Genomic DNA, 60948 nt, shown 5'->3' with positions numbered 1-60948 from the left:
ACAGAAATACTGGAAACTGATTAATCTGTCTCAACCAGAATGAGGGGTCACCAAATCAGCAGACACCAAATTTAAGAAAAGAGAGGCTCACAGAGCAAGTGATAACTCATGGTAATTCCTTTCCAACCAAGTTTACATGGATTCTGGAAACAGCTGTCCAAGCACGTGGATAAAAAGAGAGCTTTGAGCACCACCATACAGACAAGTGACACCACACTCAGGAGAGCCCCAAGCACAACTCAACACACCTGGAGAAGATTGTTGCACCACCATATCTGAGCACTTGTAGAGATAATAAATGGAATAAATGCACAAAAGTTCAAAGATTTTTCTCCTCTTTATTTAAACACAAATACATTTACAGCATGCAGGTAAGTTAAAACTATATGGCGTCTTCTCCAAACCAATTGTTTTAATGCATCTTAAGTGTACTGAAGTTAAATCAGATTCCACAGGTAGACTTGTCCTCATGTCAAATTTAGAGTTACACACAGTAGTGAGTCAGCATTCAAGTTATGTAAATAATTTAGTTGTTCACCAGAAATAAATATTATTTCACCAAGTTCCTATCCTAAACCATCTTTTAAAAATATGATCTAGAGGAACATAAAAATAAGAACCACTCAAAAACTGCAAGTCGAAATAGCAGTGTTGAACATTCCCTGTATAGACTGAATACTTTAATTTACAAATTACAGTAATTGTCCTGTCTGGCTGACCTATGACAGCCAAACCAGAAAGCACAGAAAGTTGTGTGGTTTTTTTTTTCATTTTTTACATTTTAAGAGGCAGTTCTTGGTAAACTTCATAAAAGGTTCAAAATAAAAAAAAAAGTTTAAATATAAAAAGGTGATGTACACTGAGCTACACACTAGTTTCTATTTAATCTAATTTTTTAAACACACCAATTTTCAGCACCAAAACCCATGACAATTACCTACAGGAATGAAACCCCCATTCACAGGCATGAGAAAAAATCCTGCTTCATTTGAGTGTGTTGTTTTTATGATTGCACATTGACAAATGAAGGCCTGAAAACCTGTAGTTAACATTGAGAAAGATGATGGACAGTGCTGATTCCATGATGAGAAATTTAATTCAAAATATGTTGTTGTTTCTTTATTTTTTTCCCCTCATTATGCTGCCTTCAACTGTGCTCTAAAACAGCTGCAAGTATGGAGTGTTCAGCGGCCTTAGTGAAGAAAACTGTCTTAAAAGCTGAGAACTCCAAAATAGTGGGATTTCCAACTGATACACTCAACCTTTAAAAATCAAACTACTAAAAATTCAGACTACTGTAGATATAGAAAAAAAGTGGTTCAAGGTCTAAAATTTGACTATACTCCACCATAATATAAATATTTTGCCTATTTTAAAATATAAAAATTGAAAGTGATTTGCTGTCTGAACAGTCACAGAGTTTCTATTGTTTCCACAATAACTGAATACCCAGCAAAAAACTCAAGCCAGAACAAAAAGTTTTATCAACCAGGTCTGAAAAACTCATTGAATTCTTCCAGCAACACTAAGTTTCTTCTTTCTTAAAGACCTGGTAACTAACTAGTTTCTATACAGAAGAAGGCTGTCCTAAAAATTATAGTGGCTAAACCCTATTAATAAGTTAAGTAAATTATACTATAAAACTTTAAACCCTGGATTCAGCTCAGTGAGACTACCAGAGCTCAAAACAAACAAACAAAACAAAACAGAAAAATCAAAACCCCACGTTTTGTTTTGTTAGCCACTTTACAGGACTTTATTGCAAAGAGAAGAAAAATATTCAACAACTACTACTTTGGACATTTCATATACCTACTTACAAATGAATTACAAATACAATTCAGGGTAGCACTTTATTTTATTGTTATTTTAAACACATGCCTCTGGCATTTCTGAATACATCAGTTTTAAAAAGTTGTGTCCTTTATTTATGTATCTGAATTCATTGGCCTGTTGCTGAAAAAATATTTTTAAATTGAAAATTAAAATTTTAGTCAAAAATTCCAGTACTGTATGTAGTGGAATATAAAGTTACAGTTTAGATTGCCCTCATTTCACTATTACAAAATAGTGAAAGTGAACTGTCACAGATACAGACAAATGGACAGACAGGCTCATCAGAATGAAGCAGAATGTTTTCACTCCACCAGACCATACTGTGTGCAGAACCAGGAACAGGACAGATGGGACAATCCATTGCCAAAGTTCTTTGTTGTAAACTCAGGTTTGTCCTTATTTGTGTACAGTATTTAACTCTAAGTCACCCTGTGGCCGGGCACTGGGTGAGGTAACAGTTACAGAGCCCTGTGCTCACCCAAGCCTTCAGTGTCAGCACTCCAGGATGCTCACACTGTCCAAACACAGTCAGCTCCAATGCAGCATTCCAAAGGAACACTGTCATGCAGAGCGCCGCCCTAATTCAGTGGGACATGTAGTGTTATGTCAAGTGATAAAAATGAAAGTATATTTAAACACTGTTGCACATTCCCTAAGACAATAAGATGTACACAAATTAAGCTAGAAAATTCGAACTAAGATTTTTCTCAACGTACATTCAGCTTGGCACAGTGCAGACTAAATTTAAGACATGAAAGACAAACTGTGTAATAAGCAGAGCTACACTTTAAGTAACATGTCATTTTTCAAGACGCCAAAATTGCACTCTAGTTGGTTTTTTTTGGGAATCAGTTAGCAGAATTTGTAGAAGGGGGAAAAGCTGTACAGGCCAGGTATAATTTATACAATTTTCAAAAAATAATCCTACAGTCCCCAAAAGGAGAGATTATTGTCATGGAATGACTCCCTCTACACAATATCCAATCCTCCTCATGTTGCATTTACTTTTCAGCAACTGTAAATGAAAAAAAAATCACAGAGTTAAGACACAAAAGCAAAGTTATTTGCATTTACAGTAGACTGTATCACTATTTACACGGCCTTTAAGAGCCCAGTTCTTAAACCACTCAGATAAGTGCTAATAAAAAACCCACTTTAAAATAAGAAATCACACAGCACACAAAGCATTTAAGCAATGCTGTCTGCTACCAACGATTTTACAGCACCACAAACTGACTGGGTATGCAATATGGATTGTAATAATGGAGTAAACATTACAGACAGAAAGCACTTAGAGCCCAGCTCCATTTCCCACGACTGTTGCTGCTATTCCTGGCTAGTGGCAACTCCTTGGTCATTCAAGGCAAATGTTATTCAAGGCTGAAGTACCCATCAGTTCAACCTCTTATTTACTAAGAGACATTTCTGAACAGAACCAGGTACCCTGAGTAGTACTACAGCCCTGTTTTCTTTGAACTGGAGAGAAAGCTTGGAAAAGTCAGTCAGCTAATGAAAAGAAACAAATAGAAACAAGATTGACAAACTGTTCTGGAGCCCTTCAGAAGATGAGCACCCAGATTTCAAGCACCTCACCCCATCTTAGATGTATTTCAAACTGAAGATGCAGATAATTAACTAAGGAAATGAAATGTCTAGAAGACATTTACAGACACATGCAAAAGTAAAGATGACAACAGAGAATATAAAGTAAAGCATTACTGTTAGGTGAACAACAGATCAACAAACTATAACACAGATATTAATTAAAAAGAGAGATGATTCTGTAAAGCAACTTAAGCATATTTAATACCATGCAACAAGTAATTACTTTGGAGATTAGAGATGTTTTAAGGTAAGTGTACATTTAATTTCAATTACTGTAACTGCATTTTAGCTAGGCTAACATTTTAAGTTTACTGGACAAGGACACGAATTCTTCCATTAAATAATTCCAAATCACTGACACACAAAGCAGTGTGCAAACACAGTAAGCAAAGTAAATAAATAACATGTAAAAATAGGGAAAATTTTATTTCATCACTGAATGTTTTCCTGAAGAAAATTGTATTTTAAAAGATACTAGCAAGCCAAAAGAATTTAAAATATCCAACCCTTTCTCAAACAGTGGCTACTGTCTTTAACTGGTAACCATCTCCAGCTGATTGTTTCCACATTTAGTTCTACTCCTGCAGAACACCATCAGAATTACCATTTTACAGCAAACACACTTTAGAAGAAAAGCAGCAGCATCTTTAGTCAGGTGTACATTTTACCATTCCTCTGGCGATAAAATTCTGAAAAAAGGAGGAGTTAATCTGACTATTCAAGTGGCTTTATGACACAGAATGAACTGTAACAAACCTAACACAAAGCAGTTTGATCACACATTTTACAAAAAGCTACAGGACAAACTTACACTTTGTCCTGCCGCCCGCCTCCGCGCAGCACAACTGGCTGGCTGTTCTGAGTGAACGCACCTCCGCCGCGAATTGCACTTGGATGAGTTGGAGAAGCTGCTGGATGCTGGCCAGGGCGGATAGGCTTAGCTGCACGACAAGAAATGGGACTTACAAATATACACACAACAGTATCTTGGATTATTCAAATTTACTGATATCATTAGCCAAATGCAATAGTCACAACTGAATGCACTTGGAATAAGAAAACAAGTTTAGAGGATGGCATTGTGAGAACGTAGCAGATTAGTGTCAACTACAACAAACCCTGGAGAACAGACAAGATTTTGCTTTTACTGTTCCCTGTTAAAGCTCAAAAAGCTTCTGATAAGGATTATCTTCACAAGAGATATCTGTGCCACCTAATTTATTACCTTCTGTGAATCCTTTTTTTTGGCAATAAGAACTCAAATAAGACACAACACTAAGCTTCCTGAGAGTTATGTATCAGTAAGCATTCATACTTGCTGTCCTTCTCACATCTCCTTATTGATAAAGTCACTAGGTACTCTCTCTGCAGGTGGTTCTGTGTACCAATCCTGCACAGATAACACTGCTTAATCAACCTACCACCACACAAAAATAAAACTTGCTCTACAGCCAAAGTAAAAATCCAGCAGTTTTGACAGGTTGTTCATAAGCTGCATACACTTAATAAACTGTATTTTCAGTCAGTTTTGCACTTAGCTCTTAACAGAACACACATAAGGTATGTGTAGGACTTCACAAAGTTCTGTAATATTAAAGAGAAGCACTTAAAATTTCAGCAGGCAAAAAAGAACCTACAGGCAGCAGCTGCAGCAGAGAAACACTTCTCAATTACTGCCTTATAGGAAACTGATCTCCAGGAGGACATGACTAGTTCATCTAGACATTTAATCACAAGAGGCTGTGTACCTCAGTTTTCACTAGAGAACTGTTTTCTTGGAGATCATTTGAGAGACAATTAAGACACAAAAGCACCTGTCTGCAAGCTGTCACTTCATGTGACCAAAAAACTTAAACTATTTTGCAACACCTCCTTGCAGACTTGCAGAATATGAGCAAAATTTAACTGCAACACTCATTTTAGTGACATTAACAATTAAGAGAAGTGTATTACTGACTGAAGGCCTTCAGTTCTACAGCTGTAGTGTAATGTGCACAGTTAAGTTCTCCACAGGTCACACACCTTCTTCATCCTCAGCACTTTACAGAGTAATGGTAAGTGGAACAGCAAAGGAATATGACTATTCTGCCTCCACCTACCCACCCTTTTTTCTGTTATTTTCCCCTAGAGAGGGCTGTGGATACTCTATGTTTTGGAACAAAGAACTGAAAAGGTAATTAAGGATGTTTGGATATTGTGGGTTTCTGTCTGCTTCTCTGCCCCTTAAGATCAGATAATTTTTGTTGATATTGTTGTTGAAGGTGATGGCTTAATCTTTCTTGTTTCCTTGCAATACCTCTTTAGTCTTAGAAATTGGAATGGAATTGGAATCATCTAAGAGATTAAGATTCACATGCAGTGTACTGTTTCTTCTAGGAAATATATTCAGGCTAGAAATCTAGGTTGGTAAGCCTTTTCCAAGGCCAAATAAAATCAGTAAAAAGGCAAACAACCATAAAGTACCACCTCCACACACAGTCGGTTAACCAAAATATTACTCACAGTAGAAAATAGATCACATTGATATGTGCAGTTTCAGTGATGGCTGAAAGATCACATATACACAAAAACAAAACAAAAGTAGGAGAGATTAAGCTTTGGGGTAGGGGATTCTGTACTCACCAATTTGTGCTGAATGTCCCCTTCTGGCCATATTCTTGGATCTCACAGCTTCCTTTATACGATCTACCTCCTGCTGGTAGCGCTTGCGGTCGCGAGAAGCGTTCTCTTTGGCCTCCTTCAGGGCAGACTCCAAAGCTTTCACCCTTTCAGCCGTGGCTCTGAGTCGCTTCTCCAGTTTAGGAAGTTCGCAGCGCAGATCAGCATTATCCCGTACCAGCTACAAGCCACAAGTGATTATTTTTGTGGTATCTCCCTTCACAGGGAGAGCCAACCAACCACCCTCCTCACCCCTGAAGAGACAAAGCAGTGGGCTTGCTGTATTAACTCTGTTTAAGCTTTTAGTAAATCTATGGAGGTCAGTGACATTGAGACTGTCATTTGCAAAATCAGTTACTGTGGAAGAACCTGCTACCCAGAGACACCTCTTCCATCTGAGACAGGCAAGCAGCCCTCAGACTCATATATGCAGTCTACACACAAACGTGGATCCCTTTCTGTTTAAATGCAGCTATTTTATCATACACCCACATGTACTTAAAACAGCTAAATAATTTATGTCACAAAACAAGAGACTAAAGTTTTCCTTTATCAAGAGACACACTAAAGATGTAGAAGTATTTACCTACAAAAGTTATTTCATGACCAATAGACAGTTGCTGCTGTAATAATGGATCTGGAGTTGTTTCATTAAAATTTGAAATGAAGTCTCACTGTACCTGCTTGTGAACCTTTGTAAGCTGTTCAAGATTATTCTCCAGGAAGGAAATCTTCTGTTTCTGTGCAGCACTGCCTCCTGTATCATCTGAGTCAATCTCAGCACTCTGCAGGGGGAGGGAGACAGGGGGCTGACAACAAATCTGAACTTGCATAGCCATAAAAATTAAACCAAATAAACATCAGCTCCTAACTTAGTTCTAAACTGAAATTCATGCAGCATTCTCAGAAACAACAAGTTTAACTACAGCACCACATTACCTTTTTCACTCTAGTAGCCAGATCTTGAACAAACAGCTTCCGAAGATTGTGAAGAGTCTGAAGTTCTTTTGCCTACAGTTAAGAACAAGAAATTAACAAAACAACCCAAACAAACTCAGAAAGAAAAATAAAGACAAATATTGACATTTGCTTTGGAATATATTCTGACTACTTACCACAGTCTCTTCCAAACCCTTTAAATCTTGCCTTGCTTGTTCCCGTCTGTCCTGCATAACCCTAAAAGAGAATAAATTGTTCCTGAAATATCCTAGAAAAATCAGAAATTTTCTTTAGAGGACTAGAGTAATTAACACTCTATGGTACAAATGAAAACAGTATTTTGGTTGAAGTCTTAAATTAAAGATGGAACCAACAGATGACACTCAGGCATGGGGGTGGTGGGATTGGGGGAGTTGCCAAAGGAAAAGAGGGATGCACTTTTAATATTGAATACAAACAAGTACATTCAGATGCATAAATTGTAAAAGTTTCTGGAATAGTAAAAGACAAAACTCTTAGAGTTTGCTTTGGAGTGATTATTTGGGGAGATCTTATTCTACAAATGTTCTTAGCTGTGACCAGCTGAAATAAGGATCACGTACCAGATTAAAATTGTTCTCTTTGTTTTCTTTAACACCTCACTCTTAACAAGTTGGCAAAACCAGCAATAAACAACAGTGTCAGTGTACAGGAATAGAACCTGATGATTATCTGTGTACAGAGCTGCTGTCTTGCCAGTTACTCTGAAAGCATTTTCTGCACAGGAAATGCTCTTTCTCAGAACTGTAAGTCAGTGCAGTTACCAAGATGACAGAATACAGGAAAGAAATGTGCACTTTTTTTATGATCTGAGATCAGAACATAAAGTGAAAAAAATGAAGCGTTCCTGTTAACTAGTTAAAAAAACTTCTTTTCCTCTTGGAATTTCTCCTCACTCAGTCAGTTTCACTACTAGCTCACAGTTAAATGACCAGACATTTGATCTAATAAAATATTCTAAATAATGCCACTATCCTATTCATTGCCCAGGATAAATAGTTCCAGGCATCTCCTACAACCTCAAATGGAAAAAAATTAAAGTGCATAATCTGCATTGTTCCTGGTTTGTCATTTGCCATGCACATTTATGATATTCAGCGGAAAACAACTGGATTCAAAAAGTCTGGGGGAGGACACAGAATACAATTTTTAGAACTTCTTTGAAAATCTTTTGAAGAGGAATGTTCCTATACAGAAGGTGCTTTAAAGTGGTCAGTACTAGATGTAGCTGAGCCTACAAACTGAAATAGAAAGCAATAATGTGGGATGTATAGCAAATCTTACAAGAAAATCTGTTGTAGTTAATGTAAGTTTTGTAATCACTGTGGCAGATAGATAAATCAAAATAAGATGGAATCACAAGATCAGAGTACAGTTAAAATTTTAGTCAGTTAAACAGGACAAACAAAAAGGTAAAAAACAAAATAGCAAGCATTATTTCTTGGTTACCAGCACAAATGAGTCAGGTCCCTCTGACTACTTCAAATACCATGATAAAAACCACTGTGTGTTTTAAACATAGCCAAAAAGAACTTTTCAAAGAGTACTTTAAGTATAATGCATTTTTAGCTTCTGTAAAGATAAATTTGTATGCACCAGGAAGGGGTTACAACTGATACACTTAGAAAGATTTCCAGGAGACTAAGGTCAGATTTCTAGAAGCTGAGAATTCTTTTCAAGTTTGACTTGGATAGTACCTGCAAGCAGAATGTAATTCCACTTTTCCACTAACTTTTGAGTCTCTAATTCACTAACACATTGTATTTAGTTCATCAATGAAGCATGCAATGTTTGATTTTAAGAATAAACCAATTAGAGCCACCTAACAAGTTAAATCACCCAAGAACTATAAAAAGATTAAGGGAACACAAGAACCACAAAAAGAGTAAGGGGAATTGTTAGAAGACTCTTGCAGTCTTACAGAAGGCAACACTTAGCTGCAAACTGAAAAGTTAATTACTCCAATCCATAGCATAATAACAAAAAAGCAGTTGTGGCCTTCATATCTTTCATAATTTTACTCCTTATTTTAAGTATTCATGCAGTGCAAAGGTTCTAAACAAGTATAGTATGGTCTTTACAAGGATACCATAAAGTGAGAGGCACTGCATCAGTTGCCACTAGTTGTAGAGCAAGTGTCCCCACACACATTTGTTTCACACGTCACTTTCATTATCACTCACGTAAGCTCATGAAGTTTTCTGCTTTTCTCCTGATCAGTCGCTTTCAGCTTCTCATGCTCAACTCTCAGACGTTCCTGTTCCAGCATCATCTTCTGGTTTTGGCTGAACACAAAGGAAATACTTTATCAGCTGAAGCTCTTAGCCCATTCAGTAACAAAATAGAAGCCAGAAGGACAATTCTGGAGGAAACTCTCACCACTTCCTCCCACTGTACTCTGCTTCTGTACTTGCCCAGTCCAGAGACATTTGGCACCACTAAAATAAAGCCAAATACTCACTCTTGAAGCTCAGTGATGAGCTTCTCCTTTGCATCAACTTCATCCCTCAGACTACTGATTTGTTTCTGATGTGTCTCACGATGGCTCTGAATTTGCTGCTCCACAGCTTGCTATTAGAAAAAAACAGAACATATTAAATGCTCTGAGTTACCACCAGGCTTCACTCTGGGGGGAATTTGGGTTGTTAGGGTTTTCTTCTTTTTTAAGCAATGAAATTACCTCACCTTGACTTCATTTGCAGTTTGAACCTTATTTAAGTGCTCTTTCTCCATTTCATGGACCTTTTCTAGAAGGGATAGAGAACAAAAAAAACCATTCAGCCAGGTATCTACACAATCACATGGATGATGGCATTGATTTCCCTTCCCTTGCCAACACCTTACAATTTGGAAAAAGTCCCCTCCCACCACAAAAATTAATTAAATTAGTAACACCTTTAATCCTATCAATAACAGTTCTTTCAAGCAGCAAACGTTTTACCATGGATTAATGCTACATGTTTAGTAGCAAAAAGCCTTTCTATAGCTCTACCTTTCAACCTAAACAGAACAGAGCAATTCCCACTTTATATTTATCACTATTTTGTTAAAATAGTGGTGGTGGGTGGGGTGTAGGGAGGCAAGTCCTACCCTGTGCTCGGAGTTGAACTAATTCTTCATTAAGGGAATCCACAGATTCTTCCAGCTGCCTCTTTTTCTGTTCCACATTCTGAAGATATTCAGTCAGTGACTTGATCTTGGCTTCATGCTTGTGGAATGAAAAGATTCATTTGCTTTGGAACTAGGTACCATGGAATTACATCTGCATAAACGGTTCATACTTATTTTTTACACAACAAGTAACCTCATCTCAAAACAAAAATGGTGCCAGCTAGACTCTTAGAACAATATGACTACTCAAGTAGATCTGTAATGCAGCCTTTAAGACAATGTCTTTATTCTGGGTTGGAATGAAATACATTTTTGGCTGGGAGATGTTTTGAATGTTAAATACTAACAGAGGCAAGAGAGGGCCACTGTATTTAGAAAATTGCCCTGAAATGTGCATCTCCTGATTTTAAAAGAGATGATTATCTGTATGAAAAACAATACAGAAATATTAAACTGCATGTCTAGATTACAGTTTTCAGAAGTGTTAGAATTCACATTACTTATCTTTTCTAACAATCACATTAAAATGGCCTTTCTCACATTAGAAATAAATTTAATCTGCTATACAAACCTCCTGATATTTTACTCTGCTATTACCTCTCCCACTTCCAGCCTGGGGCATTAGCAGGCAGAGTGCCCACTAGCCACTGCTTCTGTAAGACTTGCATTTGTAAAGAATCCTGTGATGGAGAACACACAGGCTCCAGTATTTAATACAAGTGCTACAAAAGCATTAGCAGGCTACAGATAAATTACAGGAATTCTGACTTCCTGCCATGCAGAATTACTTAGAAGCATCCAATCTGATGACAGTACTAAGGAAACAGCTGAGTCTTATGGCTGTTCACTCACAGTGTGCTTTGTAAGGTGCCAAAAAAACCCCTGCAACTTTTTTTTTTTCCCTAATAGGTTAATGAATTTAATTTATAAAGAACACTGTGCACTGTAGAGAAATATTTACCTGTGAGATCCGGAGCTGGCAGGCAGCCAACTCCTTTTCATTTTCTTCCATTTTCTTATTGCTTTCAGCTTGTGTGCCTTCTAACTGTTTGCAACGCTTCACCATTGTTTTCACTTCTGATTTCATTTTGCTAATGTACAGCCTTGCAACTGTGAATTCCTCATCTATCATGCCAGTTCCCTCAGGCTGCTGTAAAGGGTGGAATAGCACATTTAGAAAGCTCACATAACAGAAGTGAACTAACAGTGCACTGGAGCATCTTAATGCCCAGGACATATCCCCAGCCTCAACTGATAACCACAGAACTTCAGAAAAAAAAAAAAAAAACCAAAACAACAAACTTACATTTTGGTATTAAAGTTTTCTGATTGATTGTTGAGAAATTTGTACAAAGATAATGAGTTGCTTGAAGAAGTAAATGCAATTCACAATTTATTTCTAATACTGCTCAGAATGACTTACTGCAAGTCATTCTTGCCCTACAGCCATCTTCTAGACTTATCTTTTACTTCATGTCCTCATGCTGTTTTTAATACAAGTGTCATCCTGATTGTCACTGTAAGTCAGTATTAGATTTCCAAGACAATGCTGTTGATTATGACCACTTCATACAGCAGTTTGATAACAGGATTGAGTAAGGGTTTCACTGAGAGAAGCACCCTGGAGATCACCAACCATGGGCAGATCCCAGTGTCCTTCCAGATCAATGTATCTGTCCTGGAGAACACAGGTAAGCAGGGCTGGAGACACTTCCTGTGGGGGAGGTGTCTCAGACAGATTAGTTTAAGCCATTGAACTTGGGGAGGTTTCTGAGCTTTTTCTTCTCAGTGCCCCTGCTGAGAGCTTTAGAGACAGAACTCCCCTGGCCAGCCATGCCCAGGGACCTGGCCTGCCTGTGACTGCCCTAGTGCTCCTGTGTAGAGGCCAGATGGGCTCATCACCCTGGTCACCTCTCAGCATGCCCTTGGCTCTCATGGGTATCAAGTTTCTTTGGGCACTCTGTGGGTTTACTTTGCCAACCAGTGGGGTCTGCTGTGTTTTTGAAGTGCTTTGTTTGAAGTTCACACTGTCACAGCACTTGTATAACACTGCTTCAGAAAAAATGCATAATCAAATTCTGTCTGGGACCTGATTAAGTCACAATACAAGGAATGGAGAAGCTTATGTCCAAATTATCAATATAGATGAAGCTTCCTATGGTGGTAATTTTTATCATACTAAGAAAATGTCCCCACCTATCCACAATGTATGTGTTTAATACATGGCACTGAAAACAGCAGTGATTAACTCTTACCTTGACATCATTATTTCCTACTGCAATTCCAATCTCTGCAAGATCCTTTAGTAAGGAAGCCATCATTTCTGTTGCTCGTTTCTTCTGATGGTTGGTCATTTCTTTAAGTTTCTGAAGCTCTGCATCTATACTGGCTAAAGTGACCTACAGTAAAAGAAGTTACCCTTGATTAAACAAAACAACTCTTGTTCTTGGAACTAGTGTCATACTATTTACAGAGCACCAGCATTTCTTCTGAAAGAACTAAAAAGTACTGGGGACAGAGACCTTCAACTCACAAAATCTTAAAATTCTGCAACAAAATTAGTGTTAACACTGTTAAACAGCATTTAGAGTTATATACAATTAAATATTGCAGGGAATCACATTTATAGAAAAGGGTAAATGGACAGCAAGTCCAACAGTTTCCACCATACTTTGGTAAATTAAAACAATTTCAGTTCTATCTATCTGCAGAGCTCTTAACTCTTCCCTACTTGCAAATCAAAAAATGAGAATACTCTTCCAGTACTGACATTTCATAAGCACAATACTTATTCTTGAGCACTTTTTCAGCTGGTTTGAGCTGCTGTGGTTGTAGTGGCTGCAGCTCAGAAGCTTGCATGCTCAAGAGTCTGCTATTAGTCTGCATCTCAGACAGAGATGCCAAAGGATGTTTACTGCATGGGTTAGCAGTGCCAGATTGGGATGTCTTCATTTTATGACACCTCTGAACAGTTGCTTTCTTGCAGATTGAGTTATTCATGACACTCACTGGATGTTAGTTTTAATATCTAGAATCAGTACCTATAACTAAAAACTACACAAATAAAGCAAACAAGAAAAAAACCCCATCAAAAAACAAACCATACACTTCAGAATCATACACACAGAGCAAGCCTATTCCAAGAGCCTTTAAATGCTGCTCATAAGACTCTGACTTTCATAATTCTCAGACTTTGGCCAATCTTCATGTGATGTAAGTTACCAGTTCAGAACATTCAGAAGATTAAAAAAAAGTTTCATGATCTTGTGAACTTCAATTACATCACTAGTGCTCTCCCATGTCAAATGTTCCTAACTGAAAATTGGAAGACACAGCCACTAGAAGACTCAGATCCTCTTATCTTTGAGAACAGAGAAGAGTGAGACTTGTGTCATTGATACTGTCTGCAATGCCAGCAAACACGCTGATCCTTTCCAGTACTTAGAATTTTAGGACAGTAGGTAGAGTATTAACTGCTTAACTTAAAACTCATTGAGGTCTGCCAAAAACTGGCTACCAAAACTGTCAGTTCAGAAATGTAAGGAGGATGTCAGTTCAGGGATGTAAGGAGGTGCACAGTAGCCTGTGAGACTGAAGCTGCATCTGTATTTTAACAAGGGTCATCTTGTGGAATACATCCCCAACTACTCCTTGCAGAAAGTAAACCAAACTGCTCATTTTTGAAGGTATCAAGGTAAGTTATCTCACATTCCAAACACACAGCAGGCAAATACACATTCCTTTCAAGAGAAACTGCAGCATGCTCACTGCAACTTCAAGATTGGAAGAAGCAGATTCTTAAGTCAGGATTTTCCCATCTGCATCAGAAAGGCAAACAACACCAGAATGTAATGAAAGTTTTAAGTTTTGACACCTAGGATATTTCTGAACACACTTCAGGGAATAAAATGTCACAGGCACTAAAAAGACAAGCACTATCAAGGTAAATAATCACCATACATTTTTTCTTAAGCTTACAGGTTTTAGATAATCATTCCCTGCAAAAATGAAGTAAGTTTTAGACTTAGGATCTCATTTTCCCTTGTGAAACATTTTCAAATGACTTTAAAAACTACAGGTAAGGCAAGAAAGTCACACTGAAGATTATGAGTAATTTCTTATCCCAATTTCATACCGATTTTTGATTGAGTTCATCACTAAGCAGTTCATATTCCTTTGCCTTATCTTCTACTTCCTGAGACTTCTGATCATAGTTGACAGCTAATTCTTCAAGGGCTTGTAGCACCTCCTTCACTTCCTCTTTAGAAGCATCATTTTCAGCCTGAAGGCGATTCAACTCTGCTTGCAGGTTGTCTTGGTCCCGTCTGGTTGATGCCAGAAGCTGCAACATTGACAGAGGTTTAATAAAAATACAACAATAAATAATCATTAAGAAAACTCCACACATATCTTGAATTTTATTAATGCTTTTAGCTGTACAATAGCTTATATCTACATTCCCAGTGACTAGCTTCATGCAATAAAGATACCAAGAACAGAATATAATGAACAACTAAATTCACCATCTATATTCACAGTTCTTTAAGTCTTTAAAAATGGAAGTGATTACAAATGAAGACATAGGAGTAGCAACTAGAAATGCACATGGAATATTGCAAATTCTCAAAAAAGCCACTGAACACTACTCAGGAGTCTGGAATTCTCAATAGTCTAGGGACTAAACTTCAGCATTTTAACACTTAAGTGCTGAAGAATAACTAGACAAAGGATACAACTGCTAAATAAGCAGATTTATTTATTTAAATTAGATTCAACAGTAGCTCCAACTTCCCTAGTCCTTAGCCCATTTCCTTCTGAATATGCACACAAAGATTACTTTAGCATTTGTGGTATAGAGAAATAATTTTTGTAATATTTTGGCTAAATGAAGTTTTCATTATTAATAGGAATTTCCTCTCATTAATTTATATCCCTGGCAACATGTGCATAAAAATAATTTTAATATTTTAGCAAGGATGGTGTGAATTAACGCACAGATACTTCCCTTTTCATTATGGGCCAATAGATTTCCCTCCTCTCCCTTCCCTCTGTGTACAGCAACTGACCAGAAGTAAACCTTAGAACAGATTTCTTACATTAAATCAAGTTACCTTCAGTTTTGACAACCTGCTAACTCTGCATAGGGAAGACAACTGCCTTTGCATAAAATACTTCCATTTTACTTCCTGGTCATAAACTGTGACCTATTCCAAATACCAAAGATTTCTTTAATGGAAAGACAATGCAAATAAAATATAGATGCAAAAGCAAAACTCACCTCTTCCTGATCCAACATTTGTGTCTTCAGTTTTTCTACTAATTGACTCTGCTGATTAATTTCTTCATCCTGTAGTTGAAATAAGACTGTGTTCATTAAACTGACAAATACCACTCAGAAAAAAAATAATCTACAAGATAGCAGACATAAGGTATCTAACTTTTCTTTATTCCAAGACAATTACACAAAAAAGCAGTAAAAGTAAAAAACAATTCTTCTCACTGGTTGATTCATTAGGCTCTTAACCTGGCATGTATGTGTAATTCACCACGCTTCAGAGACAAAAAACTTATACTTGTGCTTTTGCAAGCCTTCTCCAAGTTGTTCTAAGGACAATTAATTGTTAATTAAAATATTTTTTCTATTCAAATACAGTACTACTGCTTAAATTTGAGATTTTTTAAATTTCAAATAAAATATTCAAAACATAAAAAAAGTGTCTTCAAATTATTAATTTTCCCTCATCTATTGTTTTCCAACTAACAAACAATACTCCCTTAGCACCAGGTAAGGCAACTTTGATTTATCTTAATCAGAATTAAGAGGAAGTACTCTCAGCAAATACTTAAACAAGCTGAGCTAACAAATGAATACTGGCAAATTAAACACAGAATCACAAATAAGCTGAGCTGGAAGAGACCCATCAGGATCAACAAGCCCAACTCTCAGCCTTGTACAGGACACACTGAGAGTCACACCCTGTGCCAGAGAGCATTGTCCAAAGGCTTCTGGAACTCCATCAGGTTTGGTGCTGTGACCACTTTCCTGGGGAGCCTTAGTGCTCAACCTCCCTCTGGATGAAGGACCTTTTCTAATATCCAACCTAAACCTCCCCTGACACAACTTCAGGCCATTCCCTCAGGTCACAAGAGTGAAGAGATCTGTACCTGCCCCTTGGCTTCTCCTCCTGAGAATGATGAAGATGCATTACACAATAATATAGTTCAAGACATATTTTCAAGAGATCTTACATTAAGAAAGAATGGCATACCTTGTCATCCAGTTGTTTGTAAAGTTTGGCAATTTCTTCCTCACATTTCCTTCTCTCAGCATCAGTGAAATTGCCAGTTACTCCAATTGTGGTAGCTGGTTTATCATTAATAACAGTAATATCCTTGTCCACTGCAAAAGCTTCTAAGTTGGCCTTCTCCTTGTCAAACTGTTCATCAACTGGTACAGTCTCCCCTTAGAAGTAAACTTAATTTTAGTACAGCTAGCCATGACATATTTCCCAAAAAATTACCCTTGAGAAGTATTCCATATTTCCTACTAACAGTTTTACACAGTTCATAAGCAATTGAGTTCAGCTGATTACTTGGTAAAAAAAACCCAAACAAACAAAAACAAACAAACAAAACCCCACTAGATCATCCAAACTATTTCCTGCTTACTACAAAACTATGAGCTCCAAACTACACATCAAACCTTATCTTCTAGAAAGTCACCTAATTTTCCCAGAAGACATAAAACTCTGTCTCCCTTGGCACTGTTTTACTAGGTAGTCACATTTACTTTTACATTGCTCTGCTTCTAATGTAAAATCTTTTCCATTACACATTTATCCTTTCAGGTTCATAAAGATTTTTCTGATGAGAACACTAACTTCACAGAGAAGAAGACAGAACATACCAAGGCACTTCTCTAGTAAATTAAACTAAATTTCTTAGTGCTTTATTCAAAACATTTCATGCAGTCCTTGGAAGGTATAGGCTCTTTCCAACACCCCAGTATCTGATGTTAAGTATAGTTATTTCAGAATATTTACATTTCAGGTGTGGCCTCATACCAGCTGTATGAAACAATAAAAAAACCCCAACAAAAACAAACAAAAAACCCCTCTACATCCTACCAAACCTATTTCAGCAAACTCATTTTTTTCAGACTTTTATCAGGATGTGGTGCAGTTGTCAGATTGCAAAATCATATTCTACAGCTGCGAAACTCCAGAGTATATTTGCATGACCTATGTTCTCTTTCCTGAATTTATGGCTTCACTATTAACTTGCATTTTTCCAGCAACTTGAACTGATAAGAAGTTAATCATTCAGGAAGAATTAACAGGCACATATTTGATACTGTCAGCAACTTTGGGGTTTGGATGGGTTTTTTGCCCATCGACATGTTTGAGTTTTAAATGAGGGCATGATCTTGTAGTATTGTTTTGAATCGGAAAACCAAAACAAAGGAAACATTTTACTTAGTTTCTGCACTTACAAATAATATCAGTTTTTGTGTCCCCCAAAATTTTTATTTTACAATGTAAGTAACTCTAGTCCTGCTAGAAAACTAAGTGTTGATCAATCTAACAGGAAAACACTTTCAGACATTTTTGTCATAACACGATTATTAGAAGTTATTTCAGTTGCAATAAAGTGAAAAATATAATGCTCCAAAGCTGACTTACTCCTATAGCTTTAACATCCTTATCACTGCCTTGCATAGTGCTCTCAGCTATTTCTGGTAGCCTGAAGACTAACTCAGTGTGTGTTGTCTTGCCTAAAGTTTGCAGAATAATAATAAACTTGCTTCTCACCGTTCCTCCATCTGTTGAGCTCATTTTCCAGCCACTGTATGGTGTTACGCAGAGTCTTGTTTTTCTCTTTTTCCTTCTCATACTTTTTCTTCCACTGTTCTGCAGTGAGCTCCACATTCACACAGACTGTGTTCTTAATGGTCTTTGCTCTACACAGAGAAAGCAAAAAGCTCTGAAAATTTGTTTTTAAAGAAAGGAATTAAAGGTTACTAAATAACATGTTCACATATCACTAGTGAAAATATAAACATTCCCATCTCTTCCAAAACCTTATTTCTATTCCCTGTCAAGTTACTATTCTTTCATTTGGATTGATACAACTGTCAAAGGACAGAGCAACACAACTTTTGGAAAGCTGAGAAATCTCAAGCTGATTGAGTTGGAAAAATTAAGCTGCATACATTCATCTGAAAGAACTGAGGTCAGGACAGTTGTACACACTTTTGAACAACAGTATTCCTCATCTAGCAAACACTGTCCAATGGAGAGGACACTTCTAGCATGCAAGCCATCTGGCTTATCTAATAAACAGCTCATTTCAACCAAAAGCAAAATCTTAGGGACACATTACTACTAAGAGAGATATGCTTTTCTACTATATTATACCATTATTACATAGCCTTCAGTTACTACAGCTGAGGGCTTCAGCATAAATTTGATATCCCTAGGAAGTTGAATTATTGCACTGGACTAACTGTAGTGGCTGAGACAGGAATGCACTCTGTTAATTCCCGAAAACACCAAGAGCACAAGTTAGTGAAACTACATAGCTGCAGCTGGTAGACACTTTCCAGTACCTCATTCACTAAATGATAAAAGGAAAAGACCTCCTACCTTCTAAAATGAAACCCAAAAGCTCCACTGCAGAATGCAGCCATTACTCCACGCTAACTATTCACACTCTGCCAGATTTCTAATCTGATCTATTTTCCATAATACAAAACTTCTCAGAGAAGAGCAGTAGGAAACTATCTTGTTGGACTGAAGTGGCAGAGGTGCACTAACATCAAAGACCAGATGGACTAGCAAAACACTGACTGGTTTTGGAATGTGCTCCACTAAATGGTGTGATTCAATCCAGTGTTAAGAACTAGAGTATAAAAAAGCAGCAACAACAATAAAATGGTAAAGAAAAACTACCTAACAAAGTACTTAATTGGAATGAGTATGTATAAATTCAGTTACAAATGACACAGGAATTCACAAGAATCATTTCAAAGTTTACTGGAGTGTTAGATACAGACCAGAAAACAGGCTCTCCTGGCAAATAAAGTTTCAACTTACAAGGGGAGAGCTCCTTCCTACCTACTTTAGGGAGGGCAGGGGACAGGGAAGTACTTCTATCCCTTGAAGATTATACATTAAACCACAATTTGAACCAAATTATATGCTCCTGATAATACAGTCTTCATGATCCTGGCTGGGTTCAGGATTTATATATATTAGAGACAAGACAGATCACAACACTTAGGCATGTATACACTGAAGAATTACAGAAAGAAAGTAAACATCCTAATTAATTTCGTTCAGGAATCTTAATAGAGCAACTTACTTATTTCTCATTGTGCATTTATTCCTACTAAATCACATACTCACCTTTGGCCAAACAGAAGAGTAGATTTAGTTTCAGATTCGTTGTAAGAAGATGGAGAACAGCAAATAACAATAGTGGTTCTGCAATTACCCCCTAGTGAATCTTGAAGGATTCTGGTCATTTTGCTATCACGATATGGAACATACGTCTACCAAGGAAGAGGTTAAATGATCAGTCATGGGTTTTCAGACACATTTAATTTGCTGAAATATGAACTACACTCTTGCTAGGTATGACCTCATTAGAAAGACATTAAATTCTACTTTAATTCATTAATCATAAGACTGAAGATGCATGGGATGACAAAATTGTATTTCTATGTTGGTAACTATTAGAGCACAAGGAAATTTTCAGTATAATGCTCAGGTCCCTCAGCACTAAATGTAACTTATTAATCTTTACTGTCAATAGAGTACAAGAGTAATGGCCACCTGCAATGCACTGGCTCATATCACTGAGACTGGTGGGAATTTCTGCACAGTATGTTCAGAGATGCAAGCTTTTAACCTTCAAGTAAAAAAAGACAAAAGACAACACTTACACTGCTTTCAGCCAGGGCTGAGATGACATTTCCAAGAGCAGACAAAGACTTGTTGATGTTCTTGGCCTCATCCAGCACAGCACCTTCTGCTCCAGTTTTACTAACCTATACAATATTTCAGGACATTACTAAATGCATCTTCAAAACATACCTTCAAAATTTAAGAGAAAACTTATATCATTTCCCCACTTATAAGTCAGTCTCCCTGGCTTTATGAGGTACACATAAGCCAACTCTTAGTCAGACTTTCCCCAATTCATTATCAACTTCTCATTCAAAACTCAGTGTCTGAAGACATTTCTCACGTTTTTAACTGAAGTGAATATTCTCCCTGCAAAATACACCTTTTTGTAACACATAAATGTATAGTTAGTAACTTCTGTCAAATTAACAACTTCAAAAGTTTTTTGAAGTCTGTAAAAAAGATTAATTCCTTAAAAGTAAATAAGTATTATGAATAGTTTGTCCAGAGATCATCCTTAAAACCAAACTACCTCTCCCCTTAAAAAACCCTAACAAAACAAAGCATAAAACCCAAACCACATATCACTACTACCCCTAGAAAACAGAACAGAAAATCTTCACAAGCAGAAATCTGTGAGAACAGATTTTAGAGGCAGAATCTGACCTTATATGAGTGCTCTAGGAGCTTCAGTAGGTAGCAGAAACATGAAAAAAATCTGACCTGATGCCATTCTATACACCTCGCCTCTTTTGCCTCAAGGGCTGAATTTGACTTACAGTTCCATAACATTCCCTTTAACTATTTCCACCCAGCTGTGACCATGACTACAATGAAACAATTCTACTTTCCTGTGCATAAACTGATACAAGCCATTAGAAAACTGCATGCATTTCAAAGGGACTGGGGAAATGCACCAATGTAAAGTTTGAAATAAACACTGAAAGGAACTACAGAGAGAGGAGACCTGCAACCCAGCTCTCTTCTTTAAAAAGACTGACTGAAGAAACACATTTCAGAATAAATATAGGATCAGAGACAACAATAAGGTCATAGAACAATGATGTAAGGAAAAACAACAGCAAGCCTGGAGGTAAAGACAGGGATAAACCCAGAAGCAAAGATGAAAAGCATGTCAGAAATCCAGCTTTCAGAAGACTAATTACAGTATGTATTTCCTTCTCTGCTTTAAGCTACTGATATAGGAAAGCAAGCAGTCAACCAATGTTAATCAGATTTTCAGATTAAGAAACTTGGTATCACTACATAAGAAAATCCAGATATTCCACAACCATAAAAGTTGATTCCTGTACCTGGCTAACCCACACATCTCAGATACTGAAACTGAACTTTACCCTCTTTCCCCACCCTAGTCTAGATTTACAAATCCTCACTTGCAGAAATGTGGATCAGCTTAAAGCATCTAACAGCCAAGCCAGCCTAGGATTCAGAAACCATATTTCAACATCAAAACTGACACACCTCAGAGATGACAACTGAACCATGTAAAATACTTGAATGTAAAGAGAAAACACAGTTTCAGAGCAGAAAGAGAAACTTATAATTACCTTCTCACTACCTGCCAAGTCCACAAGGTAAAGTTTTCCACTTAGTTTCTGTTCTGTTTGAGTATTCTCTTGTTTTACATTAATAAGAAAAATACTATGACTTCGGGAGCTGTGTTCATTCATATCTATAATTCAAAATAAACACATCAAAAAGATTTGTACAATCAGTCTCACTTAAAAGAACACCTCCCCACAGTGCAGAGATTCAAAGCTAATGAAGCTGTATAGAGTAATCTCTCAATGACAGCAGACCTAGAGGCAGCAAAACCAATGGTATGATCTAATTGGGTAAGAAAGATCCAGTTTTCCCTTGGGCTCCTATTAATATCACATAAGTTCACTCATCAGGTTTGCTAGCTTGTCAACCATGGATTTCACACATTAATTTACTTTATTAGAACAGAAAGTATATTTAGTTCTTGATAAGAGAGTCTTTTGAAGACTTCCAGTGTACCCCATTTTATCCCTCTTTGAAAATTTAACTGACCACAGCCTTTCATTCCTGTCTTGTGTTGTCCCCTCTGCTGTGAAACATTAAGAGAAAACAAGATGTGTTGAATTTAAAGTATTATTTTAATCCAGTAACAAAATTTAACCTGAATGAGAACATCTGGCCATTTCTTCTTCCTTTAAAGTATAAATCTCTCACAGTTCTAAAAGTACCAGCTTACTGATCTTAAAGAAGCACAGAACACAAAATAATATTCTATTCAAATTTTCTTAGTGCAGTCCCCACTTGAACCTTTTTACTTAGGAGCAAGGAAGCAAAACCACAAGACTGAAAAATTCCTTAAAAGGAAAATATAATTTTTGATTTTGATCCTTAACCTAAGAAATGAGAAGAAAATGCTTCTATTTTCTTAATGACTGTATAATCTCCTCCTGAATAAAGAACTAAACACAAGAAGATTGTGAAACATCCTGAAATTGGCTCTGAAACTTCTGACAGTCACCTCAGCTGCTAAGAGCTCAAGTTTTACTTTGCATGCACCTACATCTTCCCTTGTCTTCCCTAACCCCTCTGTCATTTCCAAATCTTGCTTTTTGTGGGAATTTGGAGACCTATGGCATGGCTCCTTGCAACTCAATTGCATGCTACAGCCAAAAATCTTGGGATGCTGTTTACATCTGCAGCAGGTCTGAATTCTGATCAGCTATTCTTGGAATATGCAACAGAATGATCAAACTGTGGACAAGCCCCACTTGCAGATTTCTAGGTTAATTAAAACAAATTCCACAAACTGGGATTTTGCATTATTCCTAAAGCAGAACTACACCTTTTTCTCCAGTGATGCACAGTTCCTCACTGATGACTTACTTTCTCCTTTCAATCCCAGCGTAAGCAACATGATCTAACCAGAAATGAACTGAAATGCTTGTTTATGAAACACATCCTGAAACTGCTTATGCCAGACCCTTTCACACACCTGAATTATTTCGCTCACTGTCTGTGCCTCCCCTATACCAGAAGCAAACAGATAAATCACTAAAAGGAAACAGAAGATGATACTTACTTGTAACTGCTACATGTCGATTGGATTTTCCTTCATCTATAGTATCCATAACTTCCTCTGGACTACATACAAACCGCTCTGTGCAACCCTTGGGAAAAAAGGGGGGATTGTGAAAAATAACACCACATAAACAAAGCACAAATAAATGTGCACAGGAGAGGAGTGCAAGATGAAAATACATCAGACTGATGCTCACCTTTACATAGGGAACTCTATTTTTGTCCTCATGAACAGAAAGATTGGTCTTTGAAACTGGAAGAGAAAACATTCCAAAGCTAAGGCAAAACTGAATGAGAGCACTGCATACAATGCATGCCCGAGTCAGAAATGTAACCTCTCAGCAACACCTGACAAAAGCTTAACACACAAGAAAGCACCACCACTGCAGCTCTAGTAATATCATACAGATGAGCTCCATGCTTTCCCATTATGATGTACCTTTATCATACAAAGTTATTAGTATAATGAATATCTAGGTAACATAAGGGGTTTTTTAATATGTCCCTACAGAATAATTTATTTTATATGTTCAACACAAATAAAACTCTTACCATCCAAAAGGTCCCTTATTTTATCCAAGTATATTTCAAAATATGACACCTAGAAGTAAGAAGAGGAAAAGGGATACATCAGAAGGCAAAAATGCTTTGCATCTTGATCACAAGGATTCAGCATGATTACTATGACCTCCCACATAACACTACATCCAGCTCAAGTTCTTCAGGCTGAATTAAAATGTATCTTTAGGAAGAAACTGTTTTGATCAGAAGTTTCAATCACTATCAGCACTGCCACACGTTATCAGCATTGTTTCCATCAATATTGAATGGAACAAAATGAAAATTTTAACATAATTCTTCTTTAGGAAAAATCAGTTACATCAGTAATAACCCAGGTTATCAGTTTCCAGGTTACAGGCATTTGAAACAGATACAGAATATCCATTCACACATAGACTACCTTCGAATTTTAATACAGATTAAAGTAAAAATGAAGAAAAGTTTACCTTAATATGAAACTCAAGATTCTCATCCATGGAGTAAATATAATTAAAAATATCTTGCACTATTCTTGGAATAATGCCCATTCCATCTGGGTCATGAAGCTTCCCCTTAACAGAAAAAGAATGTAAGAAAAAATTCATACTCAATCCAGCATTACAAACAGTACTCAGACACAAAACATCTGGGTCAGTTCAACTGACAAAATACTGACAGGTACAATGCACTTATTCCATGAAGTAAAGTGAGCCTCCCAGTTTCCCAAAAGTGAAAAGAACAGCTGCAGAACTCTCCCAAACTACAACTGAAATGATGCTATTGATATTATTCCTGTGTTTCTCATCCTGCTACTGAATGTGAAAAAAAACCCCCACACTGCCATTCTCAGTCCTAAAAAAATAATGGGCTATCAAAATATTGCAAGAAGAAAACAAGCTGATATCTTATTTCTACAAAGCAAAGACTATTGTGATGAAAAGACATGACAGTGACAGTAAGAGAAAATTATTTTAACATTCTTACTTCCATAGTGTGTGTCTTTCCAGATGATGTTTGCCCATATGCAAATATTGTACCGTTGTATCCCTCAAGTACATCTAAAGGGAAAGAGTATTTTCATTAGTGTTCATTTCCTTCTTCTAAAGATAAGTTGAATTAGATAGAATTTAAGCAAGCAGGTCCTAAAATGCCCAGCAAGTTAAATCACTCAGTGTCTGGGAACCTTGTGCTAGAGTTAGGGGGAGGGAGGTGTTCCTCCCTAAATCTTTGAATGCATTTTGCCATCACTGACCGTGCCTTAGAAGTTCCTGTTTCTTCAACCAGAAAAATCAGGACTTCACATTTAGGAACAAAAAGGAAATCAATGCAATTGCCAGGCTGAACAGATGGTCTTTGATACCCCAGAAGAAACCAAACAGGAGAACATTATCATGTTTTCTGCCTACAGGAAAGTTTAATTGTCCAATTGTGATGCAAACGGATGACACCTTAAGTGTCAAGCATCTTATTCTTAGGGCATAAGCTTCTATTTCAAATTATGAATGAACCAAGCAAAGTTTAGATTGAGGGGTGAGAGGCTGGTGGCCTGGCCTGTTTATGTGTAAGTTACTCTAGAATCACATCCTGCAAGCAAACTTTTATTTTCCAAAAACAAGCACGAGGAGATACTCCAGTTGGGGAGGGCTTTGCCACTCCACCATACCTGTAAATCCATTTGTCCCACCACTAGAACTCATTTGCCACTTGATGCAGCACAGGTGAGAAATGCCATACAGAGCTCAGAGTCTTACATGAGCATAAAAGGGGCAGCATTACAACTCTTAGCTAAATTCAATGAGCAACCTCCTGATCTGAGCCTGATTATTATTTAACTCATTAAAGGGTTAAATACGTGCAGCAGCCTGCATTTCCCACAGCAATTTACTTTTCTAATGATGAAAAACACAGTATGTTCACCCAATATTCCGTTGGTATTAACTAACAGTCGGTATTTCAGGGATTTCTGACAAGGCTCTGTAAAGCTGTTTTGAAAGTTGGGTCAATTAGAATTTATTGATGCCCTCAAGAAATGAATCAATTTTATTTTCAGGGAACTAGCTAATTGCTTACTACAAAAACTTACTGTGGCATATCCTTCTTTGTCACAAGACTTGATTTTCTGAAGGTACTAGGCCAAATCTGAGAATTCAGGTTTGGAGAAATTGCACACCCTAGCATGCACAGCAATAACTCTTATTTCACAATTTTCATTTCCTCTTGCATTCCTCCAAACAAAGTTCTGTATGATGTTCCTCACCAGTAAATTTGTGGGGCATGGGGAGGGTAGATGACACATCTCAAAATTATTATTAATAGTTATTATGTTTAATTTCTGACAAATTGTTTTAAACGATCATTGCAGAGAACTGTAAAAAAAACCCTAAAACATAACAAATGTTGCAGTCAACTGCAACAGCAAGTTTAATTACAGCACTGACATAATTTATTAGCTCAACTACAGGATGACTGTATGGTGCTACAATCCATGCTGGCACATTTTAAACATTCCAAAGATAAAAAGCAGCAATAGAAGTATTAGTTTTCAACACTGAAATCCACAGGAATATGAGATTTTCTTGTGGTAAATTTGCTCTTCCACCTTACCTTTGACAATCTTTTTAGCACAGTCATTGTACACTTGTTCTTGTGATGTGTTTGACTGGAATACACGGTCAAATATATATGGCTTGGACTGTAAAAAAAACCAAACCAAAACAGAAGAGTTATCAAAAATGGCTGGAAGTGGAATGGAAGGTGTTTGTTAATAGTTTAGAAGTACTTTACACTGTCTCAGCCCAATCTTCTATTTAAAGCACTTGAAGACTGTTGTGTGGAAATCAGCTTAAATAGTGCTGCCTAAATCTTCACACGCTTGCTTACTAGGAAGGCCTTGAATTAAACATATTTGATTTCAGAGTGTTATCTACATAGTTCTGCAAAGCTGCTCTGCACATGACCTCAAGTTACTTGATTTACCAGGAAAGCCAATGCCTGGTCTGCACATCTAAGAACCCCTTATTCTCACCTACCCTGGCAGTAGGCTCACTCTGGTAAACTACCATTATTAAAAACATACCCCATGACACAGAGTACGTGTCTTGGTAGTGTTTCTTGAAAAAAATCAAACCAAAAAGAAACATTCAACATAAACTATTGTGCTATGTAAGACATCCTTAAAATAAAGCTCCCCAAGCAGAATAAAAGGTGATACTGGGGAAGGAAACCTTCCACAAGACTCATTTTGGAAAAGACTACATGAAGAAGATCTGACAAAATTTTGAGAGGAACACTGGTTATTGCTTTGTTTTAGAGAAGAGATTCTCGTAACAGTTCTAAGCAGCTGACAATCTACTAGGATATAAATGATTACACTCATCTTACAAAGCTCAAATTTCTTGTGGCTCTTTCAGAGTTTGATTTTGTAGGTAGCCAAGCAGGTGGGCAAAGTTTACAAAAAACCTAGGTCAGTTAACACTGTTAGACTCCCTGCAACTGTTAAGTGTTCCATTCTGCCTAAATTTAATTCATTACTATCCTCCCACAAGGATATTCTGGAATTGCCTCTCTGGCAAAGAAACAAGTATGGCTTCCATCTTTTACCCACCCACATTTGCCTTTCCTGGCCTGGCCTTCCATTTGTCTTCTAATAATATCTAGCACCATACCAAACAAAGCTTTTTCAGACTAAACATATTTATCTGAGGCCTTGAAATCAGGTGGATGAGTGCTCTCTTGGAAAAATAATTACAGAGTTCACTGTATAAATATGTTCAAGAAACCACAAGGCTCAGTAGGCAGAACTGTCCCTAAGGGGCTGAAGTTTGCCAGAACACTTGTTTCACAGCAGGGAAAACACCACCCTCCTCCATTACTCATTTCAGCTTCAAAGACACCTCAAATCCCTGTGTTCTACAGGTAGAACTGAGGCTGTTAGATACACCAGGAGGGAAACAACAAGTAACCCTGAGGTAAGAAAATGAAGACTGAGAGCACATTACACAAAAAGGAAGATCCTGTAGAAAAGATAACACCATCTTTCTCACTAGCAGCTGTAGTTTCAATAAGCTTCCAATTTCACAGATATTAGCTACTCTACACACTGCAAGTCAGCTACACCACAAAACATTAATCAGCTGTTTCGTGCTCCAGTGCATATTTACATGCACTGAAATAATTCCACTGTGGAACAGAAAATCAAGCTGCAAGGCCTTCACTTGGACACTATTGCCTTTAATTGATCTTGTTTATTTTACAGTGAAAGCTGCTAAGCACAAGACCAATATCGATTTCCCTCAAGTTACCAATTGCTACCAATACACAAAACTCTGTAATTTTGGCCAAGAGAATCCTCACAAGGGGTCCTGCTGTCACTTGTCACTTCCCCATCGTTTGCACGTGGAAAGTGGAATATTCGCTCACATGTCCTCATTTTTATCACACCTATGAAAATCCATATTAGTGGCATGTCCCTGCTCCATCATCACTGAGTCACTACCTAATCAAGGAAGTTTAGACAAGCAGGTTCCAGGATAATTATGTTTTAAGAATGCAAATTACTCCCACTCAGTATGGTTTCACATCTTTGACATCTACAATGTCTTATCACTTCTCTTTACAGTCTACTTTCTGCAGTAAACAAAGCTAAAACAGCATTGCACGGATTACCATGCCCCAGAATGTCTCATTACCTTTAAGAGATTAATCAAGAAAGATTAAAGTGTCAGATATTTTTTCTGCACCAGATGCCTTTTCTTCCCCAAGCAGTAAACAATCAGATCTAATGATGAACTGAAGACACAAAAGGCCCAAGCAGCATTGTGTCCCTGACAGGGGTAGTAGCAGTGTCACTAACACAGCAGGAGGCTGCTTTGACACACTCCAGAAATTTTTAGAAACTGCTGCTCAAATGTTAAAAATTTAACACAAGGCCTTATAAGCAAGAGATAAAATACCAAGCAAACAAGCAGAACTTCTAACTTCCTCTCTCAGAATCTTTTAGTTCCTTGCCTAGCATTTCTTTTGTCTGTAGTCAACCACGAGACAACTGCAGCTCCCACAGTTGCCTTGCACTCGAAGGGATGTGGTCTCACAGCAAAACTTTCCAAGTGCTCTCACAGCCTTCACAAAGGTGCAGCTGCCAACATGATTCAGCAGTAGTTTAACTGAATCTTAACAAAGGGATGATGCTGAAGTACAGTTCCATAGCTAACTTAAAGACTAGTTACCCATTATATAAAAGGATGCTCAGCCAATTTAAATTATACAAAATTTGGAGTACATGTGAGTTTCTGTGGAAAAGTTTTTTGTCAATATATCCAATGAGGACTACAGAAAAATCTGCAATCACAACTACACTGAACATTTACATCCACAGTCTGAGAAATACTAAAGGTTATCTCCATAGATGTAATTTTAAAAACCCCTTATTACTATTGCAACTTTCCATAAAGTACTGAATTGGTTATTCTTAAGATCACCGTTTATCTTACTTCTCATGCACTGATATCTGAAGCAAAGTCAGCAGTAGAAAATTCACTTGAAAAATCAGTGGCATGTTTTTCTACCACAACACATGCAGAAGTTCTTGAATGTTTCTTGCTAGAATGGCCACAGTGCTACAACACCTACCCACGCTCAGCCTATTCCTGGTGGAAGGTTAAAGGGGCACATAATGGGCTTACTTTGCCTTTAAGAGCTGCATCTGTACTAAAGAATGTTCTTCCCATCAGCACTAAATATGCTAAAAGATTTATCCAAAATGGAATAGTTTCTGGAAAGTATGATGTCAGATACCTGACTCACTTCTTCCTATTACTAAGCTAAGGTATTGCTGCTTTGACACACCTAATCCAGTCCAACACTGCCAATGGGTGAAAAGGCACAGCTACAAATTAGGATTTTAATTTCAGGATAAACAAAGAGGATTTTCTTCTTGTCTTAGCCCCATGCACACAAAAGTGCAGATGATACAGAACAGTCAGTGAATCTCAGCTTTTTTTCCCCTTTTTCTTATTTCTGTGGAAGTACTGCAATTCAAGTACTAACTATTACAGCAGTTATTGTTCGCTATAGAATTACTAAAATATGTGATTTATAACACTGTGACTAGAAACTCAATTTCCAGAATAGAGACAGAATATTGTTTGAATAAATGTTTCAGCCAAACTTTTTACTTTAGTAGGAAGGTTCTTCTAAAGAGAAAAGCAAGTACTGCTGTTTACAAAAATGGTCACTGAATTTCAGGACAATAAAACCCAGCAAATATGAGCAAGGTGTTTCTACACAACTGGCACTGTAGCCAGGGAGAAAAGCTTTGCCTTTACAGACTCCTGCAAACCAGAATATTTCCTTTCTGTTAAATCATCACACCACTGTCACCTGAAAAGCACCTTTGTTACCCAACATTTAATGGAATGAAATAAGAAAAAGAAACAGAGGGTAACACTGGAATAATAGTATTATTTCAGCTACAGATTACAATTCCTGATTCATATTTATAGTACCACTGTAGACATGATGCCTTTTTTTTGTCTCTAATTAAACACTGCTTTCTTTCTGCATTAGCAAATAATAATAATAAAGTTAAAGAATGCATTTCATTTCTTGCATTTATACAGTCCAGTACAGCCTTCAGCATTTTTCTTTTGAAAAACCTATTACTAAAAGCTGCAGTAGTAGAAGTGACCTTCATTACCTGATTCTAACAACTTTCTAACCTAGCCTTGTCTCATTTACAATCCAACACTTGTTTAAAAGATGATGAAAAAGAAAGTCAAATGTCTCAAGCTCTTTCCAGGATCACATCTTAAATATGAAAATACAGACAAGCAGCCACAATTCTTTCCTGAAAGCCATACAAATAAGGAATGGACAATGACTGTCACTAAAAACCATTTGCCAATGAGGCACACTGCCCATTCCTGTGCACACCCAGCAGGCCCCAGCACTGCAGCCACTGGGTAATGCTGCTTTTGGTTCAGGCTCCAGCCCGAAACCCCAGAGTGTCACTGCACTCAGCAATGTGTATCTTGTGGGTAGCTTTAAGATGAACAAGACTAGATATAGAAAGGTTTTTAAAGAAGATCTACAGATACATTATGCAGAACTATAAAGCTACTCAGCTGCAAGCAGTTTTATATTTGATAAAACAAAGGAGATAATCCCATATCAAACTGCTCTTTCTCTCTGTTCTATCTTACTCAAAAGGCTGAAATCCACTAGCAAATTGCTGTCAATTTTCACATAGGGTACATTTCTAATGTTTAACATAAAAGTCATATAATGAGTAATCCTATCATCTGTTTTAACAAAATCCTTATACTTAACAGGATAAGCCATTAGGAAAAAATAATTAATACAATATTAAGATAGAAAGAAGCAACCTGCAATTAAAAAATTAAAAGCCCTTTACTAGTTAAAAAGTTTCATCCTGTGGAAAGAAAATACTTTGTTTCAGAGTCTGCTCTTTAAAGCAGACCAACACCATATGTCCCCTCAAACTGCTGTTACACACCAGCTACAGTTAAAACCATTGTTTTATCTAACACAGCTCAAACTGACTCACTGGTCCAGAAAGACAAGGATGAAGTTAACTTCAGAGGCGCTTGGAAAAGAAGGGAAGACAGCTAGCTCAGAGATGACAGGGGAGTCAAGGAAGGACGAGGGTTTGGCTATAGTCACTGATTTTCCTCCCCAGCCTCCTCCAGAAGAGTCAAATCTGCAGCCTGGGATCAGCTCTGCTTCCGCTGCCTCCCAGTGCTCACCTCCCATCGACCATTACAGGCAACTCCCATCCCAAGTTTTTAATATTATTATTATTATTGTTGTTATTATTATCGCAGCCTGCACTGCTGCAGGCGCAGCCAGGCACCCACGGGAGGTGCAAGTCCTTCAGGCAGCTGAGGGAAGCAGCTATAAAAAACCAAAAGTGGCTCAATTACTGCTCAACAGGCAGCAACAAGGCCAGCAAGCAGAGTGAGGTAAGCAAACACACAGCTTATGGAGGAAGCCTTTCAGCCACTGTTTCATGAGCTCTGCTCCTGTTATCCTCCCTCGGGCAATTCTGCAGCACACAGAAACAAGCGGTGCCTGGCCACAGGCTCAGGTTTAGAGGGGCCCTGAATTTGTAAAAACTCAGTCAAGTTATTAAAAACAAAACTACTAAACACAAGTTATTGTCAAGAGTTTTAGAGATTCAAGTCATAATTTTGAGGATACCAATCTTGTAGCCACCATTACAAAGACAGAGTATCAAACCTTTATTCAATTTTTGCGAAACAATACAGGAGTACGGTCACTGCTAGCCAACTTAGTAATTCTGGGGGCATTTTTCTTCAAGTCAGACATAGCAAGTCCTGGATCCAGGACAACTGGGAAATTTGTTGTGATTTTTAGCAAGGTGAAATAACCAAGGTACAGTTGGCAACACTGAACATCAATCCTGAGCAGAAAGCTCCACACGATCCCGCAGGAGCACACCATCAGATTGTTCTACTCAGATACAGAACCACCTCAGCACAATCTACATTTCAGATAATTTCAAAGTGCACCTAAAAAGTATTTTAAAAAGATAAGCTTTCATTAATACCAGGGCTACCAAAAGAAAATTTATTTTTTAAGTCAGAACACGTGAAAGTTTCTACACTAAACTGTGAATTTTAAACAGACTATGCAGTGTCACAATGAATGGGTATTCACTGATGAAAGTGAGATTATCCACTCTAGTTAAATTTTCTATTTTCCAGGACTGGCTCCTTACTCTGAGCTTACCTGTACAACCTCAGGAAGAAGTGATGTACTCCAAGATAGTAACTTGCCAGCTGAAATGAGCCCAAATTACCTCATTTCACAAGCATGCTATTGTTCTTGTCATTCCAGACTCATGGCATTCCATATTTTATTGACAAATTCAGCCGAATATTAACAGACTAAAGCATTACTATTTAGTAACTTCTCTTAGAAAAAAGTCATTTATTAAATTGCCTCCTGCAACTTCAGATATTGTGCAAAAAAGCTATTATTGGTAGCCTCAAAAAAACAAAATAAACCCCCGAATTTTTAGACAGATAACTGGCCTCTAAGTTACTTTCAGCAAGCAACTAGTCTCTCATGAAATATATTTACACGAAAACACAAATTAAGAGTTAACAAAAACAAAACAAACCTTGGGGCTAAAGCGTGTTTGTACAACACCAACCAAACCAGGCAACAAACTACCGTACTTTATTTTTATATTCCAGTTCCACTTTGTAGCTAGCTATGATCCACTGAAGAAAAAGGAAAGGATTATCTTTTCCCCTGCAACATCCGTATTGTTTTTAACGGGCTTCATAACTTTCAAGGAGACTCCAGTTAAAATACATTTACGAACATGTAGTAAGGCAAATGATCTGTTTATTCTGATTTAACAACAACAAAAAAGAAGCTGTCAGATGAAGACTGATGCACAGATCTTGAGCACTAATTCTCTGGAGCCTGCACTGTCGTTCGCATTTCTTCCCAGACAGCTATGGGGCGGCAGCTCCCACGCGTGCCCGCACAGTCACACACAGGGCCCGGCGGACACTGCGGGACTCGCCTCACCCCGCACTCGGCACTCTTTGCCCGGAGCCTTTGTCACAGGTCCCCCGAGCTGCCCCCACCGCCCTGTCCCCACAGCCCCACGCCCCTCAGCCCTCACCGCCTCCATGCCCAGACCAGCCCAGCCCGCCCGCAGCCGTCCCTGCCCCCTTTCCCCTTCGCCTCGCTCTCCAAGGAGGCCGCTCCCCTTCCCGAGGCGTCCCCGCCCGCGGGCGCTGCCGAGCCCTCCCGCCCCAGAGCGCGCCCATCCCCGCGGCGCCTGACCGCGCCGACCCCGGACACCCCCTGCCTGCCTGCCCTGCCTGCCCGCCTCCCCCGCGGCGCTTCCCGCCTCTCCCGCCCGGGACGGCCCCTCACCGCGATGACGACGGTGTCTTCGCCCTGGAACTTAGCGATGTACTTGTCCCCTCGGGCCACTTCGGACTCGTTGAGGGGCCTGAAGCGACACATCACTTTGATGTTACACTCCGCCGGGTCCGCCATCTTAGGCCACCGCCGCCTCCGGGGCGCTCAGCTCCGCCGCCGCCAGCTGCCGCCGCCGCACCGCCCGCGCCGGGGGTCTCGCAAGCCGCCGTGGCCGAGAAACCCGCGCCCGCCCCGGCAGGAGGGAAAAGGGAAGGGCTCCTTCCTGGCCGCCGCCGCCGCCTCCCGCTCTCACTTCCTCCCCAACATGGCACCGGCCATGGCGGCTGCGGCCGCGGCTCCCGCCCCGCCCCGCCGGTGGGGCGGGCGGGTGACGTCACCCACCGCAGCGCCCGCCCCGCCCCCAGCCCCGCCCTGTGCGCAGGCGCGGCGCCGCCCTCGGGCGGGCGGGGCGGTGCCCGCGGGGCCGCCGGGGGCGCTGGCAGGGGCGGGGCTGCCTCAGGCGGGCGGGGCGGCCATGGCACCGCCCGCGGCCGCCGCTCCTGTCGCGGCGCGCCTGGACTCGTGGAACCGTAAACTCATAGAATTGTAGAATTATAGGCTCATGGAATCATCAAGGTTGGAAGAGACCCTTAAGATCATTAAGTCCAACCGCCAACCCAGCACTTCCCCTGTGACCCCTAAAGCGCCTCTTGAACACCTCCAGGGATGGTGACCCCACCACGTTCCTGGGCAACCTGGCATCATCCACACAGAATCACAGAATCAGGCTGGAAAAGCCCTGAGGTCATCAAGTACAACATCTTCATGTCAATTAAATGCCACATCCAGTCTTTCCTTAAATGCATCCAGGGACAGCCGCCACAGCCTCTCTGAGCAGCTCATTCCAATGTCTAACAACCATTTCTGTGAAGAAATTCTTTCTACTGTCCAACCTGAACCTCCTATGGGCCATCTTAAGGCTAAGTCCCCTTGCCCTATCACTGGTTGCCTGGGAGTAGAGGCTGACCTCACCTGGCTACAGCTCCTTTCAGGTGGTTATAGAGTGAAAAAATCACCCCTGAGCCTCCTTTTCTCCAGGCTAAACACCCCCAGCTCCCTCAGGTTATTGGCCAAGGGCTGCAGAGGTGAGGCCTCGCTGGCCACCCTGGTGAGGAGTGTTGGGCACCGACCTGCACTGCCACCTCAGCTCCGCTGGCACCTGGTGTCAGACAGGTGACATGGCCGTGTCACCAAGGTTGCCAATACTGGTGTGCTGTGTGATGAGGGCAATTCATTTGCTCAATGTGGCCTTGGTGGCATGGTGGGTAGAGGGAACCTTACATTTAAACATCTACCCTAGCACTGGCATGGCAGCGCTGAGGACAGCACTGTGTGTGTGGCAAAACTGAGGGGCCAAGAGTGAGGTAAAGGCTTAAAGCAGGTGGTTGAGATAGGAAACTGTGATATTTGGGATTTTTAGTGTGTTTGTTTACATTTCTTTTCCTCTGCTGTCTAAAAGGGGGAAAATCCAAATCCTGAGGTGCTCACAGATGCCAGGGAGATACCAGTGTGCCTTTGTTGCTTGTGTGCATCCTGGAGCTGGAACCCAGTAAGGGGGATCAGAGAACATGCAGCCCACAGCTCGTTGTCCTCCAGGATGGAGACTGTCACCTCCTCTCCATCCCAAATGAAAAAAAAAAAATCTGGACAGCAGTTTTTTAAAGCTTAATTTATTGCAAGTTTTGTTTATGTTATTAATTACAGGGGCTCTAAATCTAGTTGACCAAAACTTAGGGACTGTATCTAGACAAAAACATCAGGTGAGCCATTCTGATAGAGAGCCCCAAGAGTCTCACACTTTTGCAACTGTGCCTTTTACATCCAGGCGTGAACTTTCAGATTGGAACAAAGTACAAACTCACAGCTTGGCTGAGTTCAGCCAGTTTCCTGACAGAAATAATGATTTGTACTGGTAATTTTTCAAATACCCTTGAACTTCATTAAAAAAAAAAAAAAAAAACCAAAAAAAAACCCAGAAAAAAATGATAGGGCCTTTCTCTTAAGTTAGAATGACTCAGAAGAGCAGTATGCTTCCCTCAAAAGTACTCATTTTTCATTATAAAAAGGGAGGAACTACTGTGAATTTTAACAGGGACTACCTGTAGTCAGGCATTCCCCATTTTTAAGACTTCTCAGTTTAGGGATTTTAGGGATTTCAGTGATGTGTTTTTACTTAGTATAGGTGTGCAAGGCAAACACTTCAAAAGTGCTCCACATGACAGAAAAATGGCCTAACAATCTAGTTGTACTTATAGGTTCTTTTCACACAGTAATGCAAAAAATATTTCTGTGCCTAGTTTATCTTATGAGGTAAGCTAAATCTTCTAAACCAAGTTCATGTTGCAACAAGTTTATTTTTCCTCTGTGATTAAAAATGCAGCAGGACTGTTCTGTCTTATGCAGGGCAGCAACAATGGTGTGTCCACACCTATGAGCACATGTGGAAATAGCTGTCTGGAAAAGCCAAGATACAGGCTCAGTCTGTAGAAGGTGCAGTGCTAGTCCACAATATCTAGCATACGAGATATACACAGACATCTGTCTACAGTTTTCAATCAAATGTTTTAAACATAATTGTTACTAGGTTTTGCATGTCAGAAAACCTGTTGTAGTTGGTTGCTGTTTTAGCAATTATTACATTGTATCTCAAGCAGCAAGATGTATAAATACTTCTATGTCATCTATTTCTGGGATTATTCACAAGTTTATGGCTAGCAATGTTCTTATGCAGCTGCAGGATTTAGATCCTCAAAGATTTCCTGTGACAGAAGGTTATCACTTTTATGAAAGGAGTGTGAATTATTTACTACTTTTTCAATTAATTTACCTTTCTACATAAAGAAAAAGAAATATTAGCTGCATAATATTTCTGCTTTGTGATTATTACTCACAGAAGTACATGCTTCACCTGCCAAACATCCTTTACCCTAATGTGTTGAAGAAACCTCTGGTTCTTGTTATCCATAAGCAGAGGGGGTGTACCTTTAGCTGCATTTACTGATGTGTAGTGCCCAATGTAAGAACATCTCAGTCAAAGAAGAAACCTCATAATTACATGATTGTCAAGAAAATAGGGGCTTGGCCTTGCTTACCTGTTGGATGTTTGACAGAGCAGACACTCCAGAAAGACAACACAGACGCATGAGTAGATAATTACTCATTTTACCTATGTTGAAACAAAAATTGCAAGCATGTGTGACCTCTGTAGTGGGAACTGGCCACTCTGAAGCTGTTGGTTCTGTGCAAGCCCAGAGGAGAAGTGGCTGGGATGGTGTCCCATCCCTGCTGTGGGAGCCCTTGGTGAAAGAGCTCTGCTGAACCACACGTGTGCTCTCAGATCCTTGACAGCGACTCAGGCATGAAGTTTCTCTTCTCTGATCTGTTGTTCAAAATAGCAACTGCTCCTTGGCATGACCTACTTAAAGGCTGACACAACAAAGCCGTGTGCTCAAAGAGAGCACTGTGCTATCTCTGCTGGCGCCAAGATGTGTCAGAAGAGCAGCCTTGAGCACTTGTGTTTAAAGATGTGGTCTCATGGGAACATGGCAGAGGCCAAGCATCCTGGAAAGTTTCCCATTTTGTGGCAATAACAGAATGTGCTTTCTTTGCCAATTGAGAATATATTTGCTGTCTTCTATGTTGTTATGTAATGTCTGTAGCGTACATTTTTGGCACTGAGGATAAGAGACTCTGTTTAAAATAATATATTATAATGAGAAAAAATGATATCTCTGTTGTCATTAAAAGTGAATTGTTCTGTGTTTGGTGTTTAAGCCTAGTATGCCCTATGTAGCTGACAATAAGTTTGGTAAAGTTTCTTAGTAAGGACCAATGTGTTTTATTGAAGCAATTTATGTAAGGAATTTGTGTTGTTAGTTCATTAACCGTATTTCTTTCCATTTATGAACTGTGCAATAAACCCCTACAAATTCTTTTATGACTTATGGCTCTTTTAGACCTTCAGTCTTTCCTAGCAATAAAAACATGTTAAGCAAAGGGAATTGGCAAACTTAAGCCTTACAGGGAAGCTGTATCAGGATAATAATATAATTAACCATCAAAATTGTTCCAGCTGAGCAAAAGTGATCTTGATTTGGTTTTAAAAGAACATTACATATTTGAATAAATCTTTAAACCAGGTGTTTGTAGAGAAGCAAATTAAAGCTGCTTCCTCCTGCCCTTTCAAGTATTAAATTCTGAGATTCATTGGTTGACAGCACTTGTTGACATTCAGTGTGCCTAATGCAAGCACAAGTACTCTTCTCATTTTAATTTGCAGTGTGCTGGGAAAATATATTATATGACTTCTGAGAATTTGAGGTGCATTCCAGGTCAAATTTATTCCAAATTTGCAAGTCAATTTGCAGGACAAAAGAGTAATTAATCTGCCAGATATAGTGTACCTCAAACAGAATTATTGGTTGCTTGTAGCACACTCTGTAAATAAAGGCTATTAAGATGACTTATGAAGTCTAGCAACATTGTCTGACACTGGAACAGTGCAATTAAAATTAACAAAGTGTTATGGTTCAAACAGCTTGTGCAAATAGATTTTAAATAATATAAATATATTGTAAGTCTCTTTACCAAGAGGCTGTGTCTGGCCAACTCAGCTTGAGGAACTCACCGACTGGTTTATTGAGATTAGAAGGTTGGTGGATGAAGTTCAATGGCCTAAGAACCTGTTGGAGTCCAACTAGATCATTTTAAACTCTTATCTGGTTGCAAAACACTAAAGTTTCTTTTCAACAATATGATATTCAATGTGTCTCCTGTCCAAATCAAGTTTTGGATTTTATCTGAGCTAGAAGGATGAAATGTGTGTTGAGAGTGTTTCTGCTGATACACAGTAACTTCTTCTTGGGAAAAAATGAAATTAATTAAAAAATCAGTTTTATTTAACTTTTTAGCTGGAAATGCATAAAACCTGAAAACCTTCTAATTTGTTCCTAATCAGCAAGATCATATTTAATATTCTGATAGTGATAGACTAATTAAAAGCAAAAGCAAGCTCTGGGAATAATGTCACATTTTAGATGTTTATTTCAGTTAATTTGTGCAAATTCATGCAAAAAATCTGTCTGCTCACTACCTAAAGCATTGACTCCAATTCTCTTTGAAGAAGAAACACACTTTTGGACCTTGTTTATATTCTTAACCATTAAAAGCATCCAGCATGTGTTGTCTGAAACATCGTGTCAAAGATCTCTATTCTCAGTTGCTTTTCATTGTTTATAACCTTTACCAAACTCACCACTGGATTGTATCTTAGCTTGCTGGGTGCCTGCCTGCAGCAAGTTTTTTATAGTTTTGCAAAAATTGATAATTTATTTCTTAAAAAAAAAAAAAAGCCTTGTTTTCCATTGTTGCAAAAGGAAAACTTAGAATCCTTTCATGTGAGAATTATAAAAGAGAACCTAAAGACTGAAATTTGGTGGGGACACTTTGGTAGGGCTCTGATTTTGATTGTCAAAAACCAAGGCTGACATTGGGGGAAAAACTTCATATGAACATATTCTTTAGAGTCCTGCAGAATCCTGTACTGGAATTAAACCCCCCAGCCCATGCCCCATGCTGCAGTCTGTGCTTGTGTGTGAACCACTGAACAAATGATCTCACTCCATGTCTTGGCTGGGGGTTTAGCAGCCTTTGCTTTTTTAGTCTGTTTGATCTGAGAGCCAGAGCTGAAGGCAAGGAGCAAGAATGTCTTGAATTTACAGAAGGAAATGAAAAAAGTAGTTGGGATAGAAGAGGAAAAGCAGAAAAGAGAAGTTTGGGAACACAGAAGAGCCATGCAAAAAGGCCTATGATTTCTGCAAGAGCTCTGTCAGCATCAGGAATGGGATTTATGATCCCTCATTTTCTACTGTGAGCAAAGAAATGTGGAACAAGCAAGTGAAGCTTGACACACTCAGAGGGACACCACCCTACAGCTGCCATAGGCTTTGTTAGTGGGAGGGGCAGGGCCAAGTGTGATCATGAGAGTCTCTGTGGTTTATTGAGGTACTCCAGAAAAGAGCTGGCTCAGGCATTGCAGAACAAAATTCATGCTGGCACTATAATATAGCAATATATAGAAATAGAGAGAAATTTCCAAGCTTTTTAAAGACAAAGAAATTATTCGCTGAACAAGCTTTGCAAAAATTAGCATCCAGAGGGTTCAAAAGAGCATAAAATTGTTCTTGGCTGATCCACCAGTAAAGATCTGGTATTTACAGGAGTGGTGGTCTCACAACAACCTGATTTCAAGCCACCGGTGGCTATGAACATCATTGCTTTGCACCTCAGGTCTCATACAGAAATGGCAAGAGATCCCACTGAGATGATCACTCTGTTACATACGTATCTGGTGGGGAAACTACAATTTCACAGGAAGCAGCTACTATAACCGTACCTGAAATGTGAAATGAAAGTCAGCCTTAACTATCTAACACCAGTGTAATCTGAATGCTACACTTTTCTTTGACTCCATTTTGGATTTGCTCTTCTCCCCCCCCCCCTATTTGTTCTCAATTTTGTTTTCTTCTTCTCTTCACTGAAGCATTTTTCTTCTGAAGGAGCATACCCTGATAACCTTGCTTGGAAGCAGCAAAATCATTGATTTGAAACCAAAGCCTTGCTTATTTCTTCAAAATGCAGCCTTGCTTTTTTCCTCAACTTTTAAATGGCACGCAAAAATATAGGGAGCACAAGTTACATTGTGAACTTTAAAGGATGCTCAATCTTTGGATCTATTCTTGATTGTAAAGTGCCAGTCACAGCTCCTCATTGGTAAGGTCTATAGATAGCCTTGCTTTATTAATGTAAGTGCTTTTATGTGCCAAACCCCCCCCCCCCCCCCACTCTAATATAATTTGAGTTAGGTCATAGCTAATTTACAGTCCTTCAGACCCCAAACTTGGAGAAAGAAGAGTATAAAAAGTAGGTTGAATGATAGGAAATGTCAAGCTATGTATTTTATGACCAGAAATCTATATGACATGTATTATCTATCAAAATTATATCTATCTCTTATATCTATCAAAATACATTTGTCATATATCCTGTGTAGTTCCAAGCACATCAGAATCTGTCCAGTGGTCTTATATAGCTGGCTGTAAGAAAAAAGGCTTTTGATGGACTTTAAGGAGTCTTCTCTGACACTTTTTCCCCTACTGTTGTTAAGGATATTTTATTGGGCCCTTTCAAGAAAAAAAAAAATCTAAATTTTCATGTGTCCATCCATATATTTTTTGAATTTGAATTTAGAAGTATTAAAAGAATAAAAAGCCCCTAAATGTAGCAGTTAAAGCCCCATCTCTTTGTATGCTTCTTTAAAATCTAAAGCTTAAAAGACAGTAATATTTGAGAAAGCCTTTTTGATTTCTTAGAGAAGGACCTAAAAAGCCTGCTTGAACAGAGGTCCCATCTTGCTTTCTTCTTGTTTCTCAAATATTGCAGCAAACCAGCCAAGCTTCTCATGCTTCTATTAGCCAGTGAAAATTAAAGTCAGAATCAGTTTAAGATAAATGAGATTTGCCTTCCATGGATATTGTCCGAAAAATTATACCTGGCTAGATCTTTTTGTCCAATTCATGCATCAAAAACCATCAAACATCAGAGGTGTGACTATTGAAGTAACCTGTGTTTTTCACAGTCATTACACACACACACACACACACACACAAAGTGACAAAGTGTAAAATCCAAATGTATTTTGTAGGGCTAATTCTGCTTAAAAATATGACCGTACACAGCTTTTTACTCGGCAGGTTTGAAATATGCTTATACTCAAATTCATGTCTAAAATCTCTTAGCAAAATTGTATTTTGTGAGTCTCTACTTTAAAGCTTTGAAGAAATAATGTTGGAAGGGAAGAATCTAACCGTTTTTTTAGTTCTTTTATCAGCATAAATTTTTCAGTTCTGACATTTAGCATTGGTGACAGTACATGTGATAGGCAGAACAGAGCTGACTTTCAGAATTCAGTTTAAAACTGCCAGGCTGAAAGTTCTTTTTCAAGTTGCACACTGAAGAAACTTCTCTGGCAATGGTAAACACACTATTCATGAGTTTTGAGAGGCTGGGACAACTGCACCTCCAAAATCAGCCTTTCCTGTGAAGTTCCTGCTGACCTCACACAGACTCACCGTCCTGACTCCCACTGCTCCCATCAATGGGTGTGTGCTGCCCTAGGTGGAGGGAGTGAGGGCTGTGGGGGAGTCTGTGCTTGCATGCAGCTGTGTGTGTCACGGTGCAGTTCAGCAATTCATGCTGTTTTCTCCATCTCACATTTTTATCAAGCTCATTTGCCATGCCCTCCACCGGAAACTGTAGGAAACTGTAGAGAGGTTACACCAGATTTTCAAACTGTTTAGTAAAAATCTCCCTTTTTTTTTTTTTTTTTTTTTTTTAATTTTTTTTTCCTTTAGTTGTTTGCCAGCTCTTACAACATGGATGTAGTATGTGGGAAAGCTGCAGTTCTTAGTGGTTATTCTGGAGCTTTGCTGCTGAAGTGCTGATTTAGCACACTAGGAGTGGCTGAGTAAAGAAAAGAAAATCAGGTAAGGGATGAGACAGGTACTAATCACTATTTTTGGCAACATCTAAAGAGCTTTTGTCATCCTAAGTAAACTTCTGTCTCATCCCTATTGCATTCATGAAGGTGGTCACTTTTCAGCTTTAACACAGCTCTACCCTGGTCTAACCAGCCCTGTAATGCTTTTCTGCGATACATTTGTTGCTTTCCCAATGTTCATCAGGCATCTCAATTTTAAAAAAGTATAGCTATTAATAAAGCCTTTCTTGCCCCCACATATTTAATTTTCTCTTTCTCAAGTACCTTCGTGACATTAAAGATCATTGGTTTTGTGTTTCATTGTCTGTATGAGTTTGCTGCTCTTTTTTAATCTGTCCTTGCCTCTGCTCATGATTTCCTGTTCTCTTTTCTCCCATGTTCAGCACAGGGTACAGTTTGTCTCCTGGATTGCAGCAATGCTTTCTACTGCATCATCCTAGCTATTAAATAACCTGGAAGAATGACTTCTGTCATGCTGTCTACCAAAATGGTGAATAATATGGGTGAAGACAGTAAAAGAATAATATGGGTAAAAGAACAGTGAGAACTATTTATGGAACCCCTTTATTTCTGATATTAAGAAAACATCAATTCATCTTAAAAGCCATTAATCTTTTTGACTGTGGTACTTTGAGTTTATTTTTCCATAGACATCAATGACCTTGTTGTTTTCTTAATTGTTTGTAGAAAATTTCAAGACATTGCCAGAAATACAGAGAAAAAATGGAATAGTGAAACTGAAATTGCCTTTGTGATTCCCACGCCTCTTGAATAATTGTATTCTGATTTGTCCATATGCATCTCTTTCAGAAACAATAGTATCATCATTCCTGGCAAAGAATACTTCCTTCCTTGGTTACAGCTCTGAAGAGAGGGCTTGTACTTGGATAGAAAAATAAGGAAATGGATTCCTCAGTTGGTGCAGTCTTTATTCTTGGAGCCCCCCAAAAGCATTAGACTTGTCACCAGCTAAAAATGAAGAATTCATAATAAATTTTTCAGTAAGGTTTATGTCTTTAAAATGAAAAACAGTACCCCTTGAAATAGCTGGAATTCACATAGCATAGTGTGATTAAAATTAAAATTTTCTTTTTCTTTGTGCCCTTTGCTCTGTCCAAGCATTTAGCAGGCAGCACACAAGGGTGATAGATCACTGCATTCATCTGAATCCAGTTCAATGGTGTGGGATTAAAGGTTTACCTTGCAGAGTGTGTGAGGGTTAGGATGAAAGAAGAGGGTTGGGAGCTTAGAGTGAGGCAGCTGAAGCTTTAGCATGTGGTTCACTGGTCGTTGCATTTGGCAGATCAGCCTGTAGAAGGCTGTGAAGGACACTGGAGGTTTGAAGCCTTATGTCTCCTTTAATTCCCCTTCCCTCATCCACCAGCCCTCTACCCAGCCACGGCTCTACAGAATGGTTACTGCACATGGACCTCATAATCACTGAGGTACTTTTAGAATAAGTTGGAAAATAATTTTATACAAAGTCTTGAACATTTTCCAGAATATTTTCTAAAGTGAAAATGTATTTGAAACTAATTTAGTAATGTCAAAATTGTAGTGTGAACCATCAATTGTCCTTTTATGCTGTGGCCTCGTTTACCTTGTACCTGACACTTGTCAGAGTTAGCAGCCTTGGAACAACTACCTTTATGGATATCAGAGTCCTTTTTCAAGTGTTTTCCCTGTAATAGGCCCTTCTGTGTTTCTGTTATAGAATTCCATCTTTGTTTACCTGTTAATTCTAAGCCTCATCAACATAATCTCCCTTTCTACTTACCAATAGTATTGGTATTTTCCATTTTCAGCAGTTAAATTCCTCCTGTTTTCAGAGATATCATCAACCACATTAACAATCTGCTGAAGTAATTTTAGTGGAGAAAATTTCCATTTCTATTTTTACAGGTATTTGTCATTATTGAAAAGAAAATGATTTGTATTTATTTACTTTGTAAATATGCTATCATTATTTTATGTGTGATATTTTAAAGTCATATATAAATTTCTCACTGTTAATGAAATTGATGATCAAGTATCCAGAGAGGATATAATTCCCCAAATTCATTTAAAAATGGAAGAGGAAGGAATACCTCTCTAATCCTGTCACTGTTTCTGAAAATCCTCCCTCTTGAACATTATCATCATCTCGTGGGTCCCAGTGGCTTATGTGGGTACCTAGTATGTCTTGAAAAAAACTATACTTGGATGTGTTTTGCATTTAATCTAGGACTTATGAATTCAGTTGTAGCAGTGTTTTGTGCATGAATTGATTATCTGGAGCAGCTGCCCTTTCTGTGTAAGGATTACAGGTCACACTGGTTACAGACACATCAGCCCTTCTTCCATGGCACGAAGGTACAGCCTGGTCTGCAGAAAACAACAGTGGCGTCTATTATTTTAGATTTATAATATTTAGCAGAATGATGTAAGGGTTAACACAGAAGTTTATGCTGTTTGAATTAAAAAAAAAAAAAAGTATCACATTCCTGCTGTATTCCCCAAGGCTAGCTTTCCCTGGGAAAGGTAGACAACAATGGTACATTGTTATAAGAAACTCAAAGTGTTTTAAGATGGAGGTTGATAAGTTTATGGATGGGGATCCCAAAACAAGATAAGAATGACTGTGGAGTTAGAATTAAAGCTTGAGATCACTGCTCTTTTGTATCAATTTATTAGTAGGGCTGGTAACCAAATGTTGGTTAGAGAGGAGATTCTGTGTGTTTGCAATGCTTTGGCCTCCCATTACAGGACTTCTGCTCTTAGCTCTGCCAGTCAGGTGGGTCCTGGGCTGGTGCTCAGTGAGAGGCACTGCTGCTGTTTCTGGGGTTAGGAGCTCTTGGAGCATCTGAGGAGCTTTTGGTCAATTTTCTTCCAATTCTTACTGTGGTGAGGGTGTTTGGAAATGGCCACTCCTGCTTTCTTCTCATGGTATCCCAGATGTACAGCTTTACTCCTTTTTCTTTGTGTCTCAGGGAATCAGGAGGTATGGAGTTGTATAGATCTTTTCAGACTAAATATCTGTCGCAGTTGTTCTTGGATTGCCTGGGACATAGTTCAGTGACCCAAGTAGTCTTTTCAATCCTCTATTACTATGTTCTAGACTGTGCTGGGACCTGAACCCAGAGAAGAACAAGCAGTGCTTGTAAGCTTGGAAGGCTTTTGGTTGTGCCTCTTACCTGCCTGGGGCTCTTTTTCTTGGCCAAATTAAAGATTTCTCCAGAAATCCCTATTGAGCATTTTGTGTATGTTGAATGTCACAAGAGCTGGTTTTGGCTTTGAGTGCAAAGTACGTTTTTTCTTTCTCTTCTTTGTATCCAGGTGTAGGTAGTGGCACAGCTCTTTCCCAGAGAGACAGGAATTTCCTTTCTTGCACTTCCTAGCTCAACAACATGACTTGGATTTAAAAAAGACAAGTACTGGCATGTACTTGTAAAGCAATTCTAAGGTGATCACATCACCTTAGAATTAACTAAAAAGTCCGATGTGATATAAGTCTTCCTTAAGATCACTGAAGGTTTTATGAGATCTACAAGATTGCCAAGGAAACCCTTTCAGAAAATCTCGTATGCATTAATCAAAGTGCTCACACCAGTGTGTTCTGATGTGTAGAAGATTTTTACTTTAAAGAGCATTTCTGCTCTGAGAAAAAAATTATATGAACCTGAGAGGTTTTCATTTAGCAAATCCATTTCTTTGTTCTGTAAGGATTTTATCTGCACACACAAGCAACAAAAGTAATTTTGCTTTGTTTTTTATTCCTGCTAGACAGGGTAATTATGTCTTAGGTAATAAGCTGAATTCTGTTCCTTTTTACACACAGCAAACAGAATTTACTGCATTGCTAGCAAGGATATTTATGCAACTTAATGAGAACACAGAAAAAGGAGCAAAGGTTTGGTTTGCTTCAGACAGGCTTCCCGTGAGATCACCAATATTTATTGCTTTGATCTTTCCTCAACTTTCAACATTAAAAGAGGCAAAATCATATAAACAAGACTTTAAAGTTGCTCTCAACTGGTTTATTGATTATTAATTTTTTGAGATTACTTTGCTCCTGCAAAGAAAAAACAGCCAAAATAGTAATCTTTTTTCTGTGGAAACACTGTTCTTCTGCCAATAACTTTTTCTTGAAGAAATAGCAAGGGAAAACAATTGTCTAAGGAAACATCATATACCACAGTATATAGAAACCTTGGTATTCATGTTCTGTATTCTGGTTGGTGTCCAGGAAAGTCTCTTAAGCATTCTGACTGAGGAAGGCTGAAATTCTGTCTGCCAGAGAGATATTATTTTCTTTTTTTTGACCTTGTCTTGGGCAGGAGGATTTCTAGAGTGTTTAACAGAACAGTTAAAACCTAGAACAGATTTCACCTTACCTGTTTAAGGATCTATAAGCTAGCACATGGTCTAGTGTTCCTAATTTCCTCTTGTAGTCAATGAACAAACTTAAATAGCCCAGAAGGTGATTTGTGTCACTGCAAGGTAGGTCAGATAAATTATCTTCTGGAGAGGGCCACGTACCTTCTATTTACTGGAAAAGAGTGCAAGTAATCCAATTTAGCTTTGGATATCCAAGTCCTAGATGCCTAAAGCTTAGACAGGATGAAGACTGAGCTGGACCCCTCAGTGGGGTAATTTCAGTCAGGCGCTCAAGTTTACCCACAGAACCCTTAAATGTAAATTTGGACCCACCTTAAGTAGACTTGCAGAAAACTGCAGTAAGACATGCAGCAATGTGCAATATATTGATAACAGCAACACATCGGGCTCAGAACAACATTTCTAATCACATGAGAGTCTGAGATGTGCTGCACACATTTAGTACCCTCCTCAGAGCAGTTTTTTCCAAAGCAGTGGCTGTATTTGGCACTCACTTGAAGGAAAGCATTGAAATGATGTAGAATTGGATTGGTTCTCTGCATCTTGCAAAGATCAAATAGAATCCACTAAAACATTATTGATTCAAACTTAGTGCTGAAGTGCTGTCTGTAAGAGCTCTGCCATTAGCCCTTTGAAAGGGCTGATTAGACTCTGGCATGAGTTATGAGCAGAGAGAAGCCACCAAATTGTATTAATGTGCACAGTGAAAGGCACTGGGCATTAGCAGGGGCAGGACCAGATCCTCTGCAGAGCTCCCTTCCAGCCTCAGCTATTCCATGATTCTGGGATAACTGCACTTTTGGCATTCTTGTACATCCCCTCTTCCCCATGCCTGAGTTCTCAATTGCTTTTCCCACCCTATTATTGCATTTTCTCTACAAAAAACCAAAAAAACCAACCAAACAAACAAAAAAAAAAAAACCCAAAAAAAAAAAAAAAAACCCCAAAAAAAAACAAAACCAAAAAAAAACCCAAACTGAAACTAGATTTTTAAATATTTTTAAAAAACCTTCTACTTTTATGCCAAAGAGACAAATTTGCCTGGTGCCTGTGGTATATTTGAAAGAAGAGTAAGGAGCAATCGGATTCAAAATGGAATCCTTTAAAGACTGGCTAACCAGCCTGCCAGTAACGGGCTGGTCTGTGCTTTCCCCACCAGGTGGGAACAGAAACATCAATTCAATGGATGCATGTCAGATTGAGTGGAAACAATCCCTAAGGACAGAATAGTGTGGTGAAGTTATCTACTCACACAGCATCAAAAAAAATTGATCAGCCAGTGTATTATAAGTATTTAACTGACACTTTGCAATGATCAAAATCAGACATTCCATTGGCAGAGCACAGCATGCACTTTTCCTTTTAGTTTATATACTGTTTTATGTGATTAAGAAAGTGATCAGCTTTTTTTGGAAGGGATAATAATGATAATTGCATGAAAAATAAGCTACCACATAGTATGTTAGAGGGTATTTTTGCTCTTTTCTTTGTCTTTAAATAAACAGTTCATTTTCATAAAATTTAGCTTATAAAATGGTCCTTACTATAATTTAAAATATTTCAATAATTTAGAACCAAAAAATAAAATTCTTAGCATCTGCAATCAAAATTAAATTAAAATAGAAGGGCAATATCAATATTTTTTAAATTTCTGCAGTCTTTCCAAGTTCATTTTTCCCAGTAAGAGGATGTTTTCTCTGCTGAGTTAAAAGTGAAAATAATTAATTCCATTCAAGATACAGGATTTGAAGACAGAAAATTGTTTACTATTCTATTTCCAGACTCCCTAAGTAAGCACTCACAGTCTGATTCATCTAAATGCAATGGTCCTCATTCAAACCATCTTCATTATTTTTTTGGTCCAGTTTTAACCCTGCAGCAATGCTTTTGATTTCCAAAAGAATCAAAGAAAGTTGATGAATAAGGGTATGGAATTTTTATTTACTGAAATCAAAAGATAAAAGGATTATTTTGATTGGATGGATTTCCTTTCAATTTTTTCTTCTGCTTTGGCATATGTTGTTTTTAATGAGTCAAACTGATGATTGATTAATAAATGTCATCTCTTAACATTATGTGCATATGATGACACTGCCAAAATTCAAACTCCTTGACTGCATTACACTAACTTACATTTTCAAATATTGTTAATGGAGCTCTGTGTCACAGAGATAATCAATCAGAGGAGAGATGATTTGCCTTCCAACTGCGCAAATAAATGCGTTGGATGTGTGTCAGAGATGATTTGTTATTTCTGAGGGTGCCACAATAAAATACTCTTTTTAACAGAATGCTTAATTATTTTGTCAGAAGAACAAAGGTATCACTAACAAAACTTGAAACATTTGCTCTGTCAAGCCATATAATTTCAAGTCACAAACACCAGGTCTGTACAGCTGACTGTATTTATTGTTTTGGCAATTTGCTGATTGCCAGGTGTCTGACAATCTACCATGGGCAGATCTGCACAAACTGCCATGAGTCAGTGAAGGAAATAATTTCCTTCAATTTGAAATGTACAGAATGTTTTGTTTTCTTTTCTTAGGTCATGTATTTTAGCTTCTCAAGGTGAAATTATGGTTGTCATCTCTGATATTGCAATTGAAGCTGGGAATGTAACAGAAAGAACGTGTAGACTCAGCCAAGCTCACAATCATTCTGTGTGCCCTGCACCCAGCCTGGTTTTCATCAGCAAATCCAAGAGCTGTTTTTTTACTTTAGCTAGTGGCTACCTTAGGATGCAGATATAGAACCTTTCAATATCAAAATGTTAATTAATAGAATAAGTCTACCTGCAGGTCAACTGAAATACTTTGCAGATGCATTTTCCTCTTCCCTTGTATGTCTGTATAAAGTTTGTAAATCAATACAAGGCCCATCAGTGTTGAGACTGCTTGGGTATTCACCCAGTCTTCATGAAAAAAGCATTCCCAGTGCCTTTACAAGGCAAGAACTGCTATTTGCAGAGGCATTAATGAGCCTTTCCAGCACTTTCTCCCTTGCATGCCATTTCTCTGCCTGGGTTACAAGTGCAAAGAGAAATTCCCAGTGGCACAACTGGCAAAGGATCAAACACAGAGCCACACTGCTGATCTCTAGTTACAGATGCAGATCGACTTATTTTAATCCATTTATTGAGGTGTCACACTTTTGCTGATGAAGTCTTTCTTAAATTTAACATTTCTCAGTGATTTTCTGCTAGGTGAGATAATATCCAAACCCATAAGCTTTTCAGAAAGAGTTGCAGAGGGTTCTGCTTTATTTGACCTGCTAACACAAGCCATTAGGCATAGAGCTGTTTGGGTTTTTTTACATTGTATTTTACTTTGCTTTTTCTGCCTATTACTTTGGAGAGCAAAATATCTGTATTACTTATACAAGTGATGAATCAAAAGCCTATCAAATATTGCCTGTTTGTATTTAGCAGGCATAGCAGGTTCACTTAGTATGAAATATTCATGGTAGTTTTTAAATTCTGATTTTTTTTAGTTTTATTTACATTATTTCAAGTTTTTTATCAAAAGAGAGATGTTGAACAGGAGCCAGTTTTTTCTTTTTATAAGGCCAGTATTAGTTTCACCATACAGGTACTGAAACAAAAAATTGCACTTGTTTGAGGAGTTTCCTTTTGTGGTTAAACAGTACCAAAAAAAGCACTTCTGAATTTCTAAATGCCCAGGTGCTTTGCAATGGGAGGCACAATTTATGCTTCTAACAAACAGTTGGGGTCAATTCTCCCATGGGCAGCAGCACATTGCTGCCAGGTATTTGCTTGGTGTTCTGCAAGGAGCCGTGGGCCAGCTCCCAGCACAGAGGCGTCCCCAGAACCCAAACTGCCACTTCTGTCACACATGGCAGCAGCCTGGGCAGCAGCAAGTGAAGCCTGAACACAAGAGTGACATCAATTTCTCATCCTACCTGTGCTCTTTTCAAGTTAGGTTTGAGACACATTAGAAATGGGTGAAAATGCTTCTGCTGCTGCTCCCTTCATTGTGGCAGCTGCAGCCCCAAATGCAGCGAGGGCAGAGGGCCCAAGACACTGACACTGAATTCCCCAGGTCTCAGTTGGACACAGTGGGACTGAAAGGAATGTCATTGATCCCAATGCCCCAGAGCACAGCACAGCTCCAGCCTAAGGAATGGAGATTTGCAATTGTCCTCTGAACACAGCGTTCTCCTGCTGACCACAGCCCATGGCCCAGTGCTTTACCATCTTGCATGGGATCTTTTGCCTGAGAAGCAGAACAGAACACTAGAAGTTCTCTTAATATTTTCTTGTTAATTTTATTTTTCCTTGTCCTGTCTTCATCCCAATTCAGATGAATTCACATTCAGAGAATTCATTAGTATAGAAAAAGAAGTGTTGCTATCCTGCTGTTCTGGACTAGATCAAAGTAATTTGAGGAACTAATCAAAGCTAGAATTAATTTCTAATTGAAAGAAGAAAACAGTTCCTTCTTCCTTGGTGACAGGAACATTCCTGCCTTGTAATGCTGAAATGGATCTCAAGGAAGATGCATCTTTGGCATTATGGAAGCCATGAGGATGTTTGACTTTGCTGACAGCAGAGTCACGAGAAAAAAGAAATAAAAATATCCTCAGTGGCCTGTGTGGTAATTATAAACACATCCAAAGTAGGGTTCTCATTGCTATCAGTCTTCCTCCTGCCAACTGACCCATCTGGGCATCAGAAAAGTCCTTCATGTGGTTTCTGTTTGAAGTGCTGAGGTGTTTTCTGACTACTGACAATGGTCTCTTTGTATGTTGAGCAGACCAGGGCATACTCACTGCCAGTCAGCTGATAGAGGAATTATTTTAAAGTTTTTTTCCTGGGTTGAGAGTTGGAGAAAAAGTTATTGTTAAAATTTTAGGAATTAATTACTTTTTTCCCCATTCAAGATAAAAAATGAAAGAAAAGAAAAGTTAACCATAAAGCCAGTAAGAGACATTTGAAGTTAAATAGATCTATTCTAACCCCTGCAAAATATCATGGAGTATGGCTTAATTCAGGAAAATAAAGATAATTCTTGAGGCATTATCATGTGCTTTCCCTGTTTCTAGAAACTGACTGTTCATTTCCTTTCTCTAGTGAGTGTAGTCTGATTTTTCTCTGAAGGGCACAGGGACCATGAGTTCAAATGGAATAGAGGACAAAAAGTGTTTTGGTATTGCTCACCTCTCATAGGGATTAAGAAAGGAGTGATACTGCCAAAAAGAGAATGATCTAAGGACTCTCACTGACCTGTGAAGTCTTTTCAGCGTCCAAAGGGTCTTTATCAAAGGGCAGTGCAATAATCCTGCATCAGCCCCGGCCAAGGAGCAGTGCAGGGTGAGGGCAGGCAGACCCACCGAGCCTCCTGCTGCGGCCACGTCTCTGCCGAGGCTGTTCCGCGAACAGGCAAAGGCAGCTGGGAGCAGATGCCCTCAGCGTGCCTCCATCCCCTCCCTCTGACAGGAATCCTGTCCCAGCAGCAGGGACAGCTCCCCTCCACTCGCTCTGCAGCCTGCCCTGGTCACAGACAAGACAAGTCAGTCTGTGGAATGAAGATTTTGGAAACTAAGCAGTAGCAATTCAGCATTTTACTTCCACTCTCCAGCAAACAGGCCTTTCTAAAGCATGTTTTTCAGATTTTAAATTTTAAATTTTATATTTTGTCTTAGTTCCTGGTCAGCAGTAGATTTCATCTCTTCAAGACATCATGAAGTCTTTTTGACCCCAATTAATGCTTTGAGGAACTAAGCAAGTAAGCATTTCAGCCATTATTTCACCACCATAGAGACACAAATACATGTTAAAACATGTGCTTTGCTAAAATGGTCTTGGAGCAGTTTCTGCATGCCTCTGTCCCCCTTTGGATCACTCTTGCCATTTTTTCTGTGCTGGCATTCCAAAGCTGCTGATTCACAGCCTGCATCTGGTCCTGTAGCATTCTTGCCAACTCAAAGCCTGATGGATTATTTGGACACTTAACTTGCTCAAGTCATTCTCCCTCTGTCACTGATTTGTTTGACATCTCATGTGTTATAAATACATTTCTGCAGGGCCTTTCCTCACTATACTTGACTAGCCTATCAGATTTATCAGTTTTCTTTCCTTCTTTCTCTCATTCTTTCTTGCTTTGGCTCGGTTCTGCTGCTGAGGATGAGAAGAGAGTTGCTGATTCTTGTACAGAGGCCTGCTGGCTTCAGAAAGGCACGGGGTGGGTGAGGACACCTGCTTAGGAAAAGTGACCACCAAGGACTGGGATCCAGCCCTGTGAGCTGTCACTGGAGAGAGCAAAACCAGAACTTTCCAGATGTGTTACTGTGGAGAGTCACCTGGGATTTTTGAAATTTAACATTACAATCTTTTTAGACTGACATATACCCCATTTGCTTAGTGTTGAATTGTACCTGTGTTCATTAATTTATAATTGCTCATGAGTTCTTTGGTCATGAAATACAACTTGGGCACCAAAGATAGTATGTGAGATCAGATAGCAGCTGATTTCTGCCTAGCTTGTGGCTGTAGAGAGGCTGGGAACAGCAGAACAGTGACTGTGCTTCATTGCATGCATGTTAGGAGGGATGCCTTGCTTGGAATTCCTGCACTAAAACATGTGAAAATTTACATGACTTGCCATCCTATGGAGTTCATCTCCACTACATCAAAAGCGGCCAAGGTCCCATCCTGTTGAAATAAATCAAAATTTGCAAGTAATTGCAATGTATCTAGGATTACTTCCAATCCCTTGCCTTAACCAAGGCTGTTTTTCCTCTCCAGCAATTTCAGTGGAAGTTCCTCGCTGAAAAAGCTGCTTAGGGCATGAGTGGCTTTTGCAGAGTGAGGGTTCCTCCACTGAAATGTTTGATATGGGGACCATCTGTGAAGCCCTCTTTGTCAATGCACTTCACAACTACAGTTTCCAGTTTCACTAGGCAGAAATAACTTCCAAGGGTGGGATGTGAATTTATCATCCTTGGCCCTTCAGTCTTTTCCTGTTGAAACTGAGTTATAACACCCATGTGCTCTGCCACTGGTGGCAGTGGCCATGAGCATTGGGAACAGGACAGGCAACTCCTAAGCCACTAAAAATTTTTGTACAATGAGAGCTGTCTGTTGTTGAAAAGCCTCAACCAGCTGCCTTTCAAGAAACCTGCCTATAAACTGGCACAGAAAGCCACCATTACAGACTTGTGACAGTAGTCATGTTTTATGGTGTGCTGATGGAGATGGGATGGACATTGGCTGTAGGGATCCTTGTCCACAGCACAAATAAGCAAAATAATCCAGACTTGACAGGGTCCTGTGTTCCTGCAGCTGGGTGTTCTCAGCTGCCTCCAGTCCACAGCAGGATTTGCAACATCAGGTTTTTGTCATCCAATCCATCATTCCTGCAGTCTGACCATTGTGTGGGAATTTTCACTTTCAGGGATTTTCTTTGCTAAGAAGCATATCTCAAGTGTTTGAAAAAACTGCTGAATGTACACCCCACTGGCTCAGAGCCAGAAGTACAGCACAATGTGTGTTTTATTTTATTTATTTTCAGCTAGTCATAATTTTTTTACTAACTTGAGTTCAGCCTAAGGAAGTAGAAGTATGTGGTCAGATCTATCCTTCAAAAATGCAAGGTATTTATTCTAAGTTAACTAAAGCAGGAGGCAAATTTAGAGACCCCTACAGGTCTGGTTCCTGTAAGCTTTGCACCTCTGTGCTGCCTTGCCTCCTCTCTCTGCTTGTCTCTCCCCTGAACAATGCTCTCAGGATCCTGACACTGCTCTGTCTCACCCCCCAGCACAGAGCAGCTGCTGTGCCAGGGCAAATCTGCCTTCTGAGAATCACTGGGGTCCTGGCCAGCCAAGCCAGGGCCAGCTCGGGAGCTTGCCCTGCACTGCAGACAGCAGCTGGGTTTCCAGGCACAGCCTTGCCCTACCTGCAGGCTGAGCTCAGCTTTTCAACTTCCTTCTACATTGTCCCAGAGCAGGATGCTGCAGGAAGCATTGTGGGAATAATCCTGGAAGTTTTCAGCCTCAATTATTTAAAGCCATTGTCACTTATGGTCAAAAGTAAAGTCTCTATCAGCAGATGGAGCTGAGCTGAGGTCACAATGATCCCATTTGCCATATTCTGAATAAAAGCCTTCTAGATGAAGGTACTTGTGATGCTTCAGCAGTACTGAAAACAAGTCAGTTTAGTGCTGGCTGTGACTGGTGAGACAGCTCCTGTCTTTGAAGTGTCCTGGTGTCCCTGGTGACATTCCCTACACAGGGAATGGTGACCCAGGAAGGGCTGCTGCCCATCCTTGATGATGGCCAATCCTTTTCTTCCCAGAGTGACAGCTGCTATCAGACAGTGCAGCTCCAGTGCCAGCCAGTGCAAAGTCAATCTCCTGGCAGAAAGTCAGACTTCTGCTCTGGGTACTCTTTCCCCCCATCTCTGTGCTTTTCTGACTAGAATTCCCTTTGCTGTACTTTCACTGAATCCTTCTCAAGCCTGAGAGCGGCCCAAAAAGCCACGCTCACAGTGAGTTGATGGAAATTTGCACCAGGAAATGTAGTGGGAAGGACAGGGAACAGCAAAATGTATCCAAAATGACTATCAAAGAGAGGCATACAAGCCAAACTAGGTTAGAGAGATGAGACTTCTGGTGCCAAGCACACAATCACTAGAAATCTTCTGACAGTTATGGTATGGGTGCTTTGAAGATATTTGAGGAAATAAGTACCTAAATGGAGGTAGATGCTAAGTCACTGCAGGAGCATCTAGCAATGACCATATGAGAAAGGCCACTGAGTGCAGTGGCATGGATGTAATTCGCTCCCAGGCACTGAGCCAAGCCAAGGCCCAATCTCTGCCAAATTATTTTGGGCCAGGTTTCTGTGGTTGCTGCTGAATCTGTCTTTTTCCATGCTACAGTAACAGGCTGTTTAACCCCAGCAGACACATGGAACTGAACTAGCAATTTATTTCAGGGAACAGGCTTAATGTTCCTGACAAGATGGAAAGTCACCAGCTGGGTTATCTTCTGCATCTCATTCAATCAAATATGTTCATTATAATGTCTATTAGACCAAGCAGAAGTGAAAGGTAAATTTTCCCAGTATCCACAAAACTCCATAGCAACTGAAAGGGAGGCCAGATATCACATAATTTTTTCTATTGAAACAGTCAGTATCTAAAAAGGCACAAAGCCTTGACAGGTTTCCATACTTTACTGCGTGCAATTTTAATGGTGTTTTAATACAAATGATCTCATCACTGAAAGTTGTTTGTTCAGCTGATCTGGCAAAACTGGATGTATTATAGAAAGACAGATTATGAGATGTCTCCCTGAAACTTCCCGGTGAAATGTGAAATCCTGTTAGAAAAGGCAGTGTATGAAGACATTCAACACCTTCAACCAAATGGTTCCTGCTGCTGAGAGTTCTTTCAGGTCTGCCCTGGGATCATCACAGGTAACAGTGTCAGGTGCCAAGGGTCAGCAAGATTTCTCCTGTTCTTGCTGTAATTTCAGCAAGTTGTAAATTCAGCAAGTTGGTCCTAATTCCAATTAGGTTATTTGGTTTTCTGGTATGTCAATATTCAGCAGAGATTTTGTGCATCCTATCTTCCTTGCAGCTTTGCCTTGTTGCTTGCCTCTTTCTGTGGATCTCTGCTGAATCTACAGCTTCTCTATGGAGTGTTTCATACAATTATCTTGTCACCCTGATTTACAGGGAATGAAAGAAAGTAGTAAATCCCTGAGAAATAATGTTTGCCATCACTTGACTTATTCTGAGGGAAGGTTTTTTTGAGACATCAGCAAGGAGATACTTACATAGCTGGGTCCAGTGTATCATCTAATCCATCTTTTTGGTGCCTTTACTTACATAAAACAATTCTTGTTTCCTACACCTGCCTGATGCAAAGGGGCAGGATTACTTTAGTACCACTAAATCTGAGGTGGGAAATGAAAATGTAGATTCCCAGTGAAAGGGAGCTGGTATGTCTGTGTTGGCTCTGTTTAAAGCTGAATCCTCAAGGCAGAGCACTGAAGCACATTTACATTACTTTTTCAGGACTGAAATTGTATCACCAAACCTCACATGTCTGCTTACAGAGGTCCAGATTACTTGCAGTTGTGGTGATTGGTTTAATGATTATGATGATCCATGTTTGTCAGGACCTGACTTGAGACAAACTGTGCACTTTTTTGTTCCAAAGAGCTAAAAGATGTCCTTTGATGAGCTCCGGCCTGTGCTGCAAGCAGACAATGCCCTGAGGGCAAGCCCCTGTTACCCTCTTGCAATGCCTTTGAATCTTCTGAAGTCTCCAAAACAGACACATTAACTTTATCAATGTTGTCTGTGTGAAGAGAAGCAATAAGGTAAAGCTGAAGGCCAAGAGACAACCAGGGGCAGTGGCCAAATCTCAAGGAACAGCAGGAGAAGAGACAGTGGTTGGTGAGCAGCTCGGGAGGGCAGATCTGTGAGAGGAACAAGGACAAGCAGTTGGAAATATGAGATCTCAAAAAGCCTGAAAGTGGGTTTGGCTGGTGGCACCTGCTGCTGCCGGCAGCCAGGCAGGGATTCCTCCCCTCACGGACGGACAGACGGACGGAGCCGTGTGTCTGTTCGCGGCTGCCAAGGGCTGCGCTCCAGCAGGAAGCGCCGGCGCCAGGGGAGCTGCCAAGGAGGCTGCTAATTTTCATTCTCCAGCTCTGTTCAGCGTTTACCCACATCCATCTCCCCTTCCTGGGCAATCTTCTCCCCCAGCCCTCCTCCCAGCCCACAGAGAGTGGCACAGGGCTCCTCAGGAAGGACCTGCCCTCCGGCCAGCGTGACCCCAAGGGACAGTGATTGTCCATCCTGCCACCAAGGCTGGGCTGTGCACACCCACACAAATGTGCAGAGGCATTGGCTGCTGACAGCTCTTACAAATAAGGAGGATGGTTATGGAAATGAAGAATGGGATAGATGATTTCTTGGCGGACGCACTTTGTTACCTCTCCTGAGCCTTACTTTCTAAGATACAAATGATACTGATTATCTCTGGAGCACCGGCAAAAGTTTAAATCACCCAAAACCCAGAAGGTTTTTCTTCTGAAATTCTTCATTTTGATCATATTGCTGACAAAATACTAAAACACACCACAGATTCCAACTCTGGGTGGCAGTCTCCTGGGCTAAAGCAACAGCTATTGCCTCAATATGCTTTGAGATTTAAATCACTATTTTTTGAAACCGAAAGTTTCAAAAGCCTGTTCTTCTGATGACATCAATGAACCAGAAACTACTAAAGAATTAAACAAGCTCTGAACTCCCAGCAGATGCCAAACTTCAGATTTATCTGTGCTGTACTCTCTCTGTGCAGATTTTTGATGTGGCTGGTTTCCTCTGTCTGTGCACAAGCATACTTTGAGGGGAAGGTTTATCGCACTGAGCCATGCAATTATAAACAGAATGAAAACTTTCAAGCCTTATGAAATACTTATCTCAAATGTGCACATATCTCAAAACTAATATTGCTCTTATGATGATGCCATCTTCACTCTTAGAGAAGACTATTGAACATGGAAGTGCATTTATTCAGGTGATTTGATCCTATTTTATCCATAGCCTCAATTGTGTAATCAAGCACATTAAACAAATTCTCTTTTTTTCATCTTGAATTCTTTGGTGATAAAAGCTGCTTTATCCCAGAAACTTACCAAACCAGAAGGCCAATTTGGAAAGCATGATTTCTAACATACTATCAAGAAACTGGACCATGCTAGTTTATGTTCAAAGCTGGGATTTGGCTGGCTGTTGGTGTCTGTAGAAAGTGGTAACCTAGTGAACCAGTTTATATTGCCAAAAAGCCACGATCCTGGTCCTTTTGTGTGTATGCCATCATCTCAGGCTTTTATGGAGACTCAACACTTTCTTGGGCTGCAAATTTTGTTCTGCCTCCGGGACCTTGTGTTCATGTCCTGCACAGCATTAATTTTACCAAAGAAGAGTTGTTCACTTCCATTACTTCAGTCAGGGCCAGACTGTTTAGATTTTAGATCACACATCCAGTCACTTTAAAACCTTGCCAAAACTATTTACAGCCACAGTTTCAAAGGTCTGCTCCTCAGATGCATCAGCGCTAGCACTCACATTTGAAGTTCCAGTAAAAGCCACATTGCACTGGAGGAGTGCAGGAAATTGGTTTTGGGGACAGTGGCCAGAGTGATTCAGTGGTGGGGAAATTCTCTTTTGCCTGCAAGAAGTTTAGATTTCTCTGCACCCCCTGCAGCCTGAACCAGTGCCCCTGAGTAATCCTTCCTTCTCTTCCTGGTGGTTCCAGGGCTGCTCCCTGCTCAGCTGGATCATCCACTGGGACCTAGGGCATGTGGCATTTCCTAACACAGATGTTTATGTTCTAAGGGGTTTAAGGGAGAATACAAGGGACCCTGAGTTTTTCAGTGGGGTCTGTGGTCACCCATTGAAGAGACCTCCTCAGCTTCCCCTCAAATGAAAACAATCCCTGCAGCCAGGTCAGTATGTCACTGTCAGATGCATAACAGATATAACCTTTATCCAAGCAAAGCATACTTGTTGTTAAAATAGCTCAGAAATTATTATATATTTGGTGTTGTACACTTTCTTCTTTAAAAATTTAATAACTTTAAAATATATTTAACATTAATATTACATTTAAATTTTTTTAATTATTTCTATCACTTGTACAGAAATATCTAGTTTCTGGGTAGATTCAACTTCACCGAATTAATGTAATAACTGTGGATTTCTATAAGAGCAATATATGTTCCACAAAGCTTGAAATACTAAATATTGTCTTCCCAATCTGACAGTTAAAATATATCTTGTTTTCTGAATGTTTTTTCAGTTATCTTTCACTTTAACAGTCAAAGAATTAATTTTGGAAATGATTTGTTCAAAGATACAACTCAGCTGAATAAAAAGCTGAATTATGCCTTGTTCTCAATGAACATTTATGTGGGTGATCAAGGGTAGCTACAAGGACATGAGCTCCCAGTCCATAATTTCATTAGTGGACTGTACCTGCAGTAGGGGATGCATTAATTTACTTTCCCTAAGATTCTGTTTTTCACGCTCTGTACTGAGACCAATTATTCAACTGTGATTCAAGCACAACACAGTAAGAGATGAGGCAAATTAAAATCAGTGATGGAGCAATTTTCAGGACTAAGAACATTTGCAATTCCAGGGGGCTTGAAGATTATGACAGTTGAAGGGGAAAGGTAGGTCAGAAAAGGGTTTTTTTCCCTCCGAAGTGCACTGCAGATATTACTAAGAATTAAAAGAAGCTCCTAACTTGTGAATACAGGAACAAAGTATAGCCCAGTTTTAAACATTTTTATGTTGCTATTATTAATTTATATTATGTATATGTGTATAGCTCTGAAGTGTTTAAGTCATACCCATTTTTCTTAATTACTTCAGTTTATTGTACCATGCAGTTCCTTTGCTGGAGAGTCATAGTGAGCCCTCTCACATCAGCAGTTTTTCAGGTGCAGAAACCCTTCCTGCCTGCACCATAAGAGGCAAAGGGCTTTGCATCTTCAGCCAAGGGGCTGCAGCAGGAGTCAGGAGAGCTGCAGCAGGAGGCACCATCCCTTGTGCTGTGTTCATTGTGGGCTGCTCCAGAGCAGAGCATCCTCATATCTGTGCACATCTGTGTGAGCTGATATTCCCTCAGTGCTGCCAGCAATCCATGCTCCTCCCCTGGTTTCAGCAGAGGGGGATGTGGGTGCTAACCCCTATTTTTGCCCCTTTCCCTGCTGCTGAGGCTGGGCTAGTGGTGGTGGATGCCTGTGTGACTCTCTTCAGCCTCTTTGGCTTGAAGCTCATTTTACTTTGACTCTTTCTCCCACCTTGCTTTTTCTTGTTTGTTCCTTCTCATTCTCCTTTTTTCTTTTTTCTTTTTTTTTTTTTTTTGATAAACTGTGCTAATTTACAGCTGTGCCTACACTTAGGCTGGGCTGATCTGCAGCACTGTGCACCATTCCTAGCTCAGGACAGTAACACACGGACAGAAATCAGTTCCATGCAGAATGCCTAGGCTCTAAACTCCAGTGTTCCCAGAGTTCCAGAACTTCTATCCTTTATTCACAGTAGCATTTGGTACTCAAATGCCAAAGACAGTCAGCTACACTACAGAGGTGTGTTGAAAGGCTTTTGTTAAATATGGATTAAAAGGTGAATTACCTCTGCTTCGTGTACCTGAAGATTACAGTAATCCCTCATGGCATGCAAATAAAATCCACTAAACCCACAGAGCCCTGGGCACTGCTGTGGAGAACACAACTTCCCTGCTCATCCCAGGAACCCTGGATGCAACCA

General features: G+C 39.3%; 1 protein-coding gene across 1 annotated transcript; it reads right to left on the bottom strand.

The window, feature by feature from the left end:
* Nucleotides 1-318: 318 nt before the first annotated feature.
* Nucleotides 319-33992, bottom strand: KIF5B (kinesin family member 5B). The gene is made up of 26 exons (XM_058820263.1): nucleotides 33654-33992; nucleotides 26322-26409; nucleotides 24702-24775; nucleotides 24185-24289; nucleotides 23730-23778; nucleotides 23375-23430; nucleotides 23179-23266; nucleotides 21665-21789; nucleotides 20135-20239; nucleotides 19596-19741; nucleotides 18000-18148; nucleotides 16458-16651; nucleotides 15467-15535; nucleotides 14324-14530; nucleotides 12444-12587; nucleotides 11150-11338; nucleotides 10168-10285; nucleotides 9763-9824; nucleotides 9539-9648; nucleotides 9261-9362; nucleotides 7215-7275; nucleotides 7039-7110; nucleotides 6780-6884; nucleotides 6064-6280; nucleotides 4253-4382; nucleotides 319-2851 (listed from the first exon to the last, which is right to left on the bottom strand). Exons 1-26 carry the CDS (start codon nucleotides 33777-33779, stop codon nucleotides 2845-2847), a joined length of 2898 nt encoding a protein of 965 aa, XP_058676246.1. The 5' UTR covers nucleotides 33780-33992; the 3' UTR covers nucleotides 319-2844.
* Between the last annotated feature and the right edge of the window lie 26956 nt (nucleotides 33993-60948).

This window comes from Ammospiza caudacuta, chromosome 1 (assembly GCF_027887145.1).
Source record: "Ammospiza caudacuta isolate bAmmCau1 chromosome 1, bAmmCau1.pri, whole genome shotgun sequence".
Taxonomy (NCBI): domain Eukaryota; kingdom Metazoa; phylum Chordata; class Aves; order Passeriformes; family Passerellidae; genus Ammospiza; species Ammospiza caudacuta.
The sequence above is the reverse complement of the archived record's forward strand: the minus strand, read 5'-3'. Positions and strand labels throughout refer to the sequence as shown.

What these genes read in the sequence shown, in the direction of transcription:
- KIF5B (XM_058820263.1), bottom strand. Translation starts at nt 33,779, where the DNA reads ATGGCGGACCCGGCGGAGTGTAACATCAAAGTGATGTGTCGCTTCAGG. An exon ending in AGAAAACTTCATGAGCTTAC is followed by an intron (nt 7,276 to 9,260) that starts GTGAGTGATAAT and finishes ATTCTCTTTTAG; the next exon opens with GGTTATGCAGGACAGACGGG. An exon ending in AGGGTTTGGAAGAGACTGTG is followed by an intron (nt 7,111 to 7,214) that starts GTAAGTAGTCAG and finishes TCTTAACTGTAG; the next exon opens with GCAAAAGAACTTCAGACTCT.